The sequence below is a fragment of the Podarcis vaucheri genome, assembly GCF_965113315.1.
Source record: "Podarcis vaucheri genome assembly, chromosome: 1".
NCBI classification, from domain to species: domain Eukaryota; kingdom Metazoa; phylum Chordata; class Lepidosauria; order Squamata; family Lacertidae; genus Podarcis; species Podarcis vaucheri.
The window spans coordinates 4865415-4937503 of record NC_138759.1 but is presented as its reverse complement, the minus strand read 5'-3'; the positions used below and the strand labels follow the sequence as shown (position 1 = coordinate 4937503).

The window sequence follows — 72089 nt, the reverse complement described above, 5'->3', positions numbered from 1 at the left end:
GGCATTATGCTTACCATTTTTAAGTTCGGAGTAGAGTACAGTGGTACCTCAGGTTAAGAACTTAATTCGTTCTGGAGGTCTGTTCTGGGGCCTCCCGCAGCTGCCGTGCCACCACCGTGAAATTTCTGTTCTCATCCTGAAGCAAAGTTCTTAACCCGAGGTACTATTTCTGGGTTAGCGGAGTCTGTAACCTGAAGCATCTGTAACCTGAAGCGTCTGTAACCCGAGGTACCACTGTATATGCTGTGTGTAGATCACTCTCCTCTAATCCAGGGCCTAATTCATTCTTGCTCTTAGAACAAGCAGCTCTGCAAGAGGAGGAGAAAGAGGAGGAGGACTCATTTGCATCTGGTCTCATATTTTACCCAGCCCTTTTGGCCCATCATGAATTCGTATGGGGTCAGGACCATTCTTCACATTTTTCTGCTGATATTTAACGGTGCCTCGGGGCAGCTCAGCTTCTAATTGGAGATTTGCATCCCACTCAGTATCTGTCCCGGATCTGAAAGGGGGTTTTTTTATGTACGCAACAGTTTTTAACTTGTTTAGACCCAGACGTTTTATAGGCGTTCTGAATTGGTGATGCTGCTTAGAAAGCGATTCATAAATGTTATGAGATTGAGATGTACAGGACTTGATGGATTGTTTGAACGAAAGACTCTGTTAAGATATGCACGGCTGGATGACAGGCCAAGACCAGCCAGCCCCTATGGAAGGAGGAAAAAGCCTCGGCCAAAGAAAATGAAGAAGAAGAAGAAGATAAAGAAGAAGACTGGCAAAATAAATTACTGAACTACACAGGACATATTATTACAAAAACGGACAATTGTTCAGTGCATATTTCTTAAGCTTTGCGTACAGACTTTTACATTAGTGTAGCTTCTAAAAGTCACTTGTAATATGATGAAGAATGTTTTAAAATTGGATTAAGGTTTTATGGACGTGCATAAACAAGTATATTATAATAGAACCAAGAGGGGGAGTGGAGGGAAGTCGACACAAAAAAATATGGTTTAATCTGTTTGTGATATTTTACTTTTTTCTGTTTTTGTTTGTTTTGTTATTTTTGGAAAATCAATAAATTGTTATTATTTTAAAAAAGGAAGTGATTCATAAATGAAACAGATAAAGTCATCACACCGATTGCTGAGAACCACAAGCAGGGAAAGAGATCTGCTGTGGTCTGATCCCTCTTGCAGGCGTCCCACTCGGGAATCTGGCTTGCCAAATAAAGATACTGGATGCGACAAACCCCTGATGGGAGTAATCTGACATTAAAAAAATCATTACTGTAGCAACAATAATATCTGAATGGTCGCCCCAGACAGTCATCTTAGCATTCTCATTTCTGCTTCGCTCCAGTGTCTTCCCCGCATTTTTTCTTGTGGTAACAACTGCAGAAAAATTCCACCCGCCACTCCTAAAATAGGAATTTTGCAGCCCCCTTCCCTCTGCGCTGCCCGAAGAGCAGAGATTCTGCAGTGGCAATTGCATCCCAATCCCAAAGAAGGGCAGTGCCAAAGAACGCTCCAACTACCGCACAATTGCACTCATTTCACACGCTAGCAAGGTTATGCTTAAAATTCTACAAGGCAGGCTTAAGCAGTATATGGACCGAAAACTCCCAGAAGTGCAAGCTGGATTTAGAAGAGGCAGAGGAACCAGAGACCAAATTGCAAACATGCGCTGGATTATGGAGAAAGCTAGAGAGTTCCAGAAAGACATCTACTTCTGCTTCGTTGACTATGCAAAAGCCTAGTCGGACTGCAAGAAGATCAAACCTATCCATTCTTATGGAAATCAGCCCTGAGTGCTCACTGGAAGGACAAATCCTGAAGCTGAGACTCCAATACTTTGGCCACCTCAGGAGAAGAGAAGACTCCCTGGAAAAGACCCTGATGTTGGGAAAGATGGAGGGCACAAGGAGAAGGGGGCGACAGAGGACGAGATGGTAGGATAGTGTTCTCGAAGCTACCAGCATGAGTTTGACCAAACTGCGGGAGGCAGTGGAAGACAGGAGTGCCTGGCGTGCTCTGGTCCAGGGGGTCACAAAGAGTCGGACACGACTAAATAGCTAAACAACAATGGTGCCACAAGAAGCTGTAAGCACAGAGCTTCAGAAAGTTGGTGTGACTTTCAATTTCTTTGAGTCTCTGTTGTATTAACTTTTTGCATGTTTTTATGTATTGCTGTAAAAAAAATTAGTGATCATTTTATTGTTTTGTCTTTTTTGTAAACCTCTTTGAGTCTTTTTCTACAGTCGAGTGGCGTATACATTTTTTGAAATAAATAAATACATACAGAAATGTTGAGTAGAGAGGCCTGAGATTCTTAGAAATCAAAACATGGGCTGGAACTACATGAGGAGGTGTAGAGTAATAGAAGAATAGAGTTGGAAGGGACTCAGGGGTCATCTAGTCCAACCCCCTGCAATGCAGATATCTCAGCTCAAGCATCCAGGACAGATGGCCATTCAAACTCTGCTTAAAAACCTCCAAGGATGGAGAGTCCACAACCTCCAGAGGGAATCCCTTCCACTATCAAACAGCAGTTACGAAACAATATTTTTTTAAATAATATTTTATTAGGTTTTATCAATAGAAAAGTTTAGAAAAAATACAAAAACAAAAAAGATACAAAATTACAAAATACAAAGATACAGACATTAAACACAAAGAAAGAAAAAGAAAAAACACATATAAAAGAAAACAAAAATTCCCTCTTTCTTAATTTCTCATCTTTAGTTAACTTATTTTCCTGACTTCCTCACGTCTCCCATTTTTGTATTCCTTTTAAAAATTGGTTCAGCAAATTCATGTCCTATTAGTTTATCTATTATTAATCCCATCTTACATTTTACCTTGTTGCTAGAGCCCCTTCAATTCATTTCAATGTCATCAGCATTCAAAAATTTTACAATATTTCTGCAAATAAGTTTTAAATTTCCTCCAATCTTCTTCCACCAACTCTTCTCCCTGATCTCGGATTCTGCCAGTCATTTCCACCATCTCCATATAGTCCATTAGTTGCATCTGCCATTCTTCCCAGGTGGGTAGGTCTTGTGTCTTCCAATGCTTTGCGATGAGAATTCTTGCTGCTGCTGTAGCGTACATAAAAAAAGTTCTATCCTTCTTTAACAAGCAGTTACTAAACAATTTAACCCCTGTGTTGCAAACAATAGTCTGTAATATCCAAGGCAACACGATGACCAAATACAATGATACAATATCAATATACACTCTTTATATAATATGAAATATATGAAATCACATAAACAGAAAACTTATGAATCTCAGAAAGTCACAAAATATGCACTCTTAATGGATTCTCTTGAAAACATGAAACCAAATAAACATAAGTCTTATAAGTCTCTGAAAGTCTTTGAAGACTATACAAGTCTCTGAAAGAAGCAATGTTTCAGATTCTTATCTAGCAAAAATAGGCTGTAAAGCTTCGTTTATGGCGTCCAACGCTACTGAAGTAGTTTGCAAACAGACGTTGTGAACAGTGATTCCAGATATACCCAAATTCGTTGAATTCTTCTTCAGCACAGCAGAAGGATACAGAAATGCTTCATAAACTATAGAAGAATATTAAAACAATGACCTGCATATGCATGGTAACTACAATAAACTCAAAATATTATGAACTATACACATAAACTAGGGATGGCCACTGGTCCCATCACCTCCTGGCAAATAGAAGGGGAAGAAATGGAGACAGTGAGAGATTTTATTTTCTTGGGCTCCATGATCACTGCAGATGGTGACAGCAGTCACGAAATTAAAAGGTGCCTGCTTCTTGGGAGAAAAGCAATGACAAACCTAGACAGCATCTTAAAGAGTAGAGACACCACCTTGCCAACAAAGGTCTGTATAGTTAAAGTCATGGTTTTCCCAGTAGTGATGTATGGAAGTGAGAGCTGGACCATAAAGAAGGCTGAAGCTACCAGCATGAGTTTGACCAAACTGCGGGAGGCAATAGAAGACAGGAGTGCCTGGCATGCTCTGGTCTTCTCTTCTCATGACGTGGCTCTCCTACCTTTCTAAGCAGAGGTTGGGCGGTCATCAAAAAGGGATGCTTTAGCTGAGATTCCAGCATTGCAGGGGGTTGGACTAGATGACCCTCAGGGTCCCTTCCAACTTTAAGCTTCTATGATTCTAAGGGACACAAGTGGCGCTGTGATCTAAACCACTGAGCCTCTTGGGCTTGCCGATCGGAAGGTCGGCGGTTCGGATCCCTGCGACGGGGTGAGCTCCCATTGCTCGGTCCCTGCTCCTGCCAACCTAGCAGTTTGAAAGCACACCAGCGCAAGTAGATAAATAGGTACCACTCCGGCGGGAAGGTAAATGGCGTTTCTGTGCATTCTGGTTTCCGCCCCGGTGTCCCATTGCGCCAGAAGCGGTTTAGTCCTGCTGGCCGCATGACCTGGAAAGCTGTCTGTGGACAAACGCCAGCTCCCTCGGCCTGAAAGTGAGATGAGCGCCACAACCCCATAGTCGCCTTTGACTGGACTTAACCATCCAGGGGTCCTTTACCTTTACCTCCCCCCCCCCTTGATTCTGTGTGATGCAACAGTAAAGAATGAAAGCTAGCGGCAAAATTGATTTGGGGTTGCAAATTTCCCACCAATTTCCAGTCAGGCTTTCCTAATACATTTTTGTTGGGAGTTCTGTGGCTAAGATATCACGGCAAATTTTGCAGCTTAATTTTTGCCCAGTAGATGGTAGCATGTCCTTAGAAAACCTTGGCATCATTTGCATTCTTTCCCTTGAACATCCACGGGAGCAAATCCTGGGAGCAAAGCAAGGCCAATGGCAGAAATGGCCAAACTTGGCCCTCCAGCTGTGTTGGGACTACAATTCCCATCATCCCTGACCACTGGTCCTGTTAGCTAGGGATGATGGGAGTTGTAGTCCCAAAACAGACACTATGGCCAATTGCAGCAAACCAGAGAGCCAACACTCTTAGATTCACTCATTGAATTGTAGAGTTGGAAGGGACCCACAGGGCTCATCGAGTTGGACCCCCTGCAACGCAGGAATCTCAACTAAAAAACTCAGTGCATGAATCTCAACTGACAGATTGCCACCCATTGTTGTTGTTGTTGTTGTTGTTTAGTCGTTTAGTCCGCCTCTTCGTGACCCCCTGGACCAGAGCACACCAGGCACTCCTGTCTTCCACTGCCTCCCGCAGTTTGGTCAAACTCATGCTGGTAGCTTCTAGAACACTGTCCCACCATCTCGTCCTCTGTCGTCCCCTTCTCTCTTCCCCAACATCAGGGTCTTTTCCAGGGAGTCTTCTCTTCTCATGAGGTGGCCAAAGTCTTGGAGCCTCAGCTTCAGGATCTATCCTTCCAGTGAGCACTCAGGGCTGATTTCCTTCACAATGGATACATTTAATCTTCTTGCAGTCCATGGGACTCTCAAGGGTCTCCTCCAGCACCATAATTCAAAAGCATCAATTATTCGGCGATCAGCCTTCTTTATGGTCTAGCTCTCACTGTGGTGTACTGGTTAAGAGTGATAGACTTGTAATCTGGAGGACCGGGTTCGCGTCTCCGCTCCTCCACATGCAGCTGCTGGGTGACATTGGGCCAGTCACACTTCTCTGAAGTCTCATAGCCTCACTCACCTCACAGAGTGTTTGTTGTGGGGGAGGAAGGGAAAGGAGAATGTTAGCCGCTTTGAGACTCCTTCGGGTAGTGATAAAGCGGGATATCAAATCCAAACTCTTCTTCTTCTACTACTACTGGGAAAACCATGTTGTTGTTGTTTAGTTGTTTAGTCGTGTCCGACTCTTCGTGACCCCCTGGACCAGAGCACGCCAGGCACTTCTGTCCTCCACTGCCTCCCGCAGTTTGATCAAACTCATGCTAGTAGCTTCAAGAACACCATCCAACCATCTCATTCTCTGTTGTCCCCTTCTCCTTGTGCCCTATGGAAAACCATAGCTTTAACTATATGGACCTTTGTTGTAAACACAGATTGTTTAGTTAGCCAAAGGCCTGGGAGAAGAGGAATGTTTTTGCCTTTTATAAAGCCCTCAACAACCTTGGGCCCAGTTTATATGTGAGACCGTCTTACCCCTTCTTCCGCTCTGATCTTCAAAACATTGCACTCTTAGAGGTGCCACATAGTCCACCCACCACACTTCCCTGTGTGGCAGAAGCAGCTACACTTTGGCACTCGCTGCCAATTGATGTCAGACAGACACCTTCACTGTCCTCTTTTCTGCACCTGCCAAATACATTTTTGCTTAGGCACGCCTTACCCAGACATGCAGAAGGCTGGTGTGTGTTGACGTCTGGGGTTTTGCTTGCTTCTAATTATCTTTTGGATGTTTCAAACAGCTGCTTTGAAACATTTTGAAACGGAGCGTTTCATCGCGCCGTTCCTTTTGTAAACCGCTTTGAGGTTTTATTACAACCGCGTGGCATATAAATCTTGCGAAACAAATGAGTAACAAGAAACGAAAGCTGTCTGGTCATCGAAAGCAGCCTTCCCCAAACTGATGCAGCCCAGATGTTTCAGACTCCAACTCCCAGCGGCTGGGCTAGCCAGGGATGGAAGCCAAAACATCTGCAAGACAACTGGGTCTCGTCGCCTTACCCTTCCTTGCAACGGGCCCAGCATTTCTCCCAAAGTGCCCCAGCTGTTTTGGGGTTTTTTATAAATTATTTAAATTCAAAATTAAAACAAAACATATTATCCAGAAACATATCTTCCCTATTCCCCCCCCCGTTTTCCCTCCCTCCCCCACCCCCCACCCCAGCTTCCCCCAGTTCCAACCTTTGATTTCTCTAAAAATGCTGTTTTCTGCATGTTACACAGTTGTATAGATCCTCAAACTATTTAGCTGATTGTTATCAATAAGAAGCTTGTGAATGTTTATTCAAAGCCAGCCAAGGAGTCCAATCTGCTTTGTTGCGTCTTCAGCATCTTTGTAAAGGGTTCCCATTCATCTTTAAAGTCACAGTTATCCTTGTCCCGTAGCTTGTATGTCAGTTTTGCCAGTTCTGCACAGTCCATCAATTTTCCTTGCCATGATTCTTTAGTTGGGGTTTCTTCAGTCTTCCATCCTTGTGCTATTAGAACTCTCGTGGCCGTTGTCGCATACATGAAGATGTTTTTCAGCTTTTTTGGCAGATCTTTCCCTACAATCCCTAACAAAAATGCTTCAGGTTTTTTAACAAATGTTAAATGGAACATTTTCTTCAATGCGTTGTATATCATTTCCCAATTTTTTAAAATTACATTACAATCCCACTACATAGTTGTTCCACAATCCCACAGCTGTTTTCCTTGCTTGCTTCTGGCTGGTTGGAAACTGTCACTGAGGGAACAGGGTTCCAGCCTGCAGCTCAAGCCCAGATGTGGCTGATAAACGGGCTTTGGTGCAAGCTATGAAGTTGCACAGGAACACGGCAAACTGCCTTCCATCGACTCAGGTCTTTGCTCCATCTAGGCAGGGTTGTCAGTGCTGGAAGTGGCTCTCTGGGGTTGGTCTTGATGACCTTGGCAGTCCCTTCCAACTCTACCATTCTACGATTCCATGATTGCTGGCACCTGTTTGTCTGGAGAGACAATGATGATGATCTGTGCTTTTTTTATATAGAAAAATGATGCCACGAAGTTGTTACAGTAAGTGCCGTACTTTTAACTTGGGGGGGGGGGGTTGCCAGCAGTACTGCATGCCATCGAGTAACCCCAGGAAAAATCACTAATAATAATAATAACAACAATAATAATAATTTATTATTTCTACCCCATCCTTCTGACTGGGTTTCCCCATCCACTCTGGGCGGCTTCCAACAAAAGATTAAAAATACAGTAAGACATCAGCCTAAACAGGGCTGCCTTCAGTTGTCTTTTAAACATCAGATAGTTGTTTATTTCCTTCACATCTGCTTGGAGAGCGTACCACAGGGCGGGCGCCACCACCAAATAGGCCCTCTGCCAGGTTCCCTGTAACTTGGCTTCTTGCAGTGAGGGAACCGCCAGAAGGCCCTTGGCGCTGGACCTCAGTGTCGTTGGGTGGAGACGCTTCTTCAGGTATACAGAACCGAGGCCGTTTAGGGCTTTCAAGATCAGCACCAACTCTTTGACTTGTGCTAGGAAATGGACTGGGAGCCAATGTAGATCTTTCAAGATGATGATGATACATATATTTATATACCCCACCTTTTCCCCTGATGGGGCTCAAGGTGGCTCAAAGATAAAAAATAAGAACTGCTAAAAACACAGAAAAGCAAATCATTAAAACACAATTAAATGCAGACAGAATTAAAACTATATACAGTGGTACCTCTGGTTGCGAACAGAATCTGTTCCGGAGGCCCATTCACAACATAAAAAGAGCACAACCCGCAGCGGCGCATCTGCGCACGTGCGGGTTGCGATTTGCCGCTTCTGCGCATGCGCGTGACATCATTTTGCACATCTGCGCATACACAAGTGGCGAAACCTGGAAGTAACCCTTTCTGGTACTTCTGGGTCACCGTGGGACGTAACCTGAAAGAACGTAACATGAAGTGGACATAATATGAGGTATGACTATACATATATATAATCTGTTTAAAACAATAGAAACATCATGGTACCACTGCACTTTCCTTAAAAGCAGTCAGTTCCCAAAAGCCTGTTGGAAGGAAAAGGTCTTCAATGGCTGGTGGGAGGAAGGGAGCCAATCTAGTTCCAAACCTGTCTGGGAGGAGCCACCACCAAGAAGGCCCTTCCCCTCCCCAAGGACTGTGAAAAGGGCCTTCCCTTCCCTGGCAGGTGGGTACGAGGGAATATAGCATTTCAGATTTTGTTGTTGTTTAGTTGTTTAGTCGTGTCCGACTCTTTGTGACCCCCTGGACCAGAGCACGCCAGGCACTCCTGTCTTCCACTGCCTCCCACAGCTTGGTCAGACTCAGGCTGGTAGCTTCAAGAACACTGTCCCACCACCTTGTCCTCTGTCGTCCCCTTCTCCTTGTGCCCTCCATCTTTCCCAGCATCAGGGTCTTTTCCAGGGAGTCTTCTCTTCTCATGAGGTGGCCAAAGTCTTGGAGCCTTCAGGATCTGTCCTTCCAGTGAGCACTCAGGGCTGATTTCCTTAAGAATGGAGAGGTTTGATCTTCTTGCAGTCCATGGGACTCTCAAGAGTCTCCTCCAGCACCAGAATTCAAAAGCATCCATTCTTCGGCGATCAGCCTTCTTTATAGTCGTATTTCAGATAGTTTGGACCTATAATGCTGTGTAGAGCTTTATAGGTCATAACCAGAACTTTGAATTGTGCCTTGGAGCTGTTGTAACAAGGACGTTCGCCTCCAGGGGTGAAGTCCAACTGCTGTGTTAGCAGCACCAAAGTAACATCCCCAGGGTGCAAGCCTAGGCCGTGTATATGGGGGTTTTGTAGAATCATAAAATTGCACCGTTGGGACCCCTAGAAATCATCTAGTCCAACTCCCTGCAGTGCAGGAATCACAGCTAAAGAATTGCTGGCATATGGCCATCCAACCACTGTTTAAAATCCTCCAAGGAAGGGGAATCCACTTCTGAGGTCTTCCATTCCACCGTCGAACAACTCTCACCATCGATGAACCTGCCGCTTGGACGCTGCCACAAGTCACAATCCATACACTTAGCAAGGAAATGGAACGGCTCGTGAAATCATTCCATTTTATGGCTGCCTTTAATCTTTTGGCGCCCTTAAATCAATTCCACACGGGTTTATTTGATTTTTCTTGCTTTTCAAATGATCTGTAGCATTTGATGGCTCACGATCCGCCAAGTTTAAGAGAGGTGATTAAGCAGCAATCGGCGTGTCCTGTGCATTGCTCGGGACGGAACAAAGAATCCGTCCTAGAACATTTGTTCTTGTGCCTGTGTTCCTCGTAAAAACACCATTTTTAGGACGCTCGCTCAGTGGGAAAGCAGAGCCGGGAGCTGGAGGAAAACCCAGGGGGAGGAGGAGCCGGCAATTGAGAGTCTCCTGTGAATTCGACGCTGTGTTGTTATGCACAGTCTCATCTTCAAGATGTGATATGTGGTATTGCTGTCTTCTGGGTACCCCAGTTGAAGGAGGATGTTGACAAGCTGGAAGGTGTGCAGAGGAGGGCAACCAAGATGATCAAGGGCCTGGGAACCAAGCCATATGAGGAACGGTTGAGGGATTTGGGGATGTTTAGCTTGGAAAAGACGAGGAAGAGAAGAAATAGGACAGTCATCTTCAAATATCCAAAGTGTTGTCACGTGGAAGAAGAAGAAGAAGAAGAGTATGGATTTGATACCCCGCCTTTCACTCCCCTTCAGGAGTCTCAAAGCGGCTAACATTCTCCTTTCCCTTCCTCCCCCACAACAAACACTCTGTGAGGTGAGTGGGGCTGAGAGACTTCAGAGAAGTGTGACTGGCCCAAGGTCACCCAGCAGCTGCATATGGAGGAGCGGGGAAGCGAACCCGGTTCCCCAGATTACGAGTCCACCGCTCTTAACCACTACACCACACTGGCTCTGGAAGATGGAACTAGCTTCTGCTGCTCCAGAGGGGAAGGCCTGAACCAAAGGATTCAAGTTACAAGAAATAACATTCCAACTAAATATCAGGAAGAACTTTCAGACAGTAAGAGCTGTTTGACAGTGGAATGGACTCAGAAGGTGGGGTTCCTGGGTGACATTACCTACAGCCAAGGAAGGGGGAGGCAAGACACGCCCACTTTTGCCCTAATAGTTATCACCTACCAGTGGTGCCCCCGGCTATTTAATTTCCATGGCAACGTATTTCCTCTAGCTTACGTAACAAATGGAGCACTGGACACACCTGTCTGGTGCTATTCATTTTGGGAAAGGAACTGGTTTGGCATTTTCATAGACCATCCTTTTCTACAGCCACCAATGTTACAACTACAGTACAGTGGTTTTCAACCGTATCGGAAGTCAAACATAACGATAATGATATCTTTACTGTCATTGTCCCATGTGGAACAATGAAATGGAAAAACTACATAAAACTACATAAAACTACCACAAAACTACATAAGACTACATAAAACTACATAAAACTACATAAAACATTTAAAAACCCCTAAAAACTCTAAAACCTCATTTTAAAATACACTATACTATAGAGACCCCTTATGCTGCATTTAGAACCAGAATTGCATTTGCATAGAAACTGTTTCTCAGGCAGCTAGTCCTGGCTTTTACAACCCTATACCTTCTTCCAGAAGGCAGAAGCTGAAAGAGATCATTTCCGGGGTGCGCACTATCCTGCGCTATCTCTGCCGCTTTCTTAAGGCACCTGGCAGCATAGATTTGATCAAACATTTTGGGGTTTTTAACACCGAAAACCCAGAAGTAAATGCTTCCGTTTTTGAACGCCCCTCGGAAGTCGAATGTTCCTCAAAGGTGGAGGGCAAGGAGAACCACGGGGCAGGGTCCAGGATGCTCAGATTACTGCCACCAGACCTCCCCTATCATGATGTAACCATGATGTATGAGTGATGTTGTTTGAGGGGGGTGTAACATGGGGATTAGCAGCTAATAAAAGTTTGGGGGCTCTTTTGTTGGGGGCTTCCATCTTGTTCCACCTTGTGGCAGGTGGGAGTCTTGTTGCGACAGTCTTCAATAAAGACCAGGTCTACTGGCTGCTGTTTTGCTCTGGTATTCCTGGCTGGTGTTCTTGTTTTTTTTTGTCCAAGGGAGCCCTCAGATTTCTCCGTTAACAAAGGCAAACATCCGGCGCGGCTTCCAATTGGCTGCAGGCAGTGCTTTTCTCTCTTTTAAAAAAAAATGTTTAGGGGTACTCTCATTTTGACTCAAGAAAATCACCATTTTATAGTTCACATTGGGAAAAATAAATACAGTAAATGGAGAAAAGTACAAAGATTCACAAAATGTTTAAGGGTATGCGTCCCCCCCCGGGGGGGGAGCACTGGATACAGGAGCTTCCTGCAGCCAATTAGAAGCCGTGCTTTGGTGGTTTACGAACGTTTTGGAAATTGAACAGACTTCCGGTACAGATTCCATTCGAAAGTACTCATTTCCTAACAGCAGAGAACAAAAATATAGTAGACTCAAACAAGATATATGGTAAGTATCCTCTGAAGCCTACAAGTCAGCAAAGACCAGATGAAGAGAGCACAGCAGAGGTCATATTTTCTGAGAATCCTCTGGAAAAACAATCTCTCAAAGGACCTGTTGATGGCATTTTACCATTGTACTGTTGAGAGTGTATTAACTTATGGTCTGCGTATGTGGTTTGGGAGCTGCACGGTCAGGGAAGAAACAACGCTGTCCAGGGTTGTAAAGACGGTGGAGAGAATAACTGGGTGCACTCTTCCCACCTTGGATCAAATCTATGCTTCCAGGTGCCATAAGAAAGCTGCAGAGATAGTGCAGGATAGTGCGCACCCCGGAAATGATCTCTTTCAGCTTCTGCCTTCTGGAAGAAGGTACAGGGTTATAAAGACTAGGACTAGCAGCCTGAGAAACAGTTTCCAAATGTGATTTTGGTTCTAAACGCAATGTAAGGTAGTCTCTGGGATGCAGGTGGCGCTGTGGGTTAAACCACAGAGCCTAGGACTTGCCGATCAGAAGGTCGGCGGTTCGAATCCCTGCGACGGGGTGAGCTCCCGTTGCTCGGTCCCTGCTCCTGCCCACCTAGCAGTTGGAAAGCACGTCAAAGTGCAAGTAGATAAATAGGTACCACTCCGGCGGGAAGGTAAACGGTGTTTCCGTGCGCTGCTCTCGTTCTTCAGAAGTGGCTCAGTCCTGCTGGCCACATGACCCGGAAGCTGTACGCTGGCTCCCTTGGCCAGTAAAGCGAGATGAGCACCGCAACCCCAGAGTCAGCCACGACTGGACCTAATGGTCAGGGGTCCCTTTACCCTTTACCTTTAAGGTAGTCTCTATGGGAGTATATTGTGTTTAATTATGGGGTATCAGAGTTTTTTGGGGTTAACAAGGCTGGGATTGCTGGGATAGCAGGCTTGTTGGTTTTTGAAGGTCTGGTGTAGATTTTTTTCAATTTTGTTGTTCTGTATGGGACAATGACAGTAAAGATAATAAAGATAATAAAGATAATAAAGATGATGATGATGATAATGATGATGATGATGATGATGATTATTATTATTATTAATTATTATTATTATTTATACCCCGCCCATCTGGCTGGGCTTCCCCAGCCACTCTGGGCAGCTTCCAACAAAATATTAAAATACCGTAATACATCAAACATTAAAAGCTTCTGAAATATACTCGGAGTCGAGAGTGGATTTCATGCTCTTTATTCAGCTCATAGTGGCGAGGAGGAATGGGAGTTCCCCCACAATATCTGCTTTATATACATTATTTACACAATGGGCCGCACGTGATTGGCTAATTCCGGGATTCTCCTGTAGGCCAATCAGGTTGTGGATTCACTTCCACCTGGAGTTGGATTGGGTGGCTCCTGCGGACCAATCATACTGCTGCATTGTTCTAGGACCAATCAGACTGCTGCATTCTGAATCCTATTGTTCTAGGACCAATCAGACCTCTGCATTTTGGATCCTATTGTTCTCAGTACATAACAGCTTCCCTATCGTATCGTATCGTCAGATTTGAGCACAACAGCAACTCTCACCTCCTGTAGTTTCTGGCAGCTGGTATTCAGAAACATTGCTGCCTTCCATTGTGGAGTCAGAACAGAGCCATCCTGGCCCTGAATTAGTCCAATCCCCTTTTAAAGCCACCCAAGTTGGTGGCCATTACCGCCTCCTGTGGCAGAGAGTTCCACCGCTCATCTGAACGGAGTGAGGTACTTTCTTTTCTCTGCTGTGAATATTCCAGCCTTCAGCTTCCCTGGGCTGTCATGAGTTCTAATCTAGCCTTGTACTTTCTTCACACAACTGTTTCTCCTGAGTTGATGGTGGGCAGCTGAAGAGGCGCATCCCATGTGCGACGCAGCCCCAGTTCTCCTGGCGCATGGGGACTCATCCCTTTTTTTGCTTTCTGAAATGTATGTTTATTTCACAAAGCTCTGGGCCCGTTCCAAAGCTGAACATATTTCTTGTTGCTCTGCATGTTCCAGAGCTCGGCTCTGACATTCCAAGGGAATCGGAATAAGCTCCGAATCCATCATCTTGCAGGGCATGGCTATAAACCTCCGAGTATCAGAAGCTGGAAGCAATTATCGGGGATGGGATTACTCGGCTAGAACTGGGTGCATTTGTTCGCTTCCTCTGGTACATTTGGAACAGGCCACGGTCGGAGCAAGACACGGGGACAGAGGAAGGTTGATTTGACCTCGCAAGCATCTCATGATGTCTTTACGGCTTGGCTATGTTGCGTGTGATGTAAGTCTGGACATATCAGACTTTCCAGCAATCTAAATATACCGCTCTTGTCTTCCCCACTCGGCTGCTTCTCGGTTTCTCCATCCTGTGTGATGTATTGCTTTTTAAAATAAAAATCAGACTTTGGTCTTGGCCACATTTGAACATTATTTAGCTCAGTGGTTCCCAGAGTGGCTGATCGGATTACATGAAGGGTGCTAAGAAGAAAGGGATTCCTTGAGGTGCAAACGATTAGAAGACTTTGGAAAGCTGGTATCGTTGGATCAAATTCCTCAGTTTTGTTGACTTAATTAAATAACACAGTTTCACATGGGTTTTGAATAAGTGTGCAATTAACTGTGACTGTTCTGAATTATTTTATGTATTACAGTGGTACCTCGGGTTACATACGCTTCAGGTTACAGACTCCACTACCCCAGAAATAGTACCGTGCTCCGGCGGTGCAGCGGCAGCAGGAGGCCCCATTAGCTAAAGCGGTGCTTCAGGTTAAGAACAGTTTCAGGTTAAGAACAGACCTCCGGAACGAATTAAGTACGTAACCAGAGGTACCACTGTATTTTGTTGTTTTAGTGTGTTTATGGTGCATACCCTCCAACATTTCGCTGATGAAAATAAAGATGCCCTATTCCATTATTATTATTATTATTATTATTATTATTATTATACGCCACCCATCTGACTGGGTTGCCCCAGACACTCTGAGCAGCTTTCAACATACAGTGGTACCTTGGGTTATGAACTTAATTCATTCTGGAGGTCTGTTCTTAACCTGAAACTGTTCTTAACCTGAGGTACCACTTTAGCTAATGGGGCCTCCCACTTCCGCCGCGCGATTTCTCTTCTCATCCTGAAACAAAGTTCTTAACCCGAGGTACTATTTCTGGGTTAGCGGAGTCTGTAACCCGAAGCATCTGTAACCTGAAGCGTCTGTAACCCGAGGTACCACTGTATATAAAAACAAAATAAAACAATAAACATTTTAAAAAGAACCTTCCATATACTGGGCTGTCTTCTGATGTCTTCTAAAGCTTATATAGTTACTTATCTCCTTGGCTGCTTGGGGGTCAGATAACTCCATACCCTCCAACATTTCTCCAATGAAAATAATAAGAATTATTATTATTATTATTATTATTATTATTACCCCACCCATCTGGTTGGGCTTCCCCAGCCACTCTGGGCAGCTTCCAACAAAATATTAAAATTCAGTATTGCATCAAACATTAAAAGCTTCCCTAAATAGGGATGTTCTAAGGAAAAGTGGGGAAGCCAGAACCATTTGCACCAGCTTGAGGGCAGGGAGGGCAGGGACATAAATGGAATGAATGAATAAACGAACATATGAATGAAGGTGCTCTTTTGGGCTGGTAAACCTTAGCCGGAATACAGCAAGGCAGCAACAACCTTGATGGTTAAAGACCTCTGTTTTAAAGCACTGAGTTAGGAGGATGCTCTAGGTCCTTAAAAACGTGGCCTGAGGCATCTGAGCTCTGGGATTGTGCATTCCCAAAGTGTAACACAGCTGGAAGCTGCAACATGTGCAAGCATGGGAAAGCAGCCACCTCAATATATCAAGCAGCTAGGCAGGCGAGGTGTGAGCACATTCATTATCCTCCCTCCCTCCACCTGCCTCTGCAGGCTTCCCCGTCGCAAGTTTTATAACATCAGTCATAAAATACAGAATAATAAAAACAAACTAGTTAAAAACAGTAATTTAAAGGCATCCTGGGGAGAACATTGTAGCCTTCTTGGCTAATATCCATGGATAGTCTTGCCCTCCTCTTAGGCAAGGTGTTCCATCCCCGCCGCAGCATTTGAACCCAGATCTCATTTCTCGACGCCCAGCATTTGTAGCCTTCAAAATGTTTGAACTGCATTCCCATCTAAGGGTGAAATTCTGCAGAAGCAGACCCCCTTTGGGGCAAACTCTGTTTTTCTTTTCCTGCAAGATGAACGCTAGAGTCTTCGAGAAAACGTACGCAAGTTCCAGAATGGGAAAGGATGTGAAATTTCTAGATCTTGTTGCAGCGAAGCATTCAAACGAATTCTTCCAATGGAGAAAATGGATGCCAAAAGAAAGCTAAATATTTCGGCCCGGTCTCCTCTGAAAAAGCCAGGCCACTGGGACAAAGTATGAACGTCTTTTGAAGAACAGAGAAGACAATGTAAGAGGCATTTCCCTGCCCAGCTTGCAAAATCCCTATCTGGAAAGGCATTTCAGCTGCTTATCTTCTGAAACAAACATTGTACACATCTGAGGCCTCCTTCTGAGCTGTAGTCCTGAGGATCTTTCCCCCACAACGTTCTGCCAGCCCCATAGCTTGGGAAGGAATGGGGGGGGGGACGCATAGACAACCCCTTTAAAGCCCTTGCTCGAGGTCATCGCTTGCAAGACCACAACCTCAGCCATCCACGCAGGCATTCGTCACTTGAGGGCTGTCACGTGACGTAGCAGGGGGGGCAGAACGGAACAGGGGTGCTCCGCAGTCGTTCCAGGATTCCAACATCTGGTTGATGCCAATTCCCAGTGCCGGATTTACGTACAGTGGTACCTCTAGATGCGAACGAGATCCGTTCTGGAGCACCGTTCACATCTAGAAGCAAATTTAACCCGTGTCCGCGCGTCTGCGCATGCGCGGGTCACGTTTTGGAGCTTCTGCGCATGTGTGTGACATCATTTTGAGCGTCTGCGCATGTGCAAGCGACGAAACCCGAGTAACGCGCTCCATTACTTCCGGGTTGCCACGGAGCGCAACTCGAACGCGCTCATCCCGAAGCACATTCAACCCGAGGTATGACTGTATAAACTAATCAAGTTCTAGCTTAGGGCCTCACTCTCTTGGGGGGCCCAAAAAAATTTGAAGGGGGGAAAAACCTGGTTTGCTCGGCGCTGTGGTCTAAACCACAGAGCCTAAGGCTTGCCGATCAGAAGGTCAGCTGTTTGAATCCCTGAGCTCCCGTTGCTCAGTCCCTGCTCCTGCCAACCTAGCAGTTTGAAAGCACGTCAAAGTGCAAGTAGATAAATAGGTACCACTCCGGCGGGAAGGTAAACGCCGTTTCCGTGCACTGCTCTGGTTTCACCAGAAACGGCTTAGTCATGCTGGCCACATGACCCGGAAGCTGTACCCTGATCCCGCAAACTCTTATGTTCTTTTGTTAACTACATGATGCTGACCATTTCAGGTGCTGCGAAATAACTTCATTAAGGACCCTTTCAGGTAGGCAGCCAGGAGTTTCCGATGCAAATCTCTGAGCCAAAGCAGGATTTCTGTCCATCTGCCTTTGTTGTTTTATCTCCTTCCCTCCCATTCTTCCAAACTGGCTAAGTTGGAAGAACATAGGCTTCCTAAAATGTTTCCTGGATCAGAGTTCCAGGAATGCCTGGACCCCAGTCCTAACTGTGAGCCAAAGAACATGCGATGCGCAATTTTATGTAGTTCTTATTCCAAGGTTTTGTTTGTTTTCTCCCCCTTTTTGCCAAATCTAGCAGTGGTGGCTGCAATCTGGTGTCGAAACCCATATTTTTTCTCCCAGGGAAGAAAAAGTAGTGGGAAGAGAGGAGGTTTTTTAGCAGAACAACCAGAAGAAGGGAAAGGATTAAGAAGTCCCTTGCAATTAAATAAACCAATACATATTCCAAGCACCCATCTGAATGCAATCCAGGTGAAATGACAGCATGTAAACCAGGGGTCAGCAAACCTTTTTCAGCAGGGGGCCGGTCTACTGTCCCTCAGACCTTGTGGGGGGCCAGACTATATGTTGCCATGATTATGACCCGCATCTTGGGCAAAAACCCTTATTGGGACCAACCCTGTTGTTGTTGTTTAGTCGTTTAGTCGTGTCCGACTCTTCGTGACCCCATGGACCAGAGCACGCCAGGCACTTCTGTCCTCCACTGCCTCCCGCAGTTTGATCAAATTCATGCTAGTAGCTTCAAGAACACCATCCAACCATCTCATTCTCTGTCGTCCCCTTCTCCTTGTGCCCTCCATCTTTCCCAACATCAGGGTCTTTTCCAGGGAGTCTTCTCTTCTCATGAGGTGGCCAAAGTATTGGAGCCTCAGCTTCACGATCTGTCCTTCCAGTGAGCGCTCAGGGCTGATTTCCTTCAGAATGGAGAGGTTTGATTTTCTTGCAGTCCATGGGACTCTCAAGAGTCTCCTCCAGCACCATAATTCAAAAGCATCAATTCTTCGGCGATCAGCCTTCTTTATGGTCCAGCTCTCACTTCCATACATCACTACTGGGAAAACCATGGCTTTTACTATACGGACCTTTGTTGGCAAAGTGATGTCTCTGCTTTTTAAGATGTTGTCTAGGTTTGCCATCGCCTTTCTCCCAAGGAGCAGGCGTCTTTTAATTTCGTGACTGCTGTCACCATCTGCACTGATCATGGAGCCCAAGAAAGTAAAATCTCTCACTGCCTCCATTTCTTCCCCATCTATTTGCCAGGAGGTGATGGGCCCAGTGGCCATGATCTTCGTTTTTTTGATGTTGAGCTTCAGACCATATTTTGCGCTCTCCTCTTTCACCCTCATTAAAAGGTTCTTTAATTCCTCTTCACTTTCTGCCATCAAGGTTGTGTCATCTGCATATCTGAGGTTGTTGATATTTCTTCCGGCAATCTTAATTCCGGCTTGGGATTCATCCAGCCCAGCCTTTCGCATGATGAATTCTGCATATAAGTTAAATAAGCAGGGAGACAATATACAGCCTTGCCGTACTCCTTTCCCAATTTGGAACCAATCAGTTGTTCCATATCCAGTTCTAACTGTAGCTTCTTGTCCCACATAGAGATTTCGCAGGAGACAGATGAGGTGATCAGGCACTCCCATTTCTTTAAGAACTTGCCATAGTTTGCTGTGGTCAACACAGTCAAAGGCTTTTGCATAGTCAATGAAGCAGAAGTAGATGTCTTTCTGGAACTCTCTGGCTTTCTCCATAATCCAGCGCATGTTTGCAATTTGGTCTCTGGTTCCTCTGCCTCTTCTAAATCCAGCTTGCACTTCTGGGAGTTCTCGGTCCACATACTGCTTGAGCCTTCCTTGTAGAATTTTAAGCATAACCTTGCTAGCATGTGAAATGAGTGAAATTGTGCGGTAGTTGGAGCATTCTTTGGCACTGCCTTTCTTTGGGATTGGGATGTAGACTGATCTTCTCCAATCCTCTGGCCACTGCTGAGTTTTCCATACTTGCTGGCATATTGAGTGTAGCACCTTAACAGCATCATCTTTTAAAATTTTAAACAGTTCAGCTGGAATACCATCATTTCCACTGGCCTTGTTATTTGCAGTGCTTTCTAAGGCCCATTTGACTTCACTCTCCAGGATGTCTGGCTCAAGGTCAGCAACCACACTACCTGGGGTGTACGAGACATCCATATCTTTCTGGTATAATTCCTCTGTGTATTCTTGCCACCTCTTCTTGATGTCTTCTGCTTCAGTTAGATCTTTACCACTTTTGTCCTTTATTATGGTAATCTTTGTACGAAATGTTCCTTTCATATTTCCAATTTTCTTGAACAGATCTCTGGTTCTTCTCATTCTGTTGCTTTCCTCTATTTCTTTGCATTGCTCGTTTAAGAAGGCCTTCTTGTCTCTCCTTGCTATTCTTTGGAAATCTGCATTCAATTTCCTGTATCTTTCACTATCTCCCTCGCATTTTGCTTGCCTTCTCTCCCCCGCTATTTGTAAGGCCTCGTTGGACAGCCACTTTGCTTTCTTGCATTTCTTTTTCATTGGGATGGTTTTAGTTGCTGCCTCCTGTATAATGTTGCGAGCCTCCACCCATAGTTCTTCAGGCACTCTGTCCAGCAAATCTAAATCCTTAAACCTGTTCCTCACTTCCACTGTGTATTCATAAGGGATTTGGTTTAGATTGTATCTTACCTGTCCAGTGGTTTTTCCTACTTTCTTCAGTTTAAGCTTGAATTTTGCTATAAGGAGCTGATGATCTGAGCCACAGTCAGCTCCAGGTCTTGTTTTTGCTGATTGTATAGAGCTTCTCCATCTTTGGTTGCTGAGAATATAATCAATCTGATTTCGATGTTGCCCATCTGGGGATGTCCATGTGTAGAGTCGTCTCTTGTGTTGTTGGAAAAGCGTGTTTGTGATGACCAGCTTGTTCTCTTGACAGAACTCTATTAGCCTTTGCCCTGCTTCGTTTTGATCTCCAAGGCCAAACTTGCCAGTTGTTCCTTTTATCTCTTGATTCCCTACTTTAGCATTACAATCCCCTATAATGAGCAGAACATCCTTCTTTGGTGTCACTTCTATAAGGTCTTGTAAGTCTTCATAGAATTGGTCAATTTCAGTTTCTTCAGCACCAGTAGTTGGTGCATAAACTTGGATTACTGTGATGTTAAAAGGTCTGCCTTGGATTCGTATCGAGATCATTCTATCATTTTTGAGACTGCATCCCAGTACAGCTTTCGCCACTCTTTTGTTGACTATGAGGGCCACTCCATTTCTCTTACGGGTTTCTTGCCCACAGTAGTAGATATGATAGTCATCCGAACTGAATTCGCCCATTCCCGTCCATTTTAGCTCACTGATGCCCAGGATGTCAATATTTATTCTTGCCATCTCATTTTTGACCACATCCAACTTACCCAGGTTCATGGTTCTTACATTCCAGGTTCCTATGCAATATTTTTCTTTACAGCATTGGACTTTCCTTTCGCTTCCATGCATATCCACAACTGAGCGTCCTTTCGGCTTTGGCCCAGCCGCTTCATCAGCTCTGGATCTACTTGTACTTGTCCTCCGCTCTTCCCCAGTAGCATGTTGGACACCTTCCGACCTGAGGGGCTCATCTTCCAGCATCATAACTTTTATATGCCTGTTGTCTTTGTCCATGGAGTTTTCTTGGCAGGGATACTGGAGTGGCTTGCCGGTTCCTACTCCAGGTGGATCACGTTTGGTCAAAACTCTCCACTATGACCTGTTCATCTTGGGTGCCCTGCTCGGCGTAGTTCATAGCTTCTCTGAGTTCTTCAAGCCCCTTCGCCATGGCAAGGCAGTGATCCATGAAGGGGGGGACCAACCCTAATGTTGCCCAAAGGTGATTTTTTGAGGGGTGGGGGGTGTTCCCTCATACACCCATGTTAACGGAGAAATCCAAGGGCTCCCTTGGACAAAAAAAAAAACAAGGACACAAGCCAGGAATACCAGAGCAAAACAGCAGCCAGTAGGCTTGGTCTTTATTGAAGACTGTTGTGACAGGACTCCCACCTGCCACCAGGTGGAACAAGATGGAAGCCCCCAACAAAAGAAGACCCCAACTTTTATTAGTTACTAATCCCCCAACCCCCCCCCCCAAAGTGAGAGCTGGACCATCAAGAAGGCTGATCGCCGAAGAATTGATGCTTTTGAATTATGGTGCTGGAGGAGACTCTTGAGAGTCCCATGGACTGCAAGAAGATCAAACCTCTCCATTCTGAAGGAAATCAGTCCTGAGTGCTCATTGGAAGGACAGATCCTGAAGCTGAGGCTCCAAGACTTTGGCCACCTCATGAGAAGAGAGGACTCCCTGGAAAAGACCCTGATGTTGGGAGAAGGGGAGAAGGGGACGACAGAGGATGAGATGGTTGGATGGTGTTTTTGAAGCTACCAGCATGAGTTTGATCAAACTGCGGGAGGCAGTGGAGGACAGAAGTGCCTGGCGTGCTCTGGTCCAAGGGGTCACGAAGAGTCGGACACGACTAAACGACTAAACAACAACAACAAATCCCCCAAACTACACCCCTAAGATTACATCACAGCTACATCACAGAAAGGAGGGGTTGAAGGAGGAGTTGTGGTGGTAACCTGAGTGTCCTGTCACCTGGCTGGTTCCTCCTTTCCCCCTCCCCATAAGTACTTTCCAGGTGACAAAGGGGAATTGGCAGTTTCCTGACCCCAGAGGGAAGAGCTGATCTTTGTCCTTTGTTCCAGTCCGTGTTGAATCCACTCCCATATGCAAGTCCTTTGTGACCTTGATGGTCTTCTGTCTAGGACCATCGGGGTTGGAATAGCAACTGGGCAGGGCTCCTGTGTATGTGCTGGTATGCTCAAGGGATTATGGCTGGCCTGTATCAAACCTTCCCCATTTTGTAGTCCTTCCTTCATGGAGTAAAATAAAAGTGGAATGGTGCAGATCCGATGTATGGTTGATTTTCTATGAATTTATAACAGAAGCGTAGCGTATGTCGTGTGTGAGTGTGTGTGTCGAGTTTGTACAAACTGAATGATTGTGGCGGAGGGGTTTCCTGCGACACCTATGCTGCTTCCTTTGCATTTTACGCATTGACAGTTATTATTTCTCTCGTAAGGCAGGGTGGGGGGTGAGGGGCTGAGATATGCGCGCCATTCCTGTCAGCCCTGGACAGCATGTGCGCATGCATGGGTGAAGGGAAAAGCCACTGGCCACTCTAAATCAGGCTAGCGCCGCTCAAGCAAAAATGTTCTTTTCCCCACGTAAGGGAAGACAAGGCGGTGGTTATTTAGCTTTCCATGGCTTGCACCATGTAGTTAACAAGCGGCCTCCTCAGCAGAGCGCAGAACTGCTTTGGAGTGCAGCTGCCCAGCCATAGCTGTCAACTTACAGATTTGAAAATAAGGGACCAGCAGCCTTGAAAATAAGGGACCAGCAGCCAAAATAAGGGACCTGCAGCCTCACCTGTTCCAGGCACTCCAGTCTTCCTGTCCTCCTGCAGTCTGGTCAAACTCATGCTGGTAGCTTCAAGAACACTGTCCAACCAACTTTGTAACCAGAGGTTCAGCTGAATAGAATCTGAATCACATGCACCACAAGGCCTATGCAGCCTCAGCTTAAGATGGCTCCCTGGCCTGGCTTTGCACTGCAAAGTTTGCAGCAGCACGTGCAACAAAATGGCGTCCAGCATTCAAAACCCCCCTCAGCTTGCATTAACTAGCCACACACAAGGCATGCAAGCTCCACCCCGCAGTCGTTCTTAGACTTATTATTGGGTGAGCAACACAGCCAAGCAACACAGTTGGAGCCTCCCTCCTCCCTGGCCAGCAGGGAGGGAGGGAGAGGAGCTGCTTCCTTTGAAATTTAAGGGACATCATTTACAGGACATTTACGGGACATTTAAGGGACATCCATCAATAAGGGACAGCAGCAGGACATGGCGCTGGAATAAGGGACTGTCCCTTCAAATAAGGGACACTTGACAGCTATGTGCCCAGGCGCTCCCCACTTCCTCTGGTGGGGAGCCCCGCCGCCACAGACACTGGCGGTCGTCACTCCCGAGGCGCCTCCGAGCCCCTGCCACCGCAACTGCCCTTCCTGAGGTCAGTCGCCGGCAGCTCCACGGTGGAAATCCAAACTGTGGCTCCTTTTCCCTCTTCCCCACCCCGGAAGAAAAGATTGCTGCACTTGCATGGCGGACGGAGAAGGGTCTTGTCTGGCTGAGTCGCAGAAACCATCACGTGCGTGCGCTATGCCTGGATTCCCAGACCGTCCGCAGGTGAGATCTAGAAGGCAATTGGGCCTGATCCAGCCCAAGGGCCTTAGTTTGCCGACCCATGATGTAAACTATACCCCTATTTTCAATGGTGAGTTGTTGTTTAGCCGTTTAGTCGTGTCCGCCTCTTCGTGACCCCCTGGACCAGAGCACGCCAGGCACTCCTGTCTTCCACTGCCTCCCACAGTTTAGTCAAACTCATGCTGGTAGCTTCGACAACACTGTCCCACCATCTCGTCCTCTGTCATCCCCTTCTCCTTGTGCCCTCCATCTTTCCCAACATCAGGGTCTTTTCCAGGGAGTCTTCTCTTCTCATGAGGTGGCCAAAGTATCGGAGCCTCAGCTTCAGGATCTGTCCTTCTAGTGAGCACCGGTGGGTTATTCAATCCTAAATGCCAGCAATTAAATTAAATACAATCATGCATTATTGTATAAATGCCTAGGCAGAGAAATTGCAATACCCCTGGGGACAAGCAAATGGCTACTTAATGATACGTAAATACCGTAAATAGCAATATCCATTATGGAAGTGACCATTGCAACAGAGTCGGGAGCACCAAAAAAAAATAGTGTTCTTTTTGCAAACTACCAGGCCAGGCTGAGATTGCCCCAACTTGACTAAACGTTAACCGAAACAGAACGAGTGTGAGCAACAAATCAACAGCACGATCAAATGATGGACTGGTTCAGTACAGCAAACCCCATTCCTAAACCAAGACATAACATCAAACTATAACATAACAACAGTATATATCAGCATGAAAATTACATGGGGGAGTTTCTGCAGAATGGATTTCAGGAACCAATACATCCTCAATAGTTTTGATTCTATAGAGACCCTAGATTAGAGAGTTTTTTATTTAATTTTACCTGGGCTCAACTTGTTCACAATGCACTCCCTATTCTGGAAATAGATAGGTAGCTGTGTTGGTCTGCCATAGTCAAAATAAAAAAATTCCTTCCAGTAGCATCTTAAAGACCAACTAAGTTAGTTCTTGGTATGAGCTTTCGTGTGCATGCACACTTCTTCACACTTCTTCGTATCTGAAGAAGTGTGCATGCACACGAAAGCTCATACCAAGAACTAACTTAGTTGGTCTTTAAGGTGCTACTGGAAGGAATTTTTTTACTGTATTCCGGAAATGGCATCTGAGAGTCTATTATCCCGGACGAGTATGCTGCCAAGTTGTCAGAATTTAGACGGCTCTCTGTGAGTTACTGTGGTTTTCAGCTCAGCCCCAAAGAGTCATAAATACTTCTGCTTTTCGTTCTACATAAGCAACAGTTTGTATTGGCAGCAAAGCGACAACGTGCACCTAAGATTTGTGGGGGTGTCAAAAACTGTGCAGTTGATAACAGCTCCACAGTCCCCATGGCCAGTCAGCATTCTAACTGAGCAAAGATTTTGCACTTTTAGGGGGGGGTTGTTGTTGTTTTTTAAGTAATTACCATGGGCTGCTTTGTTTTTTGCCAAAAATTCATACCGCTCTACAACAGTGGCTCCCAAAGTGTGTGGCAGCCGGGATTGTGGGATAACTGGGAGGGGGGGCTAAGAGGCAAGGAGGGAGCAGGAGGTTGCTAGCAGACTTTGAAAGAGTAGTATCGCTGGATCAAGTCTCTCAGTTTTAACGAATTAACCAAACTAAATCGTTTCAACTGGATTTTGAAAAAATGCTCAATTAATTGTTACTGTTTTGAATTTCGTTGTGTTATTATCTAGTGTAGCGTCCCAGTCAAGGGAAGTCATAGTCCCACTCTATTCTGGAATACTGTGTCCAGTTCCTGAGTGCCACAATTTAAGAAGGGTGTTGACAAGCTGGAACATATATGGAAGAAGGCAACCAAGATGATCAAGGGTCTGGAAACCAAGCCTGATGAGGAATGGTTGAGGGAGCTTGGTATGTTTAGCCTGGAAAAGAGGAGACTGAGAGGAGACATAATTCCCATCTTCAAATATCTCAAGGGTTATCAGATGGAAGATGGAGCAAGAGTGTAGGACCCAACCCAATGGCTTCAAGTTACACGAAAGGAGATTCTGACTAAACATCGAGAACTTTCTGATGGCTTCCGGTTCCTATCTGCCTTAAATGGAGGCAGTCCCCACAACATCGCGGGGATGGAAGGCGGAGAAAAACAAGAATGATAGAGGATAAGTCATTCTTGGAAATTCCTTCCAGGGAAGGAAGGAAGGAAGGAAGGGGCTTCACTCGCAGTCCATCTCGGTAGCTGACTCTCATTCTGGCATGGAATGTGGGGAGCAGGGAGGCGCTGAGTGTAAATGCACTTTGCCTGGCGAAAAAACCGCTACACCGCCATTAAGAAGCAGAACTTCTCCTGTTAATTGGATTTTTAATTGGCTTTGAAGTCAGGCACGCTCTGAGAGAATATGTTGTCATCAGAACTGTGGAATCACCCAGCTGCATTGATATGAGATTTGGAATTGAGAAAAGATTTTATTCGGTGTGGGTGGTGATGGTGGAGAAGGAAGCCTCCGGTTCCCTATTTACTTTGAGTTTCTTTATTAATGATTCGGCACCCTCTCCAGGCGCAAAATTTTAAAGATACATAATGAGGTTGGATTGCAGTATGAAATGAAACTTGTGATTAAAAGAACAGGTAACTGCGTGTTGTTTAAAGAGATGGGGGAGAGCTCTAATGCTGGAATGGATTATCTTGGAAAATTAGAATGGATACCATCTCTACCCACCTTAAAAACAACAGAGAAGAGATACAACTTAAGTGGACTTTGGCCAAAATGCAGTCGTAAAGATGAAAGGAATTTGGAGCTGTGGCCGAGGGAGGCATGGAGACTTTGATGGTGATTACCGGTAATTAAAATGAAAGTACTACAGTGGTGCCCCGCAAGACGAATGCCTCGCAAGACGGAAAACTCGCTAGGCGAAAGAGTTTTCCGTTTTGGAGGTGCTTCGCAAAACGAATCTCCTATGGGCTTGCTTCGCAAGATGAAAATGTCTTGCAAGTTCCTGCAGGTTTTTTTCCTCCCCCCCCCCTTTTCTAAGCCACTAAGCCGCTTATCAGCTGATCCGATAAGCCGATAAGCCGCTAAAAGCAGCTAATAGCGCTAACCCGCTAATCCGTCAATGGGCTTGCTTCGCAAGACGAAAAAACTGCTAGACGAAGAGAATCACAGAACGGATTCTTTTCGTCTTGCGAGGCACCACTGTACAAGATCCCCTGGGCAGAAGCTAGAGCCCTCCTTCTTGGGCTGTGGAAATTTCTAGGTGTTGACTGAGTAGTGAGAAAGAGTGGACTGTTGGAGTATGTTGTAGTCCGGAAACACCAAGCAAGATGAGAGCATGATGGGAGGGAGCTATTGAGATATTCTGTGAATTCTCCAGGATTATAGCCCCACCCCAGTTATGTTGAGAGACAACAGCAACTGGAGGAATTTCAAGAACTGGAAAGCAGACAAAGGCCAAGGACTTTATAATTGGACATATTCAGACTGGCACATGCAGAGAAAAGGAAAATAATCAGAGCACCTCATTTGAAATCCTATGGAAAGGTAGGTAAGGTATTGGCACGAATGTTGTTGTTTAGTCGTTTAGTTGTGTCCGACTTTTCGTGACCCCCTGGACCAGAGCACGCCATGGACTCCTGTCTTCCACTGCCTCCCGCAACTTGGTCAAACTCATGCTGGTAGCTTCGAGAACACTATTGGACGCCTTCCGACCTGAGGGGCTCATCTTCCAGCATCATAACTTTTATATGCCTGTTGTCTTTGTCCATGGAGTTTTCTTGGCAGGGATACTGGAGTGGCTTGCCGGTTCCTGCTCCAGGTGGACCACGTTTGGTCAAAACTCTCCACTATGACCTGTACATCTTGGGTGGCCCTGCACGGCATAGCTCATAGCTTCTCTGAGTTATTCAAGCCCCTTCGCCACGGCAAGGCAGTGATCCATGAAGGGGATTGACACAAATAGCAATCGCTAAAAATGCAGCTGTGATCTTAATGATTAATATACCAACCAAAATGTAATTAGTTGTTTTTAAAAAATAGGAACCGCAGCAATCTAAGATTAGACAAAAAACATCGATCAAGGAGCACAGGAAAACACTTTGATTAAATTGTATAAATTTGGAAATAATTGGAATTATTTTGATATTGATTGAAATCTGCATAATTGGCAAAATATTGGGTAAATTTTGGAAAATTAATTTTAAAATATTATTTTTTTAAAGAAGAACTTTCTGATGATAAGAGCAATTTGACAGTGGAACAAAATACCTCGGAAGGTTGTGGACTCTCCTTCCTTGGAGGTTTTTAAGCAGAGGTTGGATGGCCAAATGTCATGGATGCTTCAGTTGAGATTCCGGAATTGCAGGGGTTGGACTAGATGACTGCCGGGGTCCCTTCCAACTCTACAGTTCAATGATCTATGATTCCTTAGTGGGTCGTGCAAACCTCTATTCTGAATAATGTTTTTTATCAGGTAGGGGGCACTGGGAGTGAGTTTATTGAACCCCAAAATATTTGGGAAGCCCTGGTCTGCAGCAGCTTCAATTCCTTGCAGAGAAGAGAAGAAGAAGAAGAAGAAGAAGAAGAAGAAGAAGAAGAAGAAGAAGAAGAAGAGAAGAGTTTGGATTTGATACCCCGCTTTATCACTACCCTAAGGAGTCTCAAAGGGGCTCACAATCTCTTTTTCCCTTCCTCCCCCACAACAAACACTGTGTGAGGTGAGTGGGGCTGAGAGACTTCAGAGAAGCATGACTGGCCCAAGGTCACCCAGCAGCTGCAGGTGGAAGAGCGGGGAATCGAACCCGGTTCACCAGATTACGAGTCTACTGCTCTTAACCACTACACCACACTGGCTCTTCATATGCCTTCATAGCTTGAAGAGGCTCTAGATTCAATCCCCTGGATCTCTAGGTAGGTCTGATAAAGCCCTACCTGAAACCCTAGAGAACTTGCAACAATAGCAACCCAGATGGTCCATTTGCCCAATACGAAGCCACGAAGAGCCTTGCTACTGGATCAGACCAAAGCCCCATCTAGTCCAACATCCTTTCATTCTCACCGTGGCCGGTCAGGTACCTATGAGAAGTCCACGAACAGGATCTGAGCACCAAAGCACTCTCCCCATTTTCAATTCCCAGCTACTGATCTTCAGAAGCATTTACTGACCCCACGTTCTCTCTGCTGAAATGCCAGAGGCTCCATCAATATCAACATTGTGCCAGCTCTAGAAGACACTCCTGTTTGGGCAAATGATCTCCAGGCTTGAACTCCCTGCTTTAATTATTGTTATGATCGTTATGCTACTTTAGAAGCCTTGTTTATTATACCTTTTAATTATGGGCGTTTTCATGTTCTGATGAAATGGTTTTTGCCACGTTTTGCTGTGTATTTTTTATTATGGAAGCCGTTGTGGGAAACTACCTCGGTATTTGTTACGGAAAAATCTAGGTGTGAGGCTGCTCAGTAACCCAGCTCGTCGGGTCCCTGCGGAATAAAAGGAGTCCAGCCACCAACCGGAGCAAATAGCTGTAGACCAAAGTTTATTGTGCAACAGGCTCAAAGAGGAATTTTGAACCCTGAGGATGGGGTGACAAGGACTTTTAAAACTTTCCCACCATATCCCAAATACAGTTCGTATGGCATCATTGCTACATCATTGCTACATCACTGACATGTCACAAAAGGGGAGGGGTAGACAGGTGTTTTACACTCGGTTTACCCTGGCAAACATGTCCAGACATGTCCTTGGTACAAGATTAACATAAGCAGACATGGCCGGGCAAGACCCAGGTATAAGATGTGCATAGGCAAACACCTCTGAAGTCCCACCACCCAAAGTACAATAGAACTTCGTCTGCATGTCTGGCCCCTTGGCAAGTCTGGTGATGGGATTAGGCTTTCCTTGGCCAACAACCAGCTCAGCAATTGTCCCCTCTGGGCACTTCCTGGGGTAGGAGGTGTGTATACATGTCCTCACGCTTGGGGAGGTGGCAGGGAAAAGAGTCGTTTTTCCAAGGGCAAAATAGTGTTGAAGTGGAGAAAACTGGGAAAGGAGTTGATTTTATATGATTGTTAAAGCTAGGTAACTCCCCCCCCCCCCCGATGGAGGGCACAAGGAGAAGGGGACGACAGAGGACGAGATGGTGGGACAGTGTTCTCGAAGCTACTAGCAAACTGCGGGAGGCAGCGGAAGACAGGAGTGCCTGGCGTGCTCTGGTCCATGGGGTCATGAAGAGTCGGACACGACTAAACGACTAAACAACAACAACTTCCCTGAGATGTCAAGTCGAAAGGATACATTTATGCATAATATTTGTAACATTTAACAACTTTAATGATGTGGGGCCCCCCGTAATTTCCGCAACAGTATTTATACTCAAAATAAAATGTGTTGTATAAATTATTTTACTACTACTATTACTAGTAGTACTAGTAATACTAGTAGTAGCACCATTAATACCAGTAACAGCAGCAGCAGCAACAACAACAACAACTAGGAGCCACTGCTAACCACTGGTGGGAAACTTCATGACTCTCAATCTCCATTCTTATGGGTTTTTTAATGTTCAAATTGGACTTGGATTGAAGAGACATTTACACAAAGGACACCTTCAAAGAGAAGATTGGCCATAAGTTTAGCAAGCAGCTCTGAAAATATGGCTTCCATGTTAGGAACCACTAAGAGATGGCGCAAACAATAAAAACTGCCATTGTTGTCATAATCCATGTTGCAACCACTCTTGGCTTAGCACCACATGCAAATCCGGCTCGGCAGCTTAACTATATTTACTGCCAACAAGCCACCGTCTGAAGCCATGATTTGTTACTGGCTTACCAACCATTTGTTTGTATTAATCGTGGCTTGGCGTTATTTGTGAACACAGCACCCATGCTTTGTTTGGCTACCCCACCCGAGACATGTGACGATCTGTGATGGCAAGTGGAGCTGGAGAGCAAAAGAAAACCTTTGGAGAACAAGATTCATGTAGGTAGTTGTGCTGGTCTGACGCAGTCAAAATAAATAAAAAAATCGTCCAGTAGCACCTTAAAGGTAAAGGGACCCCTGAGCGTTAGGTCCAGTTGCGGACGACTCTGGGGTTGCAGCGCTCATCTCGCTTTATTGGCTGAGGGAGCCGGCGTACAGTTTCCGGGTCATGTGGCCAGCATGACTAAGCCGCTTCTGGTGAACCAGAGCAGCACACGGAAATGCCCTTTACCTTCCCACCGGAGCGGTACCTATTTATCTACTTGCACTTTGACGTGCTTTTGAACTGCTAGGTGGGCAGGAGCAGGGACTGAGCAACAGGAGCTCACCCCGTCGCGGGGATTCGAACCGCTGACCTTCTGATCGGCAAGCCCTAGGCTCTGTGGTTTAACCCACAGGGCCACCCACATCCCCTTGAGACTCCTTAGGTAAAGGTATCCCTGACCATTAGGTCCAGTTGTGGCTGACTCTGGGGTTGCGGCACTCATCTCGCTTTACTGGCCAAGGGAGAGAGCATACAGCTTCTGGGTCATGTGGCCAGCATGACTAAGCCGCTTCTGGCAAACCAGAGCAGCGCACAGAAACGCTGTTTACCTTCCCGCTGGAGTGGTACCTATTTATCTACTAGCGCTTTGATGTGCTTTCAGACTGCTAGGTTGGCAGGAGCTGGGACTGAACAACGGGAGCTCAACCCGTCACAGGGATTCGAACCGCCAACCTTCTGATTGGCAAGCCCTAGGCTCTGTGGTTTAGACCACAGAGCTATCTGCGTCCCTTAGAGACCAACTAAGTATGTTCTGGTTATAAACCAGGGGTCTGCAACCTAAGGCCCATGGGCTGCAAGCAGCCCACGGGGGTCATTTAACCGGCCCACAAACCGCCCACAATCCAAGGTGCCCACTCGGCGAGCCCCCGCGCACTGTGCTAAACTGGCACAGCGCGGAGCAGGGACTCGCTTACGCGGCGCCAGAAATCGCATCTGCACATGCGCAGACACTGGAAATCACATCTGCGCAGATGCCAGAAATCGCATCTGCTCAGATGCCGGAAATCCCAGACACATGCGCTCACGTTGGCCCACAGAGGGATCTCCGCTGGAGTGAACTGGCCCAGGTGAGGTAAACCTTGCCAACCCCTGGTGTAAGCTTTTGTGTGCATGCACACTTCTTCAGATACGCTGAATCAGAACTCACCAGACCCTTATACAGTGGCGTAGCGTGGGTTGTCAGCACCCGGGGCAAGGCAAGTAATTTGCGCCCCCTAACCCGTGGATTTGCGCACCCTAACCCTAACCCCCAGATGCTGCGCCCGGTGCGGCCAGCCCCCCCTGCACCCCCCACGCTATGCCACTGCCCTTATATATAGTGGGAGGGTGGGGTGGGGTTTTTCTCAGGAGGGTAGTAGAAGATGGGTGATTGACTCAATAGGTATGGTAAACCTTTAGCATGCTAAAGCTATTTTTGGTCATCTGCATACCATCCCATGCTTTTCCCTGTAGGACTAATTGCAGTCGTTAACAGTTGTCAACAGGTTTACCATACCCACTGAGTCAATCGCCCATCTCCTACTACCCTACTGAGAAAAATCCCACCCCACCCTCCCACTATATATAAGGGTCTGGTGACTTCTGTTTCAGTGTGTCTGAACAAGTGTGCATGCACACAAAAGCTTATACCCAGAACAAACTTAGTTGGTCTCTAAGGTGCTACTGGACAATTTTTTAATTTATTTTGGAGAACAAGTCATTGGTTGTTTGACCGCCTGTGAAGCAATTCATGGTATTAGTAGTAGTAGTAGTAGTAGTAGTAGTAGTAGTAGTAGTATTGTCTTTGTCCATGGAGTTTTCTTGGCAGGGATACTGGAGTGGCTTGCCAGTTCCTGCTGCAGGAAAAAAGGTGCGTATAGTGAAAGCTATAGTTTTCCCAGTAATGATGTATGGAAGTGAGAGCTGGACCATCAAGAAGGCTGATCGCCGAAGAAATGATGCTTTTGAATTCTGGTGCTGGAGGAGACTCTTGAGAGTCCCATGGACTGCAAGAAGATCCAACCTCTCCATTCTGAAGGAAGCCCTGAGTGCTCACTGGAAGGACAGATCCTGAGGCTCCAAGACTCCCTGGAAAAGACCCTGGTGTTGGGAAAGATGGAGGGCACAAGGAGAAGGGGATGACAGAGGACGAGATGGTGGGACAGTGTTCTCGAAGCTAGAAGCATGAGTTTGACCCAACTGCGGGAGGCAGTGGAAGACAGGAGTGCCTGGCGTGCTCTGGTCCAAGGGGTCACGAAGAGTCGGACACGACTAAACGACTAAACAACAACAACAATTAGTATTATTATTCATAGCCATGCTTCTATGCAGCTCACTCATTAAGGAAAATATCAAATCAGCTCACAACAATGGTACCAAAAATCATATATAAAAATGTTAAAATTGTAAGCCTAGGATTTAATCTGGCGTTTCAAATCCTCCAATGCAGGCTGTGTGACGACAGCCTTCCATTTTTAATGTATATATGAGAAGAAAAAGGAAGAGGGGAGGCAGATAGACAAAGCAAGCGATGGAAAATAAAAAACACCTGTTGGTTCAAATCTATCTAACGCCACTTCGTTACTTACCAACAGGCTTCCGGTCTACTCTGGAGCAACTAAGCACAGATAGTTGCTGGTTTTCGTATCCTTAGTGAGGACAAAAAACTGCCAGCCCACGGAAGACACAAGATTTACCCACTCTGGAAGAGTGGCAGATGAAGGTGATGGACTACATGGAACTGGCAGAAATGACTGGCAGAATCCGAGATCAGGGAGAAGAGGTGGTGGAAGAAGACTGGGAGAAATTTAAAGACTACTTGCAGAAATACTGTAAAATTAATGAATGTTAAAGGAATGTTGGATTGAAAATAAGCGGTATTGGTAAAAAGATTACCGTATTTTTCGCTCTATAAGACGCACCAGACCACAAGACGCACCTAGTTTTTGGAGGAGGAAAACAAGAGAAAAAAAATCTGAATTTCAGAAGCCAAAACAGCAAGAGGGATCACTGCACAGTGAAAGCAGCAATCCCTTTTGCTGTTCCAGCTTCTGGGATAGCTGCGCAGCCTACATTCGCTCCATAAGACACACACACATTTCCCCTTACTTTTTAGGAGGGGAATAGTGAGTCTTATAGAGCAAAAAAATACGGTAACAAGAATATGTAAATACGGATTGACAATGGTTGAAAATATATAGTTATAATAGGTTAAGATATTGAGTAAAGATAAATGATAGAGGGTAAGGATTTGCTGAATTAACCATGTGAACTGGAATACAGAAAAGGGGGGTGTGAGGAGGTCAGGAAACAAGTAAATGAAGTATAAGATATGAAAATATTGATTTCTTTTTAACTTTTTTTTACTTTTTATGTATTTTGTCTTTGTACCTTTGTATCTCCTTTTCTTTTATTATTGTTATTCTTTTTTATTTCTTATTTTTAATTTTGTAATCTTTTGTTGTCTGTAAAATTTCAATAAATATCATTTTTTTAAAAAACAAAACTGCCAGCCCACAGCCCACCCATGTTGGTGTGAGTGACAGCTGGCACTTTTCAGCCAACCAGAGCACATGCCAGGTAACTATTGCAACATCTTTCCAGGATTTAGGGACATGGCAAACGCCCTTGTGGGCTGGGGAAGATGGTTTCTGCTGGTGGAAATTGATACCAGGACTTTTTCAATCTTCCTGGCAGACAGAAACTATCTTGTGGATTCAGAAACTTGGCTGAAGTACATGCCTGTATCGCTCAAGCTAGATGGAGAGCAAGAGACTGGGGTTTTCCTCCACTACTGATCTCTTGAATTAAGCCTAGAGAAGTTGGTAAAAACCCAAAGGATTATCTGTTTAACCAGGTTTCTTGCAAGTAAATAATCCAGAAATTAATCCACAAACCTTTCACTTTCTCAATCCAATCCGCAATTATCCCAATAAATGATTGTGCAAGGACTGAGGGACTCTTGAGACTAGTTGGGGGTTATTTTTGGTGGGTGTATTCTGCAACATGTTATTAACACAGTAACAGCGGTGGATTTATACTGGATCGTCCAGACGTCATTCCACTTCATTAGTTGTTCTGGAGTGCTTTCCCAGTGTCTGGTGTCTGGAGAGGCTCTCTTGCCCCATAGCTCCCAGTATGTTTCCAAGCAGAATTCAAAGTGTTGGTGCTGACCTTGCAAGCCCTAAATGGCCTCAGCCCAGGATACCTGAAGGAACGTCTTCACCCCCATTGTCCAGCTCAGACACTGAGGTCCAACTCCATGGGCCTTCTGGTGGTTCCCTCCCTGCGAGAAGTGAGGTTACAGGGAACCAGGCAGAGGGCCTTCTCGGTGGTGGCACCTGTCCTATGGAACGCCCTCACATCAGATATCAAGGAAATAAACAACTGTCTGACGTTTACAAGGCATCTGAAGGCAACACTGTTTGGGGAAGTTTTTAATGTTTAATGCTGTATTGTGTTTTTAATATTTGATTGGGTGCCGCCCAGAGTGGCTGGGGAAACCCAGCCAGATGGGCAGGGTATAAATAAATTATTATTATTATTATTATTATTATTATTATTATTATTATTATTACATGAAAAATCAGGACATTAAAGCTCACCCCAGAACATCTGGGGTATAAAAATTCACAGGATTTCAGCAGGAAGCTATGAACAGGCAGAGATTCAGAATTGCAGTGGTACCTCTGGTTACGTACTTAATTCGTTCCGGAGGTCCGTTCTTAACTTGAAACTGTTCTTAACCTGAAGCACCACTTTAGCTAATGGGGCCTCCTGCTGCTGCCGTGCTGCCCCTGTGCGATTTCTGTTCTCATCCTGAAGCAAAGTTCTTAACCCAAGGTACTATTTCTGGGTTACTGGAGTCTGTAACCTGAAGCTTATGTAACCCAAAGTACCACTATATAAGCAATATGAGCCAGTGTGGTGTAGTGGTTAAGAGCCGTAGACTCATAATCTGGGGAACCGGGTTCGATTCCCTGCTCCTCCACATGCAGCTGCTGGGTGACCTTGGGCCAGTCACACTTCTCTGAAGTCTCTCAGCCCCACTCACCTCACAGAGTGTTTGTTGTGGGGGAGGAAGGGAAAGGAGAGTGTTAGCCGCTTTGAGACTCCTTCGGGTATTGATAAAGCGGGATATCAAATCCAAACTCTTCTTCTTCTCTTCAAGATCTTTGCAGGAAGCAGGATCATGAGCACAGATCATGATGAATGCACCATAAAATGAGGTGTGAAAGGGCCTTGACACATTTGCACGATTCTCTTTTCCGCACTGGACAAAGATCTTTTTTCATACTGTCTTCTTCTCTCCAGCTTTTAAAAGGACACATCACTCACTGTTAATGCTGCTTTTGAAGTTTTGTTTTGGCCTTGATGTTTCAAAAATCATTTCATCTGTCAAGTGCCCTGAAAACTGCGGTTGAAAGGCCATATAAACATCCCTCAAATAAATAAAAATGTCAATCAGTGCTTAGCTAACAGCTCCTCAAACTGCTGTGGAACTTGGCTCACAGATCATATAGGGATAAGTGAGGCTAACCGGGACATCCAAAATCTAAGACTTAGTGAAATCTATTTCTTTCCTAAATTTCAATAATGGATTTGTTGCAACAATGCCCAGTTTACAACCATTCCTGACCGTTGTGGTTTTATGTTTCTTATTGCAAAATGATGAAACCCCTTAGGCAAATTCTCCCGAATAAAACGTCATTTCACCATGCCTCTGTCATTTTTTAAAAAAGTCATTTGAACCTTTTAATCTGCCTTTTATAGGTAATATAACCCAATATTGTGTTGTTTTTGTTTTGGCCTTTTTCTGCCTTTGCAATATACAGGGGATGTAATAAACATGAGGGACGCGGGTGGCGCTGTGGGTAAAAACCTCAGCGCCTAGGACTTGCCGATCGCATGGTCGGCGGTTCGAATCCGCGTGGAGGGGTGCACTCCCGTCGTTCAGTCCCAGCGCCTGCCAACCTAGCAGTTCGAAAGCACCCCTGGGTGCAAGTAGATAAATAGGGACCGTTCCGTGTGCCGCGCTGGTGCCGGCTCGCCAGAGCAGCTTCGTCACGCTGGCCACGTGACCCGGAAGTGTCTCCGGACAGCGCTGGCCCCCGGCCTATAGAGTGAGATGAGCGCACAACCCTAGAGTCTGGCAAGACTGGCCCGTACGGGCAGGGGTACCTTTACCTTTACCTTAATAAACATGATGCTTATATTTATTTCATTTAAAATATCTGCAGTTTAAAAATACAGCTCTGAAGATAAGACGCATAAAAATATTTTTCACAAGCTCCACAAGCAGCAGGACAGTAATTAAAAGCAGCCTCCCACCATAACTTAGAGGGGGGATTACAAAAACTGGGGAGCCACCACAGAGAAGGCCCTCCCCTGGGGTGCTGAATATTATTTGCCAGATGTGAGCAAACAGTCTGTGAGCACCTAGAAAGGAATGCTGTGATCACCAATAGTCAGCATGGATTTCTGAAAAATAAGTCATGTCAGACTAACCTGATCTCGTTTTTTGACAGAATTACAAGCCTGGTAGATGAAGGGAACGCAGTGGATGTAGCCTACCTTGATTTCAGCAAAGCATTTGACAAGGTGCCCCATGATATTCTTGTAAAGAAGCTGGTAAAATGCGGTCTTGACTATGCTACCACTCAGTGGATTTGTAACTGGCTGACTGACCGAACCCAAAGGGTGCTCATCAATGGTTCCTCTTCATCCTGGAGAAGAGTGACTAGTGGGGTGCCACAGGGTTCTGTCTTGGGCCCGGTCTTATTCAACATCTTTATCAACGACTTGGATGATGGACTCAAGGGCATCCTGATCAAATTTGCAGATGACACCAAACTGGGAGGGGTGGCTAACACCCCAGAGGACAGGATCACACTTCAAAACGACCTTGACAGATTAGAGAACTGGGCAAAAACAAACAAGATGAATTTTAACAGGGAGAAATGTAAAGTATTGCACTTGGGCAAAAAAAATGAGAGGCACAAATACAAGATGGGGGACACCTGGCTTGAGAGCAGTACATGTGAAAAGGATCTAGGAGTCTTGGTTGACCACAAACTTGACATGAGCCAACAGTGTGACGCGGCAGCTAAAAAAGCCAATGCAATTCTGGGCTGCATCAATAGGAGTATAGCATCTAGATCAAGGGAAGTAATAGTGCCACTGTATTCTGCTCTGGTCAGACCACACCTGGAGTACTGTGTCCAGTTCTGGGCACCACAATTCAAGAAGGACACTGACAAACTGGAACGTGTCCAGAAGAGGGCAAGCAAAATGGTCAAAGGCCTGGAAACGATGCCTTATGAGGAACGGCTAAGGGAGCTGGGCATGTTTAGCCTGGAGAAGAGGAGGTTAAGGGGTGATATGATAGCCATGTTCAAATATATAAAAGGATGTCACATAGAGGAGGGAGAAAGGTTGTTTTCTACTGCTCCAGAGAAGCGGACACGGAGCAATGGATCCAAACTACAAGAAAGAAGATTCCACCTAAACATTAGGAAGAAGTTCCTGACAGTAAGAGCTGTTCGACAGTGGAATTTGCTGCCAAGGAGTGTGGTGGAGTCTCCTACTTTGGAGGTCTTTAAGCAGAGGCTTGACAACCATATGTCAGGAGTGCTCTGATGGTGTTTCCTGCTTGGCAGGGGGTTGGACTCGATGGCCCTTGTGGTCTCTTCCAACTCTATGATTCTATGATTCTATGATGGTAGAAGCCCCACTAGGAAGGTCAACTCCACAGATCTCAACGCAGAGGCAGGTCTGCTTGGAAGAAGGGGTTCCTTCATAGAATCACAGAATAGTAGAGATGGAAGGAACCCTAAGAATCATTTAGTCCACTCTGTGCAATGTAGAAATCTCAGCTAAAGCACCTGGGGGCAGGGAAATTTGCACCGACATCTAATTCTTATTATTGCATTTCCCTGCAGATTTAGGGTTTGTGGATTCCATGCTCACCCCACACCGAAGATTGATAGGCAAGTCGCTTTCAGGTTTATTTTATTGTCGAGTTGGAAAAGGACTGCCAAAATGAATGAGGTGGAGGCAGTATGATACAATACGATAATTTTTATTGTCATTGTCCCATACAGAACAACGAAATTGAAAATATCTACATCAAACATTTGAAACCAACAAGCCTGCTACCCCAGCTATCCCAGCCTGTTTAGCCCCCTAAAAACTCTGACACCCCATAAGTAAATACAATATACTCCCACAGAGACTACCTTACACTGCATTTAAAACCAAAATCGCATTTGGATAGAAACTGTTTCTCAGGCGGCTAGTCCTAGTCTTTATAACCCTGTATAGTGGTACCTCAGGTTACATACGCTTCAGGTTACACACTCCGCTAACCCAGAAATAGTGCTTCAGGTTAAGAACTTTGCTTCAGGATAAGAACAGAAATCGGGCTCCGGCGGCGCAGCAGCAGCAGGAGGCCCCATTAGCTAAAGTGGTGCTTCAGGTGAAGAACAGTTTCAGGTTAAGAACGGACCTCTGGAACGAATTAAGTACTTAACCCGAGGTACCACTGTACCTTCTTCCAGAAGGCAGAAGCTGAAAGAGATCATTTCCGGGGTGCGCACTATTCTGCGCTATCTCTGCAGCTTTCTTATGGCACCTGGAAGAATAGATTTGATCCAAGGTGGGAAGAGTGCACCCAATTATTCTCTCCGCAGTCTTTACAACGCTGGATAGCATTGTTTTTCCCCTGACCGTGCAGCTCCCAAACCACACACAGTACTGCAGGGTCACAGCCAGAATATCCCTGTCACCACAAAATGTCACTGGGGGGACCGATTTTCGATGCTTCCGCAAACAAGGCTCAGATTTTCCTGTACTTTCCTATAGTCATGAAGTGTCTACAAAGCCTGTCCCTGTTGAAGTCAGTAATCTTTGTTTTCCATCTGAGCTCCTAGCTCCGCGGAAAAAAACAAACATGATGGATGGACAGAAGCAAATATTATGGCTCTCTGGTCACGAAGGGCTGAGGGCACCAGCTCCTTCCAGCTCACAAGTAACCAGCCACGGTCCCTTTCTTTCAGTGTGTGACAGGGGAGAGCTAGCTCAGGGGTTAAAACATCTGCCTTCCAAGCAAAAGGTCTCAGGTTCAGTCCCCAACATCTCCAGCAAGGGTTGGGAGAGGCTAGACTCTGTCTGGAAGCTGCTGGCAGCCAGTGCAGACAATACTGAGCTGTATGGACCAATGCTCTGATTCGGTAAAAGGAATCTTAGGCTCAAAGTCTCTGAAAGTCTTTAAATGAAGAGAGATACCAAACTTTGTACGATGAAAGATAAGCTGTGAAGCTTTGTATTGTTTTTAACACTCGATTGGAAGCCGCCCAGAGTGGCTGGGGAAACTCAGCCAGATGGGTGGGGTATAAACAATAAATTATTATTATTATTATTATTATTATTATTATTATTATTATTATTTCAGCAAATATAATGTCCAACACTCACTGGAAGGGCAGATCGTGAAGCTGAGGCTCCAATACTTTGGCCACCTCATGAGAAGAGAAGACTCCCTGGAAAAGACCCAGATGTCGGGAAAGATGGAGGGCACAAGGAGAAGGGGATGACAGAGGACGAGATGGTGGGACAGTGTTCTCGAAGCTACCAGCATGAGTTTGACCAAACTGCGGGAGGCAGTGGAAGACAGGAGTGCCTGGCGTGCTCTGGTCCAGGGGGTCACGAAGAGTTGGACACGACTAAACAACAACAACAATGTCCAGCACTGAACAGAGATTCCGGATACTGACTGCTGTTTCGTAGATCTTCGTTGGCATGGTGGGAGAATATAGAATTGTTTCATGAACCCATCTTATTTCGAATGAATATATGTGAATGGAAATATCAAATGCTGTGGAGCAGGGTTCATGTGATAATGTGATAAAAGACAGCTTCCTCTATTCTTAAATCAACATCCCTTCAGTGGACAGGACAGATATGGCAGTGAGCTTCCTGACACCCTGGATGACCACTGCTCCAAACTTCAGAGATTTCAGAGAATCGTAGAATGGTAGAGTTGGAAGGGACCCTGAGGGTCATCTAGTCCAACCCCCTGCAATGCAGGAATCACAGCTGAAGAATCCCTGGCAGGTGGCTACTCAACCGGCCTCCAATGCTGGAGAGTCAAGCAGCTTCCAAGGGAGTCCATTCCACTGTTGAACAGCTCTTACAGTCAGAAGGTTAATCCTGATCTTTAATTTTGGAATCTCCTTTCTTGTAACTTGAAGGTCTTACATTCTGGAGCAGGAGAAAACAAGATTGCTCCATCTTCCATCTGACAGCCTCTCAGATATTTGTAGTTAGCTATCCTATCTCCTCTCAGTCTCCTCTTTTCCAGGCTAAACATATCCAGCTCCTTCAAGAGCTCCTCACAAGGCTTGGTTTCCAGACCCTTGATCATCTTGGTTTCCCTCCTCTGCACATGTTCCAGCTTGTCGACATCCTTCTTAAATTGTGACGCCCAGAACTGGACACAGTATTCCAGGTGTGGTCTGACCAAGGCAGAAGAGAGTGGGACTATTACTTCCCTTGACCTGAACGCTATACTTCTCTTGATGCAGCCTAGAATAGCCTTAGCTTTGTTTTTGCTGCTGCATCACACTGTTGACTCACGTTCAGCTTGGGGTCCACCAAGACCCCTAGATCCTTTTCACATGTACTGCTGTCCCCCATCCTATATGTGTGCATCTGGTTGTCTTATTCAACATCTTTATCAACGACTTGGATGACGGACTCAAGGGCATCCTGATCAAATTTGCAGATGACACCAAACTGGGAGGGGTGGCTAACACCCCAGAGGACAGGATCACGCTTCAAAACAACCTTGACAGATTAGAGAACTGGGCCAAAACAAACAAGATGAATTTTAACAGGGAGAAATGTAAAGTATTGCACTTGGGCAAAAAAAATGAGAGGCACAAATACAAGATGGGTGACACCTGGCTTGAGAGCAGTACATGTGAAAAGGATCTAGGAGTCTTGGTTGACCACAAACTTGACATGAGCCAACAGTGTGACGCGGCAGCTAAAAAAGCCAATGCAATTCTGGGCTGCATCAATAGGAGTATAGCATCTAGATCAAGGGAAGTAATAGTGCCACTGTATTCTGCTCTGGTCAGACCTCACCTGGAGTACTGTGTCCAGTTCTGGGCACCACAGTTCAAGAAGGACACTGACAAACTGGAACGTGTCCAGAGGAGGGCAACCAAAATGGTCAAAGGCCTGGAAACGATGCCTTATGAGGAACAGCTAAGGGAGCTGGGCATGTTTAGCCTGGAGAAGAGGAGGTTAAGGGGTGATATGATAGCCATGTTCAAATATATAAAAGGATGTCACATAGAGGAGGGAGAAAGGTTGTTTTCTGCTGCTCCAGAGAAGCGGACACGGAGCAATGGATCCAAACTACAAGAAAGACGATTCCCCCTAAACATTAGGAAGAACTTCCTGACAGTAAGAGCTGTTTGACAGTGGAATTTGCTGCCAAGGAGTGTGGTGGAGTCTCCTACTTTGGAGGTCTTTAGGCAGAGGCTTGACAACCATATGTCAGGAGTGCTCTGATGGTGTTTCCTGCTTGGCAGGGGGTTGGACTCGATGGCCCTTGTGGTCTCTTCCAACTCTATGATTCTATGATTGATCCCTCCCTCCCCTCGACTTCTGCAGTGCTGGAACTTTACCTGGGGAGATAGGAAGCTGCTTTTGGTTCATCTTCCAGTGGGCTGACCTTCCTGAGGGGCAGGTTCCTTCAATCCTACCTGGAGAGGCCTGAGGGTGAACTTTGGACTTCCTGCATTCAAAGCAGATACTCTCCCGGTCACCTATGACCCTTCCCCCTCAAAGAACCAGTTTTTGCAAAGCCTCCCTATCTGGTCACCTGAGGGCAATTCATACCATGAAGCTGCCTTATTCTGAGTCAGACCCTTATCTAGCTGCGCCTTACGTGCTCTGAATGGCAGCGGCTCTCCCGGGTTTTGGACAGGGCCTTACCTGGAGTGGAGATGCTGCCAGCCAGGGACTGAACCCGGGACCTTCTGCAGGCAAAACAGATGTCCTGCCGCACTGCCATCCTATGCGCCTTTGACTGGCGAAATCCCCGCCCCAAACACCCTGAAGTGGACCCCTTTTTCCGAGTTACTGCTGCAAATCCGGACGGAAGTGGCGGTGAGGCAAGTGAGGACGGGCAGAGTGCCTCTGGGCATGTGCAGTGTGCCCTTGTCACCGGCAAACTTTCGGCAGGACCACTGTACCCAACCCAGTGGCGTAGCGTGGGTTGTCAGCACCCGGGGCAAGGCAAGTAATTTGCGCCCCCTAACCCGTGGATTTGCGCCCCCTAACCCGTGGATTTGCGCCCCCTAACCCCCAGATGTTGCGCCCGGTGCGGCCGGCCCCCCCCTGCACCCCCCACGCTACGCCACTGACCCAACCTATTACCCTTCTCGGCGCTGCAGGTGAGGGTTTCTGGGGCAGAGGAGGTGCCTTGCCAGGCTACCCTAAGCCCCAGCACCTCTCCTTTCCTCGACCCTTCGCCGCCTGCCGTCTAGAAAAGGACTCCATCCCTCTCGCTTGCTCCCGCCCGCCCCCTTCCCGCAGACAGCCGCGATTCCTTCCCGGCTCCCCGTGGGAACAAACGGCCCCTTCTCCGCCCTCCCGGCGAGGCCAGCGCTTCCTTCTCTTAGCCCCCGCCCCGTCTGCGGGAGGCCGTCCACCCTCCTGCCCACCCTCCCCGCCCCGCGCCCCTTCATAGGCACGGCTCGCCCCGCCGCGCCGCCCCACACGCGTCCCGCCCTGCCCGCCCCGTCGAGGCGCACGCTCTCGCCCGCCGCCGGCTCCATGGACGGCGGCGGTGCTTACCGCTGCCGCGCCAACCGGTACCTGGAGGGCGGCCAGTCGGCGCTGCCGGGCTCGCTGCTCTTCGCGGCCGGCCTGCTGGGCAACGTGTTGGCGCTGGGGATCCTGTGGCAGCACCAACTCCGCGCGCGGCTGCAGCGCGCCGGCGGCTGGGGGCGCCCACGGGCGTCCGCCTTCTACCTCCTGGTCAGCGCCTTGGCCGCCACCGACCTGCTGGGCAAGTGCCTGCTCAGCCCCATCGTCCTGGCCGCCTATGCGCGCAACCGCAGCCTCAGCGAGCTCTGGCCGCCGCCAGCAACCGCCGTCGGGGAAGACGCAGCCGCTGACACTGGAGACGCGAACCCCGGGAGCCTGTGCCAGCTGTTCGCCTTCCTGATGGCTTTCTTCGGCCTGGCTCCCACCATGCTGCTACTAGCCATGGCCCTGGAGTGCTGCCTGTCGCTGGGACACCCCTACTTTTACCAGCGCCACACCAGCCGGCGCCTGGGCGCGCTGCTAACCGTCGCGGCGGGCGCGCTGTGCGCCCTCTTCTGCGCCCTGCCGCTGCTGGGCTTCGGTGCCATCGTGCAGTACTGCCCGGGCACCTGGTGCTTCATCCGCATGGCCGGCGGCGGGCGGGCCTACTCGGTGCTCTACGCCAGCCTCCTGGGCGCGCTGGGACTCGCCATCGGGCTCTGCAACCTGGTCAGCATGCGCAGCCTCTACCGCATGGCGCGCCGGCAACCCCCGCGAAGGAGCCAGCCGGCCGGAGCGCACGGAAGCGGCGGTGGCCCCGGCGCCCCGTCGACAGCGCCTCCCGGTGCCGGCCGCACAGAGGAGCTGGGCCAGCTGGTCTTGCTGGCTCTCATGACCGCCCTCTTCACCATCTGCTCCCTGCCCATGATCGTAAGTAACGCTACGAGGGGGGGGGACGGGAGAGCTGTGCGCCTTGGAGAGGCCCTGGCCGTCGAGGGAAACGCCCCGTCGGAAGGCGCGCTCTGTGCGCCCAGAGGGCATAATAATACTAATAATAATAATAATAATCAGTGGCGTAGCGTAGGGGGTGCAGGGGGGCCGGCCGCACCGGGCGCAACATCTGGGGGTTAGGGTTAGGGGGCGCAAATCCACGGGTTGGGGGGCGCAAATTACTTGCCTTGCCCCAGGTGCTGACAACCCACGCTACGCCACTGATAATAATAATAATATTTCTACCCCGCCCATCTGGCTGGATTTCCCCAGCCACTCTGGGCAGCTTCCAACAAAAGATTAAAAATACATTAAAACATCAGTCATTCAAAACTTCCCTAAACAGGGCTGCCTTCAGATGTCTTCTAAATATCAGATAGTTGTTTATTTCCTTGACATTCGATGGGAGGGTGTTCCACAGGGCCTCTCCAGGGAACCTCCAGCCATAGGAGCCAACTCCGAGGGACTGAGGGGGCCTTGCCCCCAAATAATATATTTGAGGGGGTCAGGGGCCCCCAAAGTTGACTGGCATTCAAATGGTTTGTGTGCACCACATTATGTGATGAATTACCGTATTTTTCGCCCCATAAGACGCACCGGCCCATAAGACGCACCTAGTTTTTTGGGGGGGAAATAAAGGAAAAAAATTTATTTCCCCCCCAGGTGCGCTGCGCTACACCAGGAGCTTGGGGCGTGCGGAGCTCAGCGCGCCCCAAGCTTCTGCGTGCCGGCAAGGTCTCCGCTAGCGTGGGAGAGCCGGGCGCCTCTCCCAGGGCTAGCGGACCCCTGCGCTAATCCAGAAGCTTGGGGCGAGCTGAGGTCAGCGCGCCCCAAGCTTCTGCGTGCCGGCAAGCAGTCCGCTAGCCCTGGGAGAGCCGCGGGGCTCTCCCAGGGCTAGCGGACCCCTGCGCTAATCCAGAAGCTTGGGGCGAGCTGAGGTCAGCGCGCCCCAAGCTTCTGCATGCCGGCAAGCAGTCCGCTAGCCCTGGGAGAGCCGCGGGGCTCTCCCAGGGCTAGCGGATCGCTGCGCTACACCAGGAGCTTGGGGCGTGCTGAGCTCAGCACGCCCCAAGCTTCTGCGTGCGCGCAAGCAGTCCGCTGCCGCCCCAAGCCTCGCGCACCCGGTGGGACCTCCTGCCGGGTGCGCGAGGCTTGCAGACACTCGCCTGAAGCAGGGGGAGCCCTCCCGAGGTCTCCCCGTGCTTCGGGCGACAGGCTGCCGCCCCAAGCCTCGCGCACCCGGTGGGACCTCCTGCCGGGCGCGCGAGGCTTGCAGGCATTCGCCCCATAAGACGCACCCCGATTTCCCCTTCATTTTTGGAGGGGAAAAAGTGCGTCTTATGGGGCGAAAAATACGGTATGTGGGGCAGGGCTTACCTGGGCTACCACAGTATTTAATTCAAGTTGGTGCTCCTGCCTCCAGCATTTTGGTCCTTGGTGGGGGGCAGCCTCCCCCCGGCTGTGTATGTCTAGATGCCTAGAGAGCAAGGAGTAGGTATCTCAAGTACCACATTGCCATGTGCCTCTCAAAGGCAACCCTGGCATCTGTAGCTGGAGCTGAGAAAGACTTTGGGTGAGAGGAAGACCAGAGGGTATCCTTGTGCCAGCCAGCCGTGGGCCAGGCTGAACCCAGCATCTTGTGGGGCCTGAGACAGAAGAGACATGGTCCACCCCCTTTTGCAAACACTTTCTGCCAGAACACTGCCGTGGTCACACTTGCAGGTAAAGATAAAGGTAAAGGGACCCCTGACCATTAGGTCCAGTTGTGGCCGACTCTGGGGTTGCGGCGCTCATCTCGCTTTATTGGCCGAGGGAGCCGGCGTACAGCTTCCGGGTCATGTGGCCAGCAGGACTAAGCCGCTTCTGGCAAACCAGAGCAGGCACGGAAACACCGTTTAACTTCCCGCCAGAGTGGTACCTATTTATCTACTTGCACTTTGACGTGCTTTCAAACTGCTAGGTTGGCAGGAGCAGGGACCGAGCAACGGGAGCTCACCCCGTCATGGGGATTCGAACCTCCGACCTTCTGATCTACAAATCCTAGGCTCTGTGGTGTAAGCCACAGTGCCACCCACGTCCCCTGCGCCACCCGTGTTTCTTGCAGGTAGATAGATTTAAAAACTAAACTGAGGACTGTGTGAAATTAGGTCGGGAGACACAGAATCATCTCAGTGCTATTTTTTCTAGGAAAAGAGGTACTGGAACTCACCTTTTTCTCTTAGAATGGCAATGGTGCCCATCTGAGAGGTGCCGGAACTGAGTTCCAAGGGTCATCTAGTCCAACCCCATGCAATGCTGTAATCTTTCACCCAGCGTGAGGCTCGAACCCTCAACCAGCTGAACTGTCTGGGTCTGAAGATCTACCCCAGTGAAGGCAGCACTGACAATCATTGAGTGGTGAATTGGGCTCTTATTTTTATTTTTGGTAGACTGATGTGGATTTTGCTGTTTGTAGTGATTTTACTGTTACCATTGTTATATTCTCATTTTTTACTTTACTTCTCGTTGTGTATTCTTTGTGGGACACCTTGAGATTTTGTTAGAAAGGTGCTGAAGAAATTTAATAAAACTAGCAACAGTAATAATAAATTAGCACATAATAATAATAATAATAATAATAATAATAATAATAATAATAATAATTTATTATTTATACCCCGCCCATCTGGCTGAGTTTCCCCAGCCACTCTGGGCGGCTCCCAATCAGATGTTAAAAACAGTACAGCATTAAATATTTAAAAAATAATAATATTAAGGACACCCGAAAAGCCTGCAGGATGAGGCCAATGGCCCGTCTGGTCCAGAATTCTGTTTTCCCCGTGGCCAACCAGATTCCTGTTGGAAACCCGCAAGCAGAACTTCAGCAGAACACCCCGGTTGTGGTTCCCTGCAACTGGTAGACTGCCACCCAGAGTGGAGGTTCCACCCTTTTAGTCTTGCCTGCAGGGGCACAGATGTCATACACCAGGCATAGGCAAACTCAGCCCTCCAGATGTTTTTTGGGACTACAATTCCCATCATCCCTGCCCACTGTTCCTGTTAGCTAGGGATGATGGGAGTTGTAGTCCCAAAACATCTGGAGGGCCGAGTTGGCTTCTGCCTGCCACACGCGATGATCTGCGCACCTGATTAGAAGAGAGCCGGCGACTTCTGCTAGCAAACGTGTCTTTTCCATGTTTCATGCCTCCCTGAACAGTTTTAGCTCTAATCTCCCTTTTGCATCTCTTTGATAACTGCGCACCTTCCTGTCCCTTCTGCTGAAGCCCTCGCAGATTGCTTAATTTAACAGAAAACAGAGCCTGGGCCATAGCAGGACTGCGGTGATAAATGATCTAGCAGCTATTAACTCAGGCTGGAATAGTTTTAGGAAAGGGGGGGGAAATCACAGCAGGCAGAGATCTTACGCCGCCGGCTGCTCCCTGGAGGCAGAATTCTGAAAGAGGGGGACTTCACACAAGACGGGTTGGATTCTCCTTTCTAACATCCTCATTGGCCTGGCCAAAATATCCGTGACATATTCTTGCTTTCACTTTTGGGGGTGACAGTTTGGCGTCTGTTTTCCATCCACGTTGCAATCCATCTCTGGAACAAATTGGTTGGAGATAATGGCCCGGCGGTTGAGGGTGTTTTCTGCAACATGTTCTTGACACAAGAATAGTTCATTAGCGGAGGATTTATCTCGCTTTGGTTTGGTCCGTGTCTCTTTCCCAAATCATGCCCCATTATTGCTGCCTAGGAGAGCCACAGTGCCTGCAAAAGAAGCAAAGAAAATGAAACAGAATGTTTGTGGTATAAAAAAAAATTACAGGATTTCAGCAGGAAGATACGCACCGACTGGGAATGAAGTAGTGTGATCAGCCCCAAAGCTTTTGCAGGTGCAACCGGCGTTGAAATCGTGATCACGTGTGACCTCGTGAGCACAAATCATCATGCATGTGCATTCAAAAGGACGTCTGGCTGTTTTTCACATCCCAGATTAGCTCAGCAGCAGTCTCCCAACCTGAGGTTTTGCAGCTTTCCCTGCAGCAGATGTTGTTGGGTTTAAGGGCTTTAGAAAAACAGGGTGTATATAAGATACTCCAGGCTTTTAAATAGCTATTCGCCTAATAAGATGGGGGAAGGATAAAATGCTAAAGGTATCGCTTTACGTTTTGTAGTGTGTGCAGTTTGAGCTCAGTTTATAATCAAGTTACAAAGCGAAAATTTGAAATGGAGGCTGCAGGAGTGGACGCTCTAGGGAGTTAGTCACATGCATGCATAACTAAGGGGCAGGGGACTTTTCCCAGGCTGAGGGCTGCATTCGCTTCTGGGCAAGAAAATGGGGACCACATGCTGGTAGTGACCAGAGCTGAAACTGAGAGAGGGGGACACAAGAAATGCCAAATTCACCCCTTGCAGTAGGCTGCTTTCTACAGAAACTAACACAACCCCTCTCTGTCATTTGTAAAAGATTTTGTAGAATCGTGGAGTTGGAAGCGACCACGAGGGTCATCTAGTCCAGCCCCTGGCAGTGCAGGAATCTTTTGCCCAATGTGGGGCAAATGCCACCAGATTTTGAAACGGTGCAAAATGTAGGCTCCTCTCCCGGTCTCTGATCCACCTGCCCTTTCTTTCTCCCTAGCTTTCAGAAATGACTCGCATTCTCTTGCAGCAGTGACTAAGACTAAAGGAGAATTTGATCAGGTTGCTATAATTTCCCCCCGTTCCCCTGCCAGAGAACAGAAGCATTTATCTCCCAAGCCCCATAGCCATTGCCCCGTAAGTCACACCCCCAACCCTGCTATGGGACATCACAGCGGACCTTGACTGCGCCTTCGCTGTTGTGGCTAAGGGCTCAGAGCCCTGCACTGGTTTTCTTGAGAATCATCACATCACACCTCTCTGAGATTAGCACAAGAGCAGGGATGGAAAGAACAGCTGCCCTCTGCGGTGTTTGGACGTGGGAAGCGGTTCTGGGTAACAGAAAAGGCTCGCCGCTATTCTCTCTTGGTTAAGCTTCAAAACATTCCGGCTGTGCTTTCGGAGCACCGATAATGACAAGTCTCAGATTTATCGGATTCTTTGCGGCTTGCTGCGAGTCAAAAGCTGCTAACTAATTGATTTCTGGAACGGGACGGCGAGGGAACACTGACTAATGTTGATGCATTTGAGAACTTGCTTTGGTTACTTGCACACAGTCGGGAGAATGTTTCACACTGCTGGCCAACAGCATCCATTTTTTAGCCAACACGCACGGCATGTCTGGAACAGAGCAAAGAAGATTAAGACAGATCTCTGGTCATCAAGGCAGCCCTGCTGAGTCTGACAAAAGAGACCATCAACTCCAATATCCTGTTTGCAGCAGAGATAATGTGCAGGACCCACAAAGCAAGGCAGCTTGAAGAGAGCAGCCTTCTCCTCCTGTAGCAGTGGCTTACCTGTGGTCCTTGCCTGGTGCGCTTTGCGGGCAGGATGAGGCCTCAGTTAGGAAAGCCAGTTCGCTTTCCTAGCCCTGCCATGTGTGGTTAACGGGCTTTGAGGCCGGCACATCTAGCCATGAGAGACAAGGCTGAGCAGACGAGCATAGAATCATAGAATCGTAAAGTTGGAAGGGACCCCTAAGGGTCATACAGTCCAGCCCAGTCAACAAGATCATCCATGACCAAATATCATCTCAATCGAAGCATCCCTGACAAGATGGCCTTTCAACCTCTGCTTAGAAACCTCCAAGGAAGGAGAGTCCACAACTTCCAGAGGGAGACTGTTCCACTGTTGAACAGCTCTTACTGTCAGAAAGTTCTTCCTTTCTGTTTAGTCAGAATCAGTGCCGGATTTACTTATAAGCTAGAGCCTAGGGCTTGCCAATCAGAAGGTTGGCGGTTCGAATCCCTGCGACGGGGTGAGCTCCCGTTGCTCGGTCCCTGCTCCTGCCAACCTAGCAGTTCGAAAGCACGTCAAAGTGCAAGTAGATAAATAGGTACTGTTCCATTAGGTCCAGTCGTGACCGACTCTGGGGTTGCGGCGCTCATCCCACTTTATTGACCAAGGGAGCCAACGTACAGCTTCCGGGCCATGTGGCCAGCATGACTAAGCCGCCTCTGGCGAACTAGAGCAGCGCACAAAAACGCCGTTTACCTTCCCGCCGGAGCGGTACCTATTTATCTACTTACACTTTTTGGCATGCTTTCGAACTGCTAGGTTGGCAGGAGCAGGGACTGAGCAACGGGAGCTCACCCCATCACAGGGATTCGAACCACCGACCTTCAGATTGGCAAGTTGTAGGTTCTGTGGTTTAACCCACAGCGCCACTCGTGTTCACATTTATTACAGTGCTTTCAGCATTCAGAGCCTTTGGTGTACATTATCACAGGAGTCCTCCCCATAGACCTGCAAATTAGGCCCATATTTACCCCGGGGAGACTGAACTCCTTCACTTTACAGAAGACAGTCTTCTGTTTGACAATCAATCTCTCTTCCCTGGGAACTGTAGTTCTGGGAGGGGAAAAAGGGCGTCCTAACAGCTTAACAAACTACAGCTCCCAGGATTCTTTGGGGAAAGCCATGGCTGTTTCAAGTGATATAAGAGCATTTTAATTGTGTGGTGTCCCGGGTCTATTTAAAGTTAAACAACTCTGAGAAGGGAGATCTGCAGAGACATTGGAGTTACCCATCAAAAGTTAGCAACTGTTAGCAGATCAAGGAAGTCAACTCGCCACAGGCTTCCCCACCAGCGTAAAATGTATAGCAAAGGCTACCAGCCACAATGGCTGGGCTCTGTGCACCACAGCAGGAAGTCATTCTGGGTACCAGTTTTTGGAAAGCACAGGAAGGAAGAAAACTCTCTGCTTGCTGGTTTTCCGCAACCATCTGGTTGGCCCCTGCGAGAACAGGATCCTGGAACAAAAGGGCCATTCGCCTGATCTAACAGGGATTGCCTGATCCAACAGGTCCAGAGCCGCAGAATCCAGCTGTTCTGACGGTGGGGTGCACGGCTGGCTCCAATGCCAGCACTTTCTAAGTCTGTTCCACTGTCAAACTGGGAACCAGGCAGAGGGCCTCTCAGTGGTGGCGCCCACCCTGTGGAACGCCCTCCCACCAGATGTCAACTTTTTGACTTTTAGAAGACATCTGAAGGCAGCCCCGTTTAGGGAAGTTTTTAATGTCTGGTGTTTTGTCTTGTTTTTAATACAGTGGAACCTCGGTTTTCCAGTGTCTCAGAAGCAAACATTTCAGTTTTCGAACGCCAAAAACCCGGAAGTAATTGCTTCCATTTTCGAACGCGCCTCACAAGTTGAACGGCTTCTGAGACGTGTTTCTCAATTTTCTCCATTGAATTTGCCAACAGCCCATCGCGCCTCAGTTGTCTAACATTTCGGAAGTTGAACAGTCTTCCGGAACGGATTACGTTCGACAACCAAGGTACCGCTGTATTCTGTTGGGAGTCGCCCAGAGTGGCAGGGGAAACCCAGCCAGATGGGCAGGGTATAAATAATAAATTGCTGTTGTTGTTGTTTGTACTGATGTTCAGTGAGAATCTCCTTTCTTGTAACGTGAATCCACTGATTTGAGTCCAACCCTCCAGAGCAGGAGAAAACAAGCTTTCTCCATCCTCCATGTGACAGGCCATCAGAAGGTGACTGTCCTTTCTCCTCCCTGTCTCCTCTTTTCCAAGCTAAACCTCCCCAACTCCCTCAACCGTTCTTCTTAAGGTGTTGTTTCCAGGCCCTGGGTCATCTTGGTTGCCCTTCTCTGAATTATGTTCCAGCTTGTAAATGTTGTTGTTGTTGTTTAGTTATTTAGTCGTGTCCAACTCTTTGTGACCCCCTGGACCAGAGCACGCCAGACACTCCTGTCTTCCACTGCCTCCCCCAGTTTGGTCAAACTCATACTGGTAGCTTTGAGAACACTGTCCAGCCATCTCGTCCTCTGTCGTCCCCTTCTCCTTGTGCCCTCCATCTTTCCCAACATCAGGGTCTTTTCCAGGGAGTCTTCTCTTCTCATGAGGTGGCCAAAGTCTTGGAGCCTCAGCTTCAGGATCTGTCCTTCCAGTGAGCACTCAGGGCTGATTTCCTTCAGAATGGAGAGATTTGATCTTCTTGCAGTCCATGGGACTCTCAAGAGTCTCCTCCAGCTTGTAAATAGCCAACTTAAATTTAGATTTCTCTGCCCATATTTCACATTTGGCCACCACAGCAGGGTTAGGGGTGAGAACCATCTGGTCTGCCAGCCTCCCCCCCCCCCACTTTAAAGGACATTTTCTCAAGGAGACAGAAGAAGGAAGTCAATGTTAGCTAAAGTGTCTTTTCAGAACTGAACGTTGAGAGTACAGTGGCCCAGGAACAGCAGGAACCCTGTTAACACGAGAAATGGATGTTTGCCAACCGGCGTAAAAGTCTTCAGGCTTGGCCGGATTTGGTGCCAAATCTGATTCATCTGGCAGATTGCCAAATGCAGGCCAGTTTCTAGAGCCAGAACGGCTATTTTTGAGCTGCTGACCCCATTCTGAAACTGCCCTTTCCTGTCTTCTCCTAGGCAAGGTTCAAGGCTCTTGGGTCAATTGGCAAGGCCCTTCCCAACTTGGGACCAGGATATCTCAAGGGATGCTTGATCGAGGGAGTCCCTGTCGGTGGTCCCCAGTGGCCCCGATCCACCAGCAGCTAGGTTTGAAAGAGGGTTTACACAGAAGAAAAGAAATTATCGTGAAAATCCCTGAAACGAGAAGTAATTGACTATAGAATAACAAAAAATTAAGAGAATAAGGCTATTCAAGAGAATAGGGCTATGTTTAAAGTCATTGAGGTTTTCATACCTTCTTTGTAAACTCGAGGAAGCATTTTCAGCCCTGCTCTTGAGCTTGTTTGATATCACTTAAAATCTTATCATTTCTTTATTTCCTTCTGAGGAAACTGATTAGTTCAGTGAAACGAGTTTTGTAGCCGGCATCTTGTTAAGTCTTTGTTTAATTGTAGTTGATTTTTTTATTTAACCTGAGGTACCACTTTAGCTAATTTTGCCTCCCGCTGCCGCCGCACGATTTCTGTTCTGATCTGATGCAAAGTTCTTAACCCGAGGTACTATTTCTGGGTAAGCGGATTCTGTAACCTGAAGCGTCTGTAACCCGAGGTACCACTGTAGTACATTTACAGTCATACCTCATGTTACGTCCGCTTCATGTTACATTCTTTCAGGTTACGTCCTGCGGGGACCCAGAAGTACCGGAAAGGGTTACTTCTGGGTTTCGCCGCTCGCACATGTGCAGAAGCACAAAATGACGTCATGCGTATGCGCAGAAGCGATGAATTGCAACCCACGCGTGCGCAGACCTGCCACTGCGGGCTGCATTCTTTTCATGCTGCAAACAGGCTTCCGGAACGGATACCGTTTGCAACCAGAGGTACCACTGTATATATAAAACAAAGGTGGCATTTTTTCATCTCCGCCAAGCTAAGCAGTTGGCTCCTTACCTCTCCTGCCCTGACCTAGCCACTGTGATCCACGCGGCGGTCACCTCCAGACTGGATTATTGTAACTCACTCTACGTGGGGCTGCCCTTGAGACTGACCCAGAAACTCCAGCGGGTTCAGAATGCCTTGGCAAGACTCCTTGCGGGATCCTCGCTGCAAGATCACATTCACCTGGTGCTATACCAGCTGCACTGGCTCCCGGTGGAGTGCAGGATCAGGTTTAAGGTGCTGGTTTTAACCTTTAAAGCCCTATACGGCCTAGGACCCACGTACCTACGGGACCGCCTCTCCTGGTATGTCCCATGGAGGACCTTACGGTCTTTAAACAAAAACATCTTGGAGGTCCCGGGCCACAGGGAGGTTAGGCTGGCCTCAACCAGAGCCAGGGCCTTTTCGGTTGTGGCCCCAGCCTGGTGGAACATTCTGCCACAAGAGACCAGGGCCCTGCGGGACTTGACATCTTTCTGCAGGGCCTGCAAGACGGAGCTGTTCCGCCAGGGCACAGCCTGACCCCCTCCTTTGGCAATCCTCACAGAACTCTAGCCCAATGGTTGCCATTAATTTGATTTGAACTGATTTTAGAATGAAATGATTTTAGAATGTTGTATTATTTTACTGTTATTAGCCGCTCTGAGCCCGGCTTCAGCTGGGGAGGGCGGGATATAAATAAATTATTGTTGTTGTTGTTATCTCACCTTCTTTCCTCTGAAAAACTCAAGGTGGCATATATAATACCCTTCTTTCTCCCCACGTTGTCTGCACAACAACCCTGAGAGGTAGGCTAGGCTAAAAGCAGCCGATTGACCTCCCAGGGTCACCTAGTGAGTATTTAACCCTTGTCTCCAAGGTCCTAGCCCAGCAATCTTAACAGCAGTGGCTCTGCAGTGTCTGGTTGCTGTTTTTTAAAACAGTTTTAACTGATTGTTATCTTGAATTACAACCAGCCTTTGAAGCTGAGATCTTTCCCAGAACGGCATCTGCAACGGAATTGTTTTGGAGATGTTTCACTGCATGTTGTCTGGCGCCCTGGCCTCCTTTGAGACAAAGGGCGGGATTCAATATTACTAAATAAATAAACGGTATATAAATTGTGGAAATCAATGCAAGAAACTTGTGTCCTCCTGGAGAAACATTACTGGGAGGAGGGAACAAGAGTCCTTGGAAAATACCGCGGTATTTTCTCAAATTTAATCCGTTCCGGAAGTCCGCACCAAATCAAAGTGTTCCAAAACCAAAGCGCGCTTTCCCATAGGAAGTAATGCAAAACGGATTAATCCGTTCCAGACTTTTAACAACCCCTAAAACAGCAATTAACATGGATTTTACTATCAAACAAGACCATTGATCCATAAAATGAAAGTAATAATCAACGTACTATAAAATAAATAAGACAGTATTGTAGATGATAAAAAATTAAATTAATTTTTTTCCTTACCTGCACTGATGACAGTCATTGTTTGGATGGGGGCTTGTATCCATTTCTGCAGTCACACATATTTCCCCAAAATCAATCAGTAGCTGAACTAGGTTCCACACAGTCAGAAAAACATATTAACCGAGAAAGCCTCAAAAACACAAAATAAATAGCAAAAACAAAAGCACCAAACTTCATCCATTCCAGAAGTCCGTTTGACTTCCAAAATGTTTGAAAACCAAGGCGCAGCTTCTGATTGGTGCAAGTGCCCCGGAAACAATAGCCAACAGCTGCATTGGGCGTTCAGCTTCCGAAAAAACATTCAAAAACCGGAACACTTACTTCTGGGTTTTCAGCGTTTGAGAAGCAAGGCACCACTGTACTGTGAGTTCAAAATGTGGCTACCGGATTGCTGAGGGGATGTTGGGATTCCCTGCGGGGTGCTAAGAGGCAGGGGGCTTTGGAGGTATAAATGACCATGAGACTTTGAAAAACTGGTTTCCTTGGATCAAGTTAATTGGTTAATTTTGTTGATTTCAAAGAACTCCAGGGACACCCAGGGGTCATCTAGTCCAACCCTCTGCAAAGCAGGAACCGCAGCTGAATCACCAGGCTGTGCACTGCGATGGAGAGCCAAGCCCAGGCGCAGGGAATCGTTTCCCTTCCAGCCACCCCCTTGCCCCACCTTCCTCCACCCAACCAAATACAGTGGTACAGTGGTGCCCCGCAAGACGAATGCCTCGCAAGACAGAAAACTCGCTAGACGAAAGAGTTTTCTGTTTTGGAGGTGCTTCGCAAAACGAGTCTCCTATGGGCTTGCTTCCCAAGACGAAAATGTCTTGCGAGTTCCTGCGGGTTTTTTTTCCTCCCCCCCTTTTTCTAAGCCGCTAAGCCGCTGATCAGCTGATCCGATAAACCGCTAATAGCGCTAATGGCGCTAATCCGTCAATGGGCTTGCTTCGCAAGACGAAGAGAATCACAGAACGGATTCTTTTCGTCTTGCGAGGCACCACTGTAGCTTGGTTCTCAAACATTCATATAGATACAAAAAGTCCTTGCGTTCGATACTATTTCCCAAATGGTGTTTCCAGAGGTATCTCAGTAATGGATACAAAGTTCCGACTTTCTCTCGGGTGTAACTACTAAATTCCATGGGCGTTTGAGACATTGTCTTATCTCGCACGTATAAGTTTGTTTTTTCTAGAAGAAGAAGAAGAAGAAGAAGAGTTTGGATTTGATATCCCGCCTTTCACTCCCCTTCAGGAGTCTCAAAGCGGCTCACATTCTCCTTTCCCTTCCTCCCCCACAACAAACACCCTGTGAGGTGAGTGGGGCTGAGAGACTTCAGAGAAGTGTGACTGGCCCAAGGTCACCCAGCAGCTGCAGGTGGAGGAGCGGAGACGCGAACCCGGTTCCCCAGATTACGAGACTACCGCTCTTAACCACTACACCACACTGGCTCTACCTTTTATTCATGTATCTTTCCCGTTCTCATTTACTCAGTAGATTTTCTAATATGCTGATTCACTCATCACGCTTTTACCCTGCGCCATTTTCTCCGCCAGTGTCGGGTAGGATTTCCTTAACTTCCCAATCCTTAAAACATTTCCCAAACCTCCTTTTCTTCTGCTTCTGTAAAAAGTTAAAGGGACCCCTGAACATCAGGTCCAGTCGTGACCGACTCTGGGGTTGCGGCGCTCATCTCGCTTTATTGGCCGAGGGAGCCGGCGTACAGCTTCCGGGTCATGTGGCCAGCAGGACTAAGCCGCTTCTGGTGAATCAGAGCAGCGCACGGAAATGCCGTTTACCTTCCCGCCGGAGCGGTCCCTATTGATCTACTTGCACTTCTTGGCAACTGATTGACTGGTTGTGTGACTGCAGTACATTATTGCTTTCATTTTATGGATCCTTGGTCTTGTTGGATAGCAAAATTCATGTTAAATTGCTGTTTTAGGGGTTGTTTTTAAAAGTCTGGAATGGATGAAACCGTTTTGCATTACTTTCTATGGGAAAGCGTGCCTTGGTTTTGGAACGCTTTGGTTTTGGAACGGACTTCCGGAACGGATTAAGTTTGAGAACCAAGGGACCACTGTAACAGTTGTGGGAACTAAAATAAGGGCTGTTTCAGGCACCATAAGACAGCAGATAGGACCTGAGATCGTCAGATGGAGGGTGGCATACAAATTTAATAAAATAAATAAAAACAGAATCGCAAAACTGTCAACTAGGTGGGACTTCCCTTGTGCTTGACCCAGAAGCTGTGGCTAGGGCAGGCTGCTGCAACCCGATTGCTGGCAGGAGCGAGGGCTTGCCAACAGATAACACCTGTACTTGGAGGTCTGCACCAGCTCTACCAGGCTGAGTTCAAGGTTTTAGGAAAGTCCTTAGCAACTTGGGACCAGTTTACCTGGAAGATTGCTGCACCTCTTATGTGCCAGTCGGGCTGATTCGGTCTGCGGAACTGGTGCTGTTACCAGTGCCACACAAGACCCGTTCTGCATTTGCAGGAACTTCATCTTTTTGTGCACTTTGGAACTCCCGGCCTCATGATACCAGGCAGGCGCCTCCGCTGTGCTCTTTCTGGTGCCTGCTAAAAGCATTTGGGAACCGCAGATCCAGAAAAGGGACTATCTGCTTATCGGCCTGTCCGAAGAGATGGTATATACAGTGGTGCCCCGCAAGACGAATGCCTCGCAAGACGGAAAACTCGCTAGACGAAAGAGTTTTCCGTTTTGGAGGTGCTTCGCAAAATGAATTTCCTATGGGCTTGTTTCGCAAGACGACAATGTCTTGTGAGTTCCTGCTGGGTTTTTTTTTCCTTTCCCCCCCTTTTTCTAAGCCGCTAAGACGCTTATCAGCTGATCTGATCAGCAGATAAGCCGCTAATAGCCGCTAATAGCGCTAATCCGCTAATCTGTCAATGGGCTTGCTTCGCAAGACGAAAAAACCGCTAGACGAAGAGAATCACAGAACGGATTCTTTTCGTCTTGCGAGGCACCACTGTATTAGCAGAGCCTTAACTATAAGCATCTTCAGCTTTTTGTTGTCTTGTGTCAGATCTCTTAGCCGGAAAGCAGTTTGGGGGAGTTTTTACAGGACCGCTGCAGTTACATTGTTTTTGGAAAGCTGTTAAATGCCTGCGGAGAACCAGAGCCTCACGTGGACATTCTGAGCCCTTTTAAGGCCAGGATTCTAAAGAGAGGAGGTTGGAGGTTGTCAAGAGGTTATTGGAGACATTTTCGAGAAGAGCAAATGTTGAGGTTGGTGCGTCAGAGTCCAGCCTTGGCCAAGTTCAGGGGTGGCTGTAACACCCGCGGAGCCACTGCTTCCTTAGTTCCACAAACTTATCCCCAATGCCGCCCCCACAAAAGGCATTATTTAGAATAGTGGTTTGCACGACCCAGTAAAGACGATAATAAGGCAACAAAATTGAAAATGGTGACAGTTAATTTCACATCTATTCCAAATCCCACTGCAGTGGCACCTTGGCTCTCAAACTTAATCTGTTCCAGAAGTCCGTTCCAAAACCAAGGCGTGTTTTCTCATAGAAAGCAATGCAAAACAGATTAATCCATTCCAGACTTTTAAAATCGACCCCTAAAACAGCAATTTAACATGGATTTTGCTATCCAACAAGACCAAGGATCCATAAAATGAAAACAATAATGTACTCCAGTCACACAATCAGTCAACCAGTAGCTGAACTGGGTTCCACACAGTCACAAAAACAAAAACGAAAAAGAGCCGCCAAAATAAATAGCAAAAACAGACAGACCTCAGTGTTAACACTCAAAATGGAAGTGTGGCACTCAAATCGGAAGCGTAACACTCAAAACGGAGCACATTTGGCTTCCGGAAAACGTTCGCAAACTGAAACACTTACTTCCGGGTTTGCAGTGTTTGGCTTCCAAGTTGTTTGAGTACCAAGGCGTCTGAGTACCATAAGGTCCCACTGTACTTAGATATATAGCAGGACGACCCTCCTGGAACGAACGCAGGGAGACTTGGAGCCAATTCTCATGTTCCAGAAAAGCACCTGAGAAGCACTTTAGACTGCAAGTGTGCATATGAAAATAGGGATGTCCAATATAATAATAATAATAATAATAATAATAATAATAATAATAATAATGTTTTTTATGTACTGAGTTGAATAGGATCCAAAATGCAGCAGTCTGATTGGTCCTAGAACAATAGGATTCAGAATGCAGCAATCTGATTGGTCCTAGAACAATAGGATTCAGAATGCAGCAATCTGATTGGTCCTAGAACAATAGGATCCAGAATGCAGCAGTCTGATTGGTCCTAGAACAATAAGATTCAGAATGCAGCAATCTGATTGGTCCTAGAACAATAGGATCCAGAATGCAGCAGTCTGATGGGTCCTAGAACAATAGGATCCAGAATGCAGCAGTCTGATTGGTCCACAGGAGCCACCCAATCCAGTTCCAGGTGGAAGTGAATCCAGAACCTGATTGGCCTACAGGAGAATCCCGGAATTAGCCAATCACATGGGGCCCATTGTGTAAATAATGTATATAAAGCAAAATAAAAAAATTCCTTCCAGTAGCACCTTAAAGACCAACTAAGTTAGTTCTTGGTATGAGCTTTCGTGTGCATGCATACGAAAATATAATATAAAGCAGGCATTCTGGGGGAACTTCCATTCCTCCTCACCACTATGAGCTGAATAAAGAGCATGAAATCCACTCTCGACTCTGAGTATATTTCAAATAATGCTCTGCCCATCTGACTGGCTTGCCCCAGCCACTCTGGGCAGCTTCCGACAAACTATAAAAACATAATAAAACATTAAACCAAACAAAAAAACTTCCTTATTCAGGGCTGCCTTCAAATGTCTTCTGATGGTGGTACGGTCTCCCTCTGGAGGCGGTGGACTCTCCTTCCTTGGAGGTTTTTAAGCAGAGGTTGGATGGCCATCTCTCAGGGATGCTTCAGTTGAGATTCCTGCATTGCAGGGGGTCAGACTAGATGACTCTGGTGGTCCCTTCCAACTCTGATTCTATGGAAGCCCCTTCAAAGAAACAGTTTTGAGACAGAACTGAGCAACCACCATCTTTACCCACCAGAGGGAGCTCTTTGCACATGCAGACGGCCAAAAAACCAAAGCAAAGGGTGTTTTTTTTTTTTTTTTGCAATTCTTGCTTACAATATTTCAGTGGCTTTTGGGATAGCGACTCTCCAGATGTTGCTATCCATTACCAATTTATTCCATAAAATTTATACACCGTGTGATTGTTAAAAAGCAGGCGTCCTGGTTTTCAACCTCCAAAAGTTGTACGGTATGATATACTACCTTCCCCACCACCACCCAACTTTGCTCAAGGTGGCCTGCATAATTCACCTCCTCCCCATTTTATCCTCTCATATATATATAATTTTATTAGATTTTCCACAATAACAAAAGCAGAATGATACACAAAAACAGAAAAAGAGAAGGGAAAAAAGGAACAATAAACAAATAAACAGTGACAACAAACTTAATTCTTCACAAATCCAACCTTTTAAACATCTTGGTTGACGTCCTCAAGTGCCTCCCTTCTGAGTTTCCTTGTAGTTAAAAGTAACAGCTTTCCAATATCATTATTAAACTAAAACAATTTCTGATTATAGTCCATCTTATTCACTTTTCTTAACATTCTAAATCCCATTTATTTAATTATAGCGTAGTTTCATCCTAGGCCTATTTGTTTTCTTTCAAGTAATTTCTAATTTTTTTACATGACAATATTTATTCAAACACTCCTTAAATTTCCTCCAGTCCTCTTGAAACTCCTCTTCTTTCTGGTCGCGGATTCCCATTTCTCAACAACCCTGCGAGGTAAGATAAGCTGAGAGGCAGCGGCTGGCCCAAGGTCACCCATGGCTGAGTGGTAGATTCGAACCCGTGTCTCCCAGGTCATACGCTCTAACCACTACACCCCCACTGCCTCTGCAATGTAATGCTGAAGATGTAGCTCTCTACCCCGGCCTTTGATGGCCAAGACAGGTGTTTCTGGGATACACCCCTTTCCCTGTGGTTTGTCTTTTAGATGAACTGTTTTTCAATACGTACCAAGTTTTAAATTGATGTCAATCTGTCCTGGGACCTGATGTTACAGAAGGGCAGGTAACCAACCAACAGGAAAGCTCAGCTGGTTAGAGTGTGGTGCTGATAATGCCAAGGTTGCAGGATGAATCCCCGTTTGGGACATCTGCATATTCCTGCATTGCAAGGGGTTGGAATAGATTATTATTATTGTTGTTGTTGTTGTTGTTTAGTCGTTTAATTGTGTCCGCCTCTTCGTGACCCCCTGGACCAGAGCACGCCAGGCACTCCTGTCTTCCACTGCCTCCCGCAGTTTGGTCAAACTCATGCTGGTAGCTTCTAGAACACTTTCCCACCATCTCGTCCTCTGTCGTCCCCTTCTCCTTGTGCCCTCCATCTTTCCCAACATCAGGGTCTTTTCCAGGGACTCTTCTCTTCTCATGAGGTGGCCAAAGTCTTGGAGCCTCAGCTTCAGGATCTGTCCTTCCAGTGAGCACTCAGGGCTGATTTCCTTCAGAATGGAGAGGTTTGATCTTCTTGCAGTCCACGGGACTCTCCAGAGTCTCCTCCAGCACCAGAATTCAAAAGCATCAATTCTTCGGCGACCAGCCTTCTTGATGGTCCAGCTCTCACTTCCATACATCACAACTGGGAAAACCATAGCTTGAACTATATGGCAAGATGATGTCTCTGCTTTTTAAGATGCTGTCTAGGTTTGTCATTGTTATTCAATACGTAGTGAGTTTTAAATTGATGTAAATCTGTCCTGGGATGTGATGTTGAAGAATAGATGATTCTAGCCCCTTCCAACTCTGAAATTCTATGCTTCTGTGAGTGTCTGGAGTCTGTTGGAGGGTGGATGGCGGCTAACAGATTGAGGTTGAATCCTGACAAGACAGAAGTACTGTTCTTGGGGGACAGGGGGCAGGCTGGTGTGGAGGACTCCCTGGTCCTGTATGGGGTAACTGTGCCCCTGAAGGTCCAGGTCGCAGCCTGGGAGTCATTTTGGACTCACAGCTGTCCATGGAGGCACAGGTTAATTCTGTGTCCAGGGCAGCTGTCTACCAGCTCCATCTGGTACGCAGGATGAGACCCTCCCTGCCCGCGGACTGTCTCGCCAGAGTGGTGCATGTTCTGGTTATCTCCCCCTTGGACTACTGCCATGCGCTCTAAGTGGGGCTACCTTTGAAGGTGACCTGGAAACTGCAACTAATCCAGAATGCGGCAGCTAGACTGGTGACTGGAAGACCACATAACACCAGTCTTGAAAGACCAACATTGGCTCCCAGTAAGTTTCTGAGCAGAATTCAAAGTGTTGGTGTTGACCTTTAAAGCCCTAAACGGCCTCGGCCCAGTATAACTGAAGGAGCGTCTCCACCCCCATCATTCTGCCCAGACAGAAAGCTGAGGGCCTTCTGGCGGTTCCCTCGCTGCGAGAAGCCAAGTTACAGGGAACCAGGTAGAGGGCCTTCTTGGTGGTGGCGCCCACTCTGTGGAACGCCCTCCCACCAAATGTCTAAGAGAACAACAACTACCAGACTTTTAGAAGACATCTGAAGGCAGCCCTGTTTAGGGAAGCTTTTAATGTTTGATGCATTACGGTATTTTAATATTTTGTTGGAAGCTCCCCTGAGTGGCTGGGGAAGCCCAGCCAAATGGGCAGGGTATAAATAATAAATTATTATTAGTAGTAGTAGTAGTAGTAGTAGTAGTAGTAGTAGTCACAATAATACTCAGCCACTCAATCTGCCGCAAGTGAGTTTTTCAACCTGTCTCCCTCCCCTCCCACAGGTCCGTGCTTACGTCGGCGCATTTGCCCCCGATTTCGACGAGAAGGCGGACCTCACCGCCCTGCGCTTCTTCTCCGTGAACTCCATCGTGGACCCCTGGGTCTTCATTATTTTCCGGACGTCCCTCTTCCGCAGTTGCCTCCGCCGGGTTTCGAGGAGGCTGAGCTCAAAAAGGTCCACAGACTCTCAGCTGCTAGAAACTTGGGAGCGGAAAGGATCCGATCGTCTGGAGTGAGGCATTTCTGCCTTCTGAGGAGCTGGTACTGGAGGGGGTCCAGCGGGACTTCCCCCATCCCCCATCCCGGCCCTGTAAATCATCCATAGTCCAAGGAACAGGCCGACAAGCAAACATTTTCCCTGGTCAGAAAGAAGCAGCTGGCTTAAGCTGCATGGTTAACCTCTGGAACTCATGCCCACTGGAGACAGCAATGACCACCAGCCTGGGTGACTTTGAAAGAAGACTGGACAAATTCGTGGAAGAGAGGGCTTGCAATGGCTACTAGCCAGGACTGCTAGGCTCTGCCTCCACTGCAATGCTTCTGAATAACAGTTGATGGAAACCGCAGGAAGGTCTTGTGTTCGAATCCTGCTTATCGGATTCCCACTGGGGCATCTGGTTGGCCAGTGTAAGAACCAGGCGCTTGCGGGAATAGATGGGCCATTGGCCTAATCTAGCGGGGTCTTCTTGGGTTTTTAATGTAGTGACCGCACCTCCATTCATGGTTTCTGCTCTTTTAAGACAGGCGAAAAATCCAAGAAGCAGTCACCAAATTTGGGGGGGACACGGACATTGCACCCCCGGCTGATCAAAGGTACTAGACGGTTTGCGTACTGCCCACAGATATCAGCCACTTGTGGGCAAGCCTGAAAAGTTAAAAAAGGAGGAGTCCGCTCTCTCCCAGCTTGCAAGGACTTTCCTGCCAGGTCACCTGGAGACCATGGTTGCTCGCCAGTGGCGACCAGGCGAGTTGGCTGGCCTGATAGGAGAATCGCATAGCCACGTGGATATGTGTGCTGCTGTCTCGAAAGGGCAAATTCCCCTTGTATTTCTGCCCACAGGCCTGCGAGGAGACAGAAATCCGAAATGACCACCTTGATCATTCCCAGTAGAGCGGATGTGCGGCTGTCATTGGAGTAGTATGTACCATATTTTTCGCTCCATAAGATGCACCTGACCATAAGAAGCACCTAGTTTTTAGAGGAGGAAAACAAGAAAAAAAATATTCTGAATACAACAGTGGATGTATGATTTTTGTGGTGCGTGCTGTGGCCACAGACATGTGATCTGATGGTGAATTTGGGGTGACCCAATGCAGAAATCCTGTGGATCCATGTGGATCCATGCTTTGTAACCACATTCTTGTACCATTGCAGCCCCAGGAAACAGTGGATGCGTGATTTCTTTGGTGCAGGCTGTAGCCATGGACATGCTATGTGATCTGATGGTGAATTTGGGGTGACCCAATGCAAAAATCCTGAGGATCCATGGGCTTTTACCTCCCCCCTCCGCTAGCATCCCTTATCTCTCTCCCAATCCCACCAATCAGCTGTTTCCTTTCAACACTCCCTTCCCTCTTATTTGCCTTAGTGTCTTTTCCTTAGCTGGAGCAGTTTTTTGTTCCTCCTTTTCTTCTAATTTCTCTCCTTATTGCTTTAGTCTTCCTGTTTCCCCCCTTTGCAAGTTTGCTGTCTTTACCTCCCCCCTCCCAGGCAGCCTCCTTTATCTCTAGCGTCCCTTATCTCTCTCCATGATCGGCAAACGATCAGCAGCTTTGTTTCAACACCCCCTTCCCTCTTTCAAAAAAAAAAAAAAGCATGATCTGCTTTTCGCCCCTGGGCAATTCGGCTCCAGGGACCACACATTTACTCCATAAGACGCACAGACATTTCCCCTTACTTTTTAGGAAGAAAAAAGTGCGTCTTAGGGAGCGGAAAATACGGTACATTCCTAGTTACTCCCATCTCGAAATAGGGGACTGTGGCGCTGGGAAGGGGGCAGAAAGAGGCAGACAAAATGACCAGGGATAGAGGGATACACTTGATTTACCTTTTCTTGAAGGGGAGGGATGGTGGAGTTGATCTGCCCTCAGCTAAATCCTCCTTTCTGCGTTTAAATCAGGAATCTCCTCCTCAACATGCCCCCCCACCCTACTTTATACATGAATGGTGCAGATGTCATCAAGCCAATGTTGGGTTTCGTCCAGTGAATCATTAGCTTGCATGGTGGGGGGTTGGACTAGATGACCTGGGGAATCCCCTTCCAATTCTACAGTTCCAATTCTATGAATTGTGAGCATTGCTGGGGAAGCTACGGAATGTTGAGCATCAGTCAGGCCAGGACTGAGAAAGGACAACTGAAACCATCAAAGGGGTTGGAGCCCTTGACAAAAAGGTTGGAAATAAAACTTCACGATGGCGTCACGTTGTTCTGCAATATTGGGGCGCATCCAGTCGTGCGTCTTTTGAGGGGTGAAGCCTCCCTGGAGGTGCCCCTTGTTCCATTCCGGCCAAGCTCCGAAGAAACCTGTTTGTGGTTGGTCCTTCTGGCAATCACAAACACACACCCTCCCAGGAGCAGTTTTTCACCTTGGGAAGACCGGTTGGTTTGCTTCAGCTGGCCAAACAAATGTTTAGTCTGAGACATCTGCCAAGCGCCTGATATTTTTATTTTTAATATTTGTTATTTATTTTCCGTTTAATAATATGCATTCACATCATCATTTTCTACTTTACCACCCTGGCTCTTTAGAGCCTGTCGAATTCCTTCCCTCCCGCCTCATGGCTTTCAAAATTAACCTTTATATCTATTAGGGGATGATTAGCTGCTTGTGCTTAAAATGGTGCCCCTTCAGAGTTTGTGCGGCCCCACAAACCTCTGTGTGTGACAGAGCTCCTCAGACATGTCTGCTCTAGTCACTGTTAGAGTCCGACAGTGGCTGTTTGCGGAAACGCCTCCAACAAAGAAGTTCCTTAACGGAAACACGTCTCCTGGACTCACGACGTGACAGCTTCCGACGAAGCATGGGTCTCCCTGCAATTGCTTCTGACACCTCCCCACTATTTTCACTGGACGTGTCTCTCACCCCTTTCTCCCCCCTGCTTCCTGCCTGCGCTGCTGCATCTCTCTCAGTATCCCTGAGATCCTCCTCCAGAGACCCCGCGCTCCCCCTGCTGGTCCCTGCTTTGGCTGTTGAGTCTCTCCCAGTCTCTGGGAGCCCTATCACCTCCTTTCCCTCTGATGTCAGTTCCCTGACATCCACCTCCCCTCCAGGGCCCCCTTCCCCCCCGCCCCCTCCCTCTCCTCTGGGCGGTGAGGAGCTGAAACCCCGAAACGAATCCTCTTCATCTTCCGACGTCTCGAACATCTCCCTCCATCGGTCTTTGTTCCGACTCGCTGAATCCTCCTCCACCTCGGAATCAGAGAACCCCTCCAACTCCTCTTCTTCGTCTGTGGTGGCGAAGTATTCCCTCCGGAACCTCGCCACTGGCTGGGGTTTTCGAGGGAATCTCTGATGAAAAGTTTCAATTAGAACCTCGTCATCTACATCCTCTGCCCTGACCCAGGTGTTTTCCGACTCCGGTTCCCCTTCCCACATTACCAAATACTCTACTTGCTCTCCTTTCCACCTGGAATCTAGGATCTCCGCTGCATGGTAGCTGTGTTCTTTTTCCTCCATCGCTGGTCCCCTATTGACCCTCCCCTCTCTGTCCCCTATATACGGTGACAGCAACGATCTGTGGAACACTGGGTGCAACTTCATGTGGTTCGGTAACCGGAGTCTGAAAGCCACTGGGTTGACCTGTTGCGTGACTTCAAATGGGCCCAGTCTCTTGGGTCTTAACTTCTTACAACCTCCTTTAAATGGTAACCCTTGGGTGGACAGCCACACCTGGTCTCCCACCCTAAGGCTTTCCCCTTCCCTTCTGGTTTTGTCTGCCTGCCTCTTATATTCCTCCTTCGCCCGGTTTAAATTAAGTTGGAGTTGGCGATGGATCGCTTCCATTTCTTCAACGAACTGTTCTGCTGCTGGAACGCTCCAGTTCTCCCCCTCCCCCCCTGGGAAGGCTCGGGGATGACACCCGTGATTGGCCAAAAAAGGGCTCATTCCCGTGGACACGTTCTCTGCATTGTTGTAAGCAAATTCTGCCAACGCCAGCTTCTCCACCCAATCATTCTCTCTGTCATTAACATAACACCTCAAATATTGCTGGAGGACACCATTAGCTCTTTCCGCCTGCCCGTTGGTTTCTGGATGACGGGCAGTAGAGAAATTAACCTCTACATGCAGTAAGCTCATGAGCTTCCTCCAGAACCTGGAAGTAAATTGTTTCCCTCGGTCCGAAACCACCCTCAAGGGGGCGCCATGCAACCTAAACACATTTTCCACAAACAATTTGGCGGTTTCTTCTGCTGTGACCGCATGTGAGCAGGCTATAAAGTGTGCCATCTTGGTTAACAGATCTACCACCACCATAATGGCTGTTTTCCCTTTGGACCTGGGCAGATCAGTCATAAAATCTATTGCCACTGCCTCCCACGGTCTTTCCGGCGTGGGTAGTGGTTCTAATAAACCTGCCGGTGCCCGCCTCTCCCCCTTGGCTCGTTGGCAACGGTCACACCCTCTCACATATTCACGCACATCTTCCCTGACCTTGGGCCACCAGAATTCCCTGGTAACCAGCCACATGGTTTTGTGTTGCCCAAAATGCCCTGCTGTGGGGTTATCGTGCAGTTGCTTGAGTACCTTTTCCCTCAATTCCCCTTCAGGTATGTATAACGCTCCCTTGTAGTACAACGCCCCATTTCTCTCCTCAAAACCCCCGGGTTTGTCTCCCTCCCTCCTAAGACTCCTGAGTTTGTCCTGGGCGTATACATCCTGCCCCGTTCCCTCTACCAGTTCCCTTTGCCCCACCAATGCCGCCCCACACACCCAGCGGTCCTCGGGAATGACATGGGTCTCTTCGGGTACACCCTCTCCCTCCAAATATTCAGGTTTGCGTGAGAGAGCGTCCGCCCTAACGTTCTCCGGGCCTGGTACGTAACAAATCTCAAAGTTAAATTTGGAGAACTCCTGGGCCCATCTCAACTGCCGTTGGTTGAGCACTCGCGCAGTTCTCCAATACTCTAGATTCTTATGGTCCGTGCACACTTGCACCTTCTGTTGTGCACCAATTAGTAGGTGCCTCCATCTCCGGAAGGCCTCATAAATTGCAAGAAGTTCCCGGTCGTACACCGTGTAGTTCCTCTCAGACTTGTTCAGCTTCCGCGAAAAGAAGGCACACGGTCGCCACTCCGACCCCTCCTTCCCCGGCTGCAGAAGAAGCACCGCCCCTATGGCTCGGTCCGACGCGTCTGTTTCGACCCTCAGCTTTTTTTGTAAATCCACATGTAGAAGTTGTTCGCCAGAGGCGAAGGCCCTTTTCAGTTCCTCAAACGCTCGCTCCGCCTCCCCCGTCCAAACAAACTTCTTTTTGCTGCTGAGACAGTCCGTGATGGGCGCCGTCAGGTGGGCGAAGTTGCGGATGAACTTACGATAAAAGTTTCCAAACCCTAGGAACCTCTGCACATCCTTCTTGGTCTTGGGTGTTTTCCATTCCAGCACCGCTTGAACCTTGCCGGGGTCCATGGCCAACCCTTTGTCTGACAAGCGGTACCCCAGGAATTCCACCTCCTTGGTATGAAACTGACACTTCTCCAGTTTCACCCACAGTCGGTTGGCTTGCAGCCTGCTCAACACTTCTCTGACGTCTCTCACATGTTGCTCCTCATTCTCCGAATACACCAACACGTCATCTAAGAAGGCCACGCAATTCTTGTAGAGCAAAGGCCCCAGTACGTGGTTCATGAAAGCTTGAAAACACGCGGAGCCTGTTTGTAATCCAAAAGGCATAACTAAGTATTCAAATGCCCCCAAAGGGGTGAACATGGTGGTCTTCCATTCATCCCCTTTCCTTATACGTATCAGGTTGTACGCCCCCCTTAGGTCCAGCTTTGTAAAAATCTTTCCCTTCCGCACCCTGGTCAAAATATCATCAATCCTGGGCATAGGAAAAGCCGCCGGCTCTGTCACTGCATTTAGGGCCCGAAAGTCACATACCAGCCTCGGCTTGTCCGTGTTTTTTTTGTCCACAAAAAACACTGGGCTACCCCCCGCTGCCTTGGACTCTCTGATGAAGCCCCTCTTCAGGTTCTTGTCAATGAACGCTCGCAACTCCTGCATTTCCCTGTCTGACATGGCATACAACTTGCCTACAGGAAGCTGTGCTCCAGGGAGTAAATTGATCTGGCAATCAAAGGGTCTATGCGGAGGTAGTTGGTCAGCTTCCTTCTCGCTGAACACGTCGCTGAGATCAGCATACTGTGGTGGCACCTTCCCCTTCTCCACTACTTCAGTCCCTGCCAGGGTGGCTTGGGCCCCTGCTGACCCCTTTTCCCCCCTGCAGTGTTCTAAGCAATGTGCGGAACCGAAGGAAACCACTCTTTGATGCCAGCCCACCAGCGGATCATGTAGGGCTAGCCAGCTCATTCCCAAAATAATGGGAGCACCTCCCAAGGTGGCCACATTAAACGCTATCAGTTCTGTGTGCCTTGCCACCCTCATTATCATTGGGATGGTCTGCAAGCTGACTCCTCCTCCCAACAGTTCCCTGCCATCGATCGTGGTCACCTGCAGGGGGTTGCTTAAAGGGATAGTCTGTATCTGGTGTTCAGCAGCAAACTCCTTGCTCATAAAATTGCAGGAGCTGCCTGAGTCCAACAGTGCCTTTATTTTTAGGGGGTGTCCATTTTGCAGCTCTAGCGACACTTCAATCACTAGAGCCGGTCGAGGAGCTTCTGGCACTGGCACTTGGGGAAGGGGCACTTTCACTGCTCTTTGGCCTGGCTGCAGTGCCCTGATGGCAACCAGGCGTTGGCTTTTACCTGCTCCGTTTCTCCCTGCTCTTCCCCCTCAACAGCCCCCACCATTCCTTGCCATTCCTTCCTCTGGGGGCAGACTCTGGCAAAGTGGCCTGGCTGTTGGCAGAGATAGCATTTCCGGGCTCCCTTTCCCTCCTTCTTCGCCCCCTCACTGGGCTTTGAAACTGCGCGCGCGCGGGCTGTTCCGATTTCCATCGGCTCTGCCGGCGGGAAAGCTGGCTCAGGAATGTCTGGAATGCGTAACTCCTTCCAACGTTCCCCTCTCCCTTCCCGCCTCTCCAAGGCTCTTGCCTCCTGGCGCGCTCCAATGGTCAGCGCAGATTTGGTCAGCTGATCCATAGACACCGCCCTGGGGCTCCTGGCCAGCTCGTCTTTCACAGCTGAAGAAAGACCTTCTTCAAATAGCATCTGAATGGGTGCTGCCGATAAATCCCACCCCAATCTGTGAATCAGCATGGTAAATTCAGTCCAGTACTCACGGACAGATCTGCTTCCCTGCTTGCAAGCCATTAACTGTCTGCGCACCGCCCCTTCCTCAACGTCGCTGGAAAACATGATATCCATTGCACGAAAAAATTTCATAGTGTCCTTTAGGATATCGTTGTGCGTTGCCATCAGGGGTCGAACCCAGTCTCGCGCGCCCTTCTCAAGATGCCCAATTACAAAAGCAACTCGAGATTCCTCATCAGGGAACTCATCAAACTGGACATTCAGGGCATATTGCATTTCAGTCCTAAAGGCATGGTAATCCTTGGGGTCCCCCCCAAACTTCTGCACCAATCCTGGTACCTTTCTGGGGAACTGAGTGGTTCTCCCCTTCTTGTCTGCATCTTGAGCCCTCCTCTCCTCGAGCCTCGCCGTCTGCAGCGCCAGTTGGACCTCCAATGCTCGGCATCTTTCTTCCAAGCTTGGATCAGCTCCTCCCCCTGCTCCTCCGGCTCCGGCTGGGTCGCTCATGATGCTTTCTCCTGCACAGGCAGCGTACAGAGACTGTCGGACTGCTATTAGGGGATGATTAGCTGCTTGTGCTTAAAATGGTGCCCCTTCAGAGTTTGTGCGGCCCCACAAACCTCTGTGTGTGACAGAGCTCCTCAGACATGTCTGCTCTAGTCACTGTTAGAGTCCGACAGTGGCTGTTTGCGGAAACGCCTCCAACAAAGAAGTTCCTTAACGGAAACACGTCTCCTGGACTCACGACGTGACAGCTTCCGACGAAGCATGGGTCTCCCTGCAATTGCTTCTGACACCTCCCCACTATTTTCACTGGACGTGTCTCTCACCCCTTTCTCCCCCCTGCTTCCTGCCTGCGCTGCTGCATCTCTCTCAGTATCCCTGAGATCCTCCTCCAGAGACCCCGCGCTCCCCCTGCTGGTCCCTGCTTTGGCTGTTGAGTCTCTCCCAGTCTCTGGGAGCCCTATCACCTCCTTTCCCTCTGATGTCAGTTCCCTGACAATATCGTTGCAATTTGTACGTTTTCCAATTCTAATGAGACTCGTTACAAAATGACTCAAAAATTAAATAAATATTGAAAGGTAGAAAATTTCTCATTACAAGTCTTCAGACAACCCTGCTAGGGATGTTAATTGCTTACAATAATCTTTCAGGTATCGTATAAATTTACTCCAGTCCTTTTGGAATACTTGATTATGTTGGTTTCGGATTTTTCCTGTCAGTTCTGCAAAGTCCATCATCTTCATCTGCCACTCTTCTTTCGTTGGGCTAAAGGAATTCTTGTTGCAGTTGTTGCATACATAAAGAGTCTTTTAACTTCCCTTGGTATATCTTTGCCCACTATACCCAATAAAAAGGCTTCCGGTTTTTTAACAAAAGTATTTTAAAACATTTTCTTTAACTCATTATATACCGTTTCCCAGAAAGCA

At 47.5% G+C, this 72089-nt stretch overlaps 1 protein-coding gene across 1 annotated transcript; it reads left to right on the top strand.

Annotated features, from left to right (window-relative positions):
- Window positions 1-42847: 42847 nt before the first annotated feature.
- Window positions 42848-64787, top strand: LOC309535894 (prostaglandin D2 receptor-like; the record flags this gene model as incomplete). Its single annotated transcript, XM_082229417.1, has 3 exons — window positions 42848-42967; window positions 43392-44534; window positions 63292-64787. 3 exons carry the CDS (start codon window positions 42848-42850, stop codon window positions 63523-63525), a joined length of 1497 nt encoding a protein of 498 aa, XP_082085543.1. The 3' UTR covers window positions 63526-64787.
- Window positions 64788-72089: the final 7302 nt, after the last annotated feature.